The 72,089-nt window shown below is 37.0% G+C and overlaps 1 protein-coding gene across 4 annotated transcripts; it reads right to left on the bottom strand.

Moving 5' to 3' along the window:
* Positions 1 to 1,502: 1,502 nt before the first annotated feature.
* On the bottom strand, positions 1,503 to 47,685 carry LOC145668513 (uncharacterized). 4 transcript variants are annotated; one of them, XM_081736482.1, is made up of 6 exons: positions 47,159 to 47,685; positions 31,831 to 32,395; positions 24,325 to 24,455; positions 21,045 to 21,187; positions 15,987 to 16,190; positions 1,503 to 2,540 (listed from the first exon to the last, which is right to left on the bottom strand). In XM_081736482.1, the coding sequence occupies exons 1-6, from the start codon at positions 47,576 to 47,578 to the stop codon at positions 2,450 to 2,452; spliced, it is 1,554 nt and encodes a 517-aa protein (XP_081592608.1). In that variant the 5' UTR covers positions 47,579 to 47,685; the 3' UTR covers positions 1,503 to 2,449. The 4 variants fall into 4 exon arrangements, with proteins under 4 accessions (XP_081592608.1, XP_081592609.1, XP_081592611.1 ...); XM_081736483.1 differs by having other exon boundaries at positions 21,045 to 21,169; positions 47,159 to 47,684; XM_081736485.1 differs by lacking the exon at positions 47,159 to 47,685 and adding an exon at positions 46,956 to 47,091.
* Positions 47,686 to 72,089: the final 24,404 nt, after the last annotated feature.

Raw genomic sequence — 72,089 nt, forward strand, 5'->3', positions numbered from 1 at the left:
TCGAAGCCGGGTTCGTAAGAACCAAAGTCAAAATGCTACTGGTCAATGGAGTTGGTAGGTTTAAACAGGAGATGTCGGGTAAAAAACATTAGAGAAACATGTGACTTCGAACCCAATAATTCGAGGTCTATGAGGGTCACTACGAAAGTTTTGAGATACGCATTGTTGTGGCACAGTATTTGAATTCCAACAATTGCGTTCGGTAGTGGTATGCAGAGCGAAGAAGCGAAGCAAGTTTCAACTCGCCTCGTTTATCGGCGTGGCCGTATCGCCTTCACTTGTTTGTTGATGTGAGCAGTATTCGGCTGTCTAGAATAGAGCTCGAAAGGGAACATTTTCGGGCAATGATCCTTTACGATTTCAAAAGTGGTTTGAACGAGACACAAAGCCTTGACCGTTTGCAGGGGACATTTGGGGACCTTGCTCCTTCCCGTGCTACAATTTTTTGGTGGTTTGGTGAATTCAGAAGAGGCCAGACATCGCTTAAGATGAAGAGAGAGCTGGACGTCCGGCAACAGCTGTGTCAGATGAAAACATTGCCGCTGTGGAACAAATGATTCGAGAAAATCCTCGAACAACTTTCAAGGACAGTGAACATTGGATCGCCAGCAGTAACCAAAGTTCTTCATTATCATCTTCGGCTCAGGAAGGTTTCATCTCGTTGGGTGCCTCACACTTTGACTGAACAGCAGAAGCGCATGCGTGTGGAATGGTGTGAAGAAATGCTTGCAAGATTTGATGGAGGCAATACTCGACGTGTCTCTGACATTGTTACTGGTGATGAGACTTGTATCTATCAATTTGACCCTGAAAATAAATGCCAGTCTACAGTTTGGATCTTTCCAGACGAAAATCGACCCATGGAAGTGAAGCGACCGCGAAGTGTAGGGAAGAAGATGGTCGCAACTTTCTTCTCCAAATCTGGCCATGTTGCAACTCTTCCACTTGAAGAACAAAGGACTTGTACTGCTCATTGGTACACCACTGTTTGTCTAGCAAAAGTGTTCCAGAAGCTTCGGGAACGGCGTCCAAAAACTGGATTGCATGGGATCCTGCTTCATCATAACAACGCGACCGCACACACGGCCATCATAATAATTCAGTTTTTAGAATCTACGTAGGTCAAACTTATGACTCATCCGCCGTATAGCCCTGACCTGGCCCCGTGATTTTTTTCTGTTCCCCAGGATCAAAGATCGCATGCGTGGGAAGAGATTTTGCAGCCCTGAAGAAGCTGTAGTGGCTTACGAGAATAAACTTTCAACACTTGAAGAAAACAACTGGCAACACTGCTTCCAAAAGTGGTTTTCGAGAATCCAAAAGTGTGTACAGTGTAATGGTGTTCGAGAATCCAAAAGTGTGTACAGTGTAATGGTGAATACTTTGAGAAAATGTAAGTGTTAAATTGATTTTAAGTACGTAAGTTATTTCACATCTCAAAACTTTCGTAGTGACCCTCGTATTACTGACAAAGGAGAACATTTCAAAATAAAACAATATACTAAAAGCTCAAATATCTCTCTTTATGTATATAGATAATATATATATTTATATATATAATCTTTTTAGTTTACAGCACAATTCAGTCATTTACAACAGTGTGGCACAAACGAATGATCTACAACTATCACTTCGCATTGCCAAGTGGGAACACTTAGTGCGAGAAAAAGGAGATTACAGTGAATAATTTGCGTAACGGGCTAGAACTTCAGAGATCTGAGTATATCGCATCAAGTACTGATTAATTTGAAATTACCTGTGCCACACATTTTTCTCTTTTTAACTTTTTTAATAATTCTTTTTAGAGAAATATCAATTATTCTTTTATCGTTTAAGCCAGCTTTACAAACGAAGTGAAATACAAGTTAACAATTTCCCACATCCCATTTCCCCGATCATCACAGGTCTATAGTTTCAGGTAAAATTACATAGTTTGAATATCTGGCTTCACATCAATTCAAATTTTTAAAGAACAAAATATTCTAATTTTCAAAAAAAGACAAACAAGATTAACTCACAATTTAACGTCAGCTGCACTGGTAAAATATCAACTGTTTGTGAATTCATTACTGGAAGTAACATATTATTGTCTTACAACGCTCTCTCATTTTCACCTTTGACTCACTGCATTCATTTGTGTACTTCTATAACTCTTTTAACTCTCAATAAATGTACATTCCAGGATGGAATTTAAAAAAAAAGAGTTCGCCAAGAGTACCTACAATAAAAGTAGGAACAACTTTTAAATTTTTTTAAAAGGATTGTTCGAACGTTATCACAAGGGAATTTGTACCTGAATAATTGTTTCAATTATGTTTTACCTTGCCACTTTAGTTCCACACAACGATCAATCACCACCTCACATAGTTAACACTACACGTCATGCTACTAATAGCATATGTCAATACTTGACACTCATGCCAATACTCCGTTGGAGATGATTTCTCTTCTATCTCTTATTATCGTGTCTTCGTTTTGTGGCGTTGGTGTTACTACCCGATGTTTTCGGTCGAGAAGCTAACCATGGTAAAGAAAATTCACTGTAAAATAGAAGAAGAAAAATTACAAATCAAAAGCTACTACTAAATTTCGAAGGCGGATCAATAAGTAACGCACTAATCTCGAACATGAAATAAAATAGAAAAAAAGTACTAAGAAGTTCACACTGCAGTGGAAGTTGTTTGATCAGATGTACCTTTAGCGGCAGAAGTATGAACTGAATAGACTGCAGGTGTATTAGACTTTTCTTTCCCTTTCCTTTCAGGAAACGGAGGAGTCAAAAGGACAAAGCCCGAGTGAAGTTCATAGAGAAACGGTGTGTGTAGGAAAAACTTCATGGATCGTAGCAACATCTCCAGGTGGTACAATCCGCGGCAAAAAAAAACCCTGCAACATGAGCATATAAGTTTATTGCGAAATGACGAAGTCCTTTGCTCCAAAATAAGTGTGCACGGGAGGAGGCCGAGGTTTATCCTGGCGTGATCCATTCCACTTAGACGTTATGTTCATTCCCTGTGCTGTTAGGCATAGCTTCACAATAAACTTACATCCTCATGTTGCAGGTTTTTTGCCGCGAATTGTACAAATTCTCCTTGTCGGCTTGCCACGTTCAGTAATAGCATCACGTGAACAGAGTATTACGGTCATTGACGAGGGCATTCATAATGACCAGTGAATCCATCTTCGAACACTGTCGAACATATTTAACATTTCGTATGAACAATCAAGAAGTTCTTGGCCAGCCAATATTACAATTCCGATGACGAAGTCAAATCGGTTGTGTACAGATGGCTACACCACCAAAAAATGGATTTCTATGAACGTGGTATTTTGAAACTTGGGCCAAGATGAGAGAAATGTGTTGATAAAACTTGACGGCCGAGCCTACTTACTGATGCGTTACCTATTACACTTTCTTCTACACAAACTGCTGTGTGCTACTTAATGATCCGCCTACATATCTCTAATGAAGAAAAACTTTTCACCATCAAATACCACCAATTTCCACGTATTATTTTCAGGTGCGCAAAAAGAAGCGGTAATTGCCAACAGACAACAGCATGTTTTCCCTATCTTATAATGTACGTTTGACGAAAATATAACATTAAGTGAACAAAATTATATTACTAATCTTACAGTGTCAGTGTGTTTCAGCGAGGATATCTTCGAAAGCTGTAGCTCCTTTTATCCTCAGTCGCTCTAAGTGCAAAAAACGATTAACTGAGAAAAAAAAAAAAAAAAAGCTGAACAGTTAAACTCATACATATATCATAATTAAGATTAAATAAAACGTAAATTGGATGTGCTGACTAACATACAATCCTTTAGTCACATCAGTTTAAAAAAAAAAAAAAAAAAAAAAGCCTCAGATGGTTTCTACTTCTATAGTTCATTTTAATATTCACATTTAAATTGAAATCAAGCAGTGTCGGGTCTAGTGACTACTCAGATGACTACTGGGACACACTACACGGAATGGGTAGTACGACCTCCCCCTAGCGTCAGGACAGTTACCTGACAAAGAAAAGTAGCGGAAAACGGTCAAAGAAACCTGCAGCAACAGCAATTGGACTACCAAATGCTTTGATCACATATTTCCCATTTCAAATCGCCAACTAGTCTGCTTACGACATTAAGGGCTTCGTGATTAGTTTACACGGTATAATCCATTTTATCTATTTTAACTATGTCATTTCAGTCATTCCTAAGAGAAATATGCTTTAAACTATTACAATGAAGAAACTGGAACTCTTAAACATCTAATTTTTTGATGCAAATTATTTAGTTTCAAACGTATAGATAATTATACTAGTTATTGCAACGTAACTTGGCATATGCATTACGTATTGGCCACAGTATTTTTCAAGGCAGATTATATTCGGGTACCTGTAACCGGGACCGCTCCAGGGGGAGCCAAATTAAAAAAGGGAAATTTTCCTATTTATTCCAAATTTCCTTTTTTCGTACATTATGAACAAATGCATATGGTACTATTTGAAAGCTTGTTTCATTCGTTAAAAAAAGACGTATTATAATACTCCATAGACGTATCATAATACTCCAATAAACATTACTGTGTTTGAAAACTTTTTATTTTATGTATTCTACTTTTTTCCCCTCAAATATGGTATAGTCAAACAGGACAGAAATATTTTTTTCCTTGTAACTATATTTGATATTGTAATTAAACTTCCCATACGCATTACGTATAAACAGTAGTATTTTCAACAGATTGTATTAGGATACATTTTCCTAATTTGCCCCGAATTTCCGTTCTTTCGTAAGTAATGCACATATGCGCATACCATTTGAAACTTGCTTTATTCTGAAGAGAATGACGTATCAATCATGATACTCGGACGAATAGAACTGAAGCAGTAACTGCTTTCCTCAAAGTCAACCTTTTCCTCAAAAAATGCGAGAATCTAAAAGGGTTAACTGGATTTTAAAAAATGTCTTTTTTTGTAAAGAAAAAACTGAAATGGACCTTTTTTTTATTTTATTTCTAGTTGCGAATTTCCCGATCTTCTTAATGCAAACAACTATATTTCGTTTTTGTGTGTGTTACTATCGAAGTGCAATGTTGAGAAAATGTAGTAATACCTTTTTTAAAGTGAAGCGTTTGTAGTGTCTTTGATTCATATTATGGCATTTAAAAAAAAAAATAAAATAAAGAGTCTGATTTGTACATTTGTAAATATCATAAGAGATGATTTTGTTTCCTTTTCTAACAAGGAAATGAAGGGAGAATTGATATCGAGTTGGAACGTTGTGCATACATCAATCGAAAGTACTAACGATGCTGATTAAGAATCTGTAATAAAAAGTTTCCACATAAATGTATTCAAGGAGTTATGTCGATTTGTCACTTTTCACATTTTGCGAGATTTTGTTATTTTGAAATTAGTTAAGTAGGTGAAAACAAAACGATGAACTCAACTCACAGAGCTTGCTACCTTCTAAAGCTAATCATCTATGTGAAATGCATAGTGAGAAAGCATCATAAGCCATATTGCACGCATAATAAAATCCCTGTGTGGTACTGCCATCTATGCGGTAAAGTGCGCAACAACTTCTATTCTCCCATGCCTAGCTTCGGACTGTAAACACATGCGAACAGTTGTCAATGTGCTCTCGCCGAGGTAACAAGGTGCTTGTTTTGATGTGTACTCAAATGTTGTTCATTTGTTACGTCAATGTGCAAAATGCCGCAAATGAATATTGCCAACGTCTTGGCAATTGTAACTGAACAAGTCAGCGACTATATCCAGCGGAATCAGATCAAATCTGCTGAACAAACGTCAAGTGAAATTGACTTCGCATCCGCCATTAGTGACATGATTGTTGAAGGCTGTGAAAAAGGCGATGTCATTTGAGAAACTGGTTTTGACAGACTTTCTCGTGATTGACGGTGATACACCAGTGGCACATTTACATACATCACGAAGGAGCTATTCGATTTTGGATGAAGACCCTGATTATGAACCATCGACATCAGCAGTTCGTCCGAAAAATTCAGACACTCGGAAATATACAGACGACGAGATGTGGATGGTTCTTGATTGTGCATGGACACCGCGAGGCAAATGCAGAAAAATCACTGCCATCCGTAAGAAACACACTTGGATACCAGATTGACCTGTCATTCGTGCGTGGAAAAGGCAATTCGCATCTGGTGGCAACAGAGAATTGAAGCTGAAGAAAATAATCCACGACACGTTTGCCGATTTCAACGCAACTGGTGCGGCTGGGCATCCAATTCACGACGATGACATACGAATCTGGGCGATGAAAAATGCAGCCAAACTTGATTTCGCCCATTCGTTCGAGGCTTCGTCTTGGTGGGTACAGCAGTTTAAGAATTACCAGCCGCCGAATCACGAGTCGCGTGACGAAGCCCTGCTTCGAAGATCAGGAGCTTTTGAAAACGAAAGCAGACAAATTTGCGACCCGCATGAGCAACACAATCAATGAAAAACGCATCGCTGCCGCAAACGTTTTGAACGCCGATCAGAGTGGTGTTCAATATGAAATGACAGGAAATCGCACTCTGGCGTTCAAAGAACAAGATAGAGTTGAAAAAGTTGTGCAGTCAACAAATGCTACAATCCACTCTTTCACTATGTTGCCAATAGTTGCGATGAGTGGAGTTGTTATAACCGCCACCAGGTTATAGAAGTATTTTTTGTGGACGCCCTGTATATTTCGTGAAGACAGTGATTATTATTTTCGATTTATACTTTATTCTGCAACGCATATAAGTTCTTTCTTTGGTGGGAATTGTTTCTTTCCCACACAATTGGACAAAGAAGTCTTTCATCATTTTTTCATATATATATTTAAAACATTGATTTTGCTGAGAACATTTCAGTTAGTGACTAACCATTTCAGTGTTTCTCCCTGACTCGTTATATGCACAGTATATATTCTGCAGTTATTTGGAACTGAATTAAGTGCTTTCTTTAATCGCTTATGGAAACATTACAATAGATTAGAGAAATACGGGCTGACCAGATGTCCCAGTAGCCGAAGTGGCACCAACTGTGTTGTTTCGTAGCCCGTTATCTGTACTTTCTCACGCCAGAGTTATCGCAGTGTCTAGTGCATTATGGGCAGTTGACTAAAATTAACATAAATTGTTTTCCGTATTCTGTTTGTATGTGCATACAGGTGAGTAACTGAGTAATTTTTGAAATGAACTGCCAACACTATTCCGTTGACCATTGCAACCCGTAGCTTGAGCTTGGACGCTCGAGGAGTTTGACTACAGGTTTGGAAGATGCAACCACGCATCTCGCGTTAAACTTCAAACATAAGTTGTGTTAAGGGGCACAAGCTATTTAGCCGATGAAGGACGATTACTTACGGCTAGCCCCAATCAGTGAAATCCTAGGTCCTCAGACCTTGTGCGTTTAAAAAGTTATATTCGCGCCCTCCAATATCAGAATTCAACTGTGAAGACCTTCTTTTCGTTTATTTACTCAAGATTTACTTTTACGCTGCAGGACTTTTCAGCGTAACAACTGGGTTCATCGTGGGACAATCCAGACAACTTTTCCCCAGTGCGAATCCCCCAAGTGTGTTCATGGTGTGAGCAAAGTATTTCTAGTGATACCTGAATTACAATCATATATATATAGAAAGGGCTATATCTCCCGAATAGGGCAAAACGTAATTTCAGCGGCAAAATTTATTAGTGTCCAGTGTTGTATTCATTTCTCTTCGTTATTTTTTTTTTCAAAATAGTGTTCCAATAAATAAGTATAGTGTCAATTAATCCAGTGTGTTTTCGTTGTGTGTATGAGTGATGTTTGTGTGTGTTATGGTCTGGATGACCGTCTGATCGTCCGTGAGGTTTTCGAGACGAGACACCCGAACCTCTCGGCGCCTAATGCTCATCTCATTATTGAGACCGACGAGCTTTGTGGGAAACAGTTTGTAACCTTTCTTGGAGAGGTCTTCGTCGTCCTGTCCAGGTAAGTTAAAGTATCAGGAGTATACTTATTGGTAATACCACGAGCCGAGGACAGCGAACAGAACTACTGACGGTTACATATAAATGACGCCCGAACTACCGACCCGAATCGAGACCGTTGGTGCTCGAATACTTATAAGATTAATATTTTAATATACCATTTCTTTTTCAGCTCAGTACCAGGAATTTAAAAAAAAAAAAAAAAAAAAAAAGTTTCTCTTTCAGGTGATTTTAATAATGTTTTGTGATAGCATATTTTATTCTAATTGTATGTTTTAAGCTTTATCTTGTTCAAGATGGCATATAACGAAGCAGATTTGTTTACTAAGATAGCTTCAGTTTTTCAAAAGCATTTAGATAGGTTAGAAGGAAAGCTAGATCAAAATAATGAAAAAATTGAGAGATACATAAAGGAAAGTAAAGTTGATTTTAAAGAGAGCTGTGTTGAGTTTAAAGAGAATTGTGCTCGCTTGAAAGAGAATCTCGTTGAGTCAAAGAGTGGATTAGGTCAGAAGGTAGACGCTTTACGGGATGTGTTTCGTGAAAATAGTCAGCAAATAAATACAGAAAACAAAGCACCGGAATGTGAACCCCAGTTACAGTCAGATGTTCCTACTGGATACGAAACACCGGAATTTGAGCCTCAGTTAGTGACTGATATTCCTAGTGTAAATAAAACATTGGAATTGGAACCTGAGCTAGACACTAACATTCCTAATGAAAAGGAAACGCAGGGATTTGAACTCCAACCAGAGACAGGTAGTCTAAACCAACCTCGTAACAAATCTGGCAACGATTTTATCTATTCAGAATCTAGTGACGCTGCTTGTAGTAGAAGTAGTGAAATCCACGAACATGTGAGTGTAGACGACAGAAGTCGTAAGCGCACAACAACAGCCGTCACAAACCACAGAGGGAAAAGGCGCAAACGAGGTTATAGTTATTGTAATAAGCAAAGATACCAAGACCATATGTTAAACAATACAAAATTTAAAGGGAATCAGAACCAAGAGCGCACACGAAAGAATAACAGATACAAAAGAAGTCGTAAATCACGGCCACGTAACTCGAGTTATCACATACTAGACAGGAACCGCAATTTGTGTGACATTAAACATAGATTTGTACATAGAGGTAACCATCGTAGAAATAGACGAACAAACCGTAATTATCAAAGCAGAAACAGTAATCATAGGAAAAGAAGAAAAAAAAAAAAGAGGGGCAACCAAGACTTTGTGTGTTGATACAAATTTTTCTTTCAGAAAAGCGACGCATTTCTAAGCGATAAACATGTATTCATTTTCTTTCTTTTGCTTTTAGTTTTTGATAGAACACCTGGATACGAAAAGAAGAATTACGCATTTCTTTTAATGCTCCTTTTTGCTTCCAGCTTTTAACTGTTCGGCAATGAGCAGATAACACGTTTTTCTTTCTTTATTTTGATAAGATAGTCGCTGCATTCTCGACCACCTGTGCTTATGGTTACGAATGACGAACGACACACAGCTGATTCTTTTCCGCTTTTGGTCTTTACTCCGTGTCGCGCCTCACAATTGAATACTAATGTTGCAAACCTTATCACTGACTTACTATTAGTTTAATGTCATTAATTTTTTCTTGTTTTCATTTCAGATGTTTGAATTTAGATCTTTTAGTAAATAATTAACGTATCACATACGTAGGGAAATTGCATTTATCCAAAAGCAATTTGAACTAGTAGCGCAGTTCCGTATCTCAGCCAGTGGGAAGATGTTTTGGCGTTCTAATATATATTTTTATTGTGTTAAAAAAAAATCTTTTAGGATCCCTTCCCACTTTCGAAATTCATAAATATGCTATTAAATGTTATTTACAATTAATGTTTAGTTTTCTTTTTAGAATTAAAAAACAAGGAATGTATGGAGATGCCCACGATAAGAAAATTTTTAGTTCTTAATTATATATGCTGTATATTTGTATATTTGTCATTGAAACTTAGTATGTAATCTCATGCGTAGAATATGAAACTTTACACTTATAATCAATGTTAGATTTCTTTTTAGTGTTAATCTTAGATTTTCTACTTTCAGTAATCCATAATTATGTGTATTCTTAGGTTAAATATTTTTTCAGCATATGTTATTGTCTAGTAATATCCCAGTGAATATCTTAGTGTTTATGAATCGTAACTATATTGTGTATTTGTATGCTAATATGTTATAATGTTTGGTTTTACGTTAATTCTGAGAAAGTTATATTTTAGTCACAGTATGTCCCAAAACTATTTGGAATTTTTTTAGTAAAATTGTTATTGTTATGGAGGATTTTTTAAATCAACATGGCCAAAGGTTTTGGAATATAAACCTTTAGGTTTCAGCCATAACAAACAGTATGGTTTCCTTCAGAAATCAACATGGCCCATTATTTATGAGGTTTCAGCCGTCTTACAGATATCGATATAGATCCCGAAAAATAAACCTATTTTCTTTCTTTCCATCAGCATGAAGCCATAATGTTTTATGAAAAATTACTTTTTCAATTATTTCGTATGCTCGATGACTTTGAATTTTAATGCGTTAATAATACCAGTTTAAATATTTTGTAGCGAAGATGCCTAAGAAAGTTTAACTGTCGTGAAATTACATAACCGTTTTGTAGGGAATTTAATCTTGATGTTTCAGATCGACCAGAAAGTTGTAATGTCGTTGACTATATTTTTGTTTGTATTCCATGTTTTTCTTTTCACAGGTCTCATGTATTTTGTCTTTCAGAGACATATTTTACGATGCTACGAGAGCATTTGTATTTTGTGTGTTTACACATTTTTTCTAGGTGGAAGACGTATGTTATGTTCCAGGGAACATACGTGTATTTTACTGAATATTAGTGTCGATATTTCAGTTATGTATAGAAACATTTTGTAAGTGCCTATGGTTGCAGGCCTACGCACGTTTCTAGTCTTGCCTCGCAGGTGTCGATGGCATATTTTGTGTGTAAGTACGTGTAGTATTACACATTTTCCCACCTATGGTTTTGGTCAATTCACGGCATAATGACCATTTATTTTCAGGAATGTTTGGACTAGTGAGTCAACTTCCTTGATTCAGACCTTCGAAAAACTTGGATCAATATTGAATAGTTTTCAACACTTTATTAATAAATTTTTTGCAGATAATACCCATTTATTCTGGTAACCCTACAATGTTTACGTTTATGGAAGTGAACAACGACCATTATTCTAGGCCTAAGCTAATAATAACTTTGTTTCAGAATAAAATCATTTGTTGTATTGAGCATTATCGAACTAAAGTCTCGACGAGCAGATGGCATTTGATCTTATGGCGTGCCGAATTTCCTTCATACATGTCAACGAAATCACGATCTTTTTCTTTGATATGCAGAATCATGCTTATTTCTTGGAATTACTATAAACGTCAATTTTGACACTTAAGTTTATTTTTTTTATTTTGAAAAACGATTTTTCGTTCTTTTCTGCCAAACAACACGAGGCACAGTTAAAAAAAAAAAAAAAAAAAAAAGGGACATACAGGTGAAAATCTTATTTTGTTTATATATTGTCAGTTTATCATGTGTTTATATTTCCATTCATTTTACTTTTTTAATGATTTTCATATTTTTTCAAATATATTATAGTGATATCGAAACTTTAATAATAATTTTAATATTTTAGTATCTTTAACATGTTTTGCTATTTGCTTATTCATTCATATTTTGATATTTTAAATACAGATATCAGTATATTTACTAATTTTTGTTGAGATAGTTGATAATTCTTCAAGTCGATGTTTTCATGAATAGTTATCGTGTGTGTATATTTATCTCATATTATACAAATGAAGTGATCGAAACGGAACACTTAAACATTTTACGAAAAGAATTTATTAGTGTTAAAAAAAAAAAAGAAGCATTTAAATAGCCCTATAACGTATTTACTTCATATTATATCAAATAAAGTGATCGAAACGGAACACTTAGACATTTTACAAAAAGTATTTATGTGTTTTTTTTTTTTTTTAAAAAAGTAAGAATTAAATAGCCCTATAAACGCTTTCTGCGAACTTTAAAAAAAAAAAAAAAAAAAAAGTTATCATACAGGTGTTATAACCGTACTTCGCTTCTCACACCAGTGTTAAAAAAAAAAAAAAAAAAAAAATCTCCCCTTCTTACCTCATCAACTCATCGTTGGAGAATCATGGAGGATACTCACACAGGAAGACAGCATGGTTTCAACATGTGAAGTAACGGAAGATAAGGAAACCCAACTGCACCAATTGTTCAAGAGGATCTTATTACTTCATGGAACATTTGGATTGGACATTGCTCATGCAGGAACCTCATCATGTTGTAGTGAGTGAACAAGTTACTTAATTATTTTAAATAGCCCTTTTTCAGGTGAAAAACCATTCATCGTTCATACACGTAAGTCTCACACCATATGACAGTGTTGCCAACTAACTTATTTTAAATTTTCAGGTGAAAAACCTAATTTTATTCATACTTCGTCAGACGGCCAAGGGTTCTCAACCTGTCTACGTGTGCACTTAACAGGTCGTTCCACTTTCGGACACCAATCTATAACCGCCACCAGGTTATAGAAGTATTTTTTGTGGACGCCCTGTATATTTCGTGAAGACAGTGATTATTATTTTCGATTTATACTTTATTCTGCAACGCATATAAGTTCTTTCTTTGGTGGGAATTGTTTCTTTCCCACACAATTGGACAAAGAAGTCTTTCATCATTTTTTCATATATATATTTAAAACATTGATTTTGCTGAGAACATTTCAGTTAGTGACTAACCATTTCAGTGTTTCTCCCTGACTCGTTATATGCACAGTATATATTCTGCAGTTATTTGGAACTGAATTAAGTGCTTTCTTTAATCGCTTATGGAAACATTACAATAGATTAGAGAAATACGGGCTGACCAGATGTCCCAGTAGCCGAAGTGGCACCAACTGTGTTGTTTCGTAGCCCGTTATCTGTACTTTCTCACGCCAGAGTTATCGCAGTGTCTAGTGCATTATGGGCAGTTGACTAAAATTAACATAAATTGTTTTCCGTATTCTGTTTGTATGTGCATACAGGTGAGTAACTGAGTAATTTTTGAAATGAACTGCCAACACTATTCCGTTGACCATTGCAACCCGTAGCTTGAGCTTGGACGCTCGAGGAGTTTGACTACAGGTTTGGAAGATGCAACCACGCATCTCGCGTTAAACTTCAAACATAAGTTGTGTTAAGGGGCACAAGCTATTTAGCCGATGAAGGACGATTACTTACGGCTAGCCCCAATCAGTGAAATCCTAGGTCCTCAGACCTTGTGCGTTTAAAAAGTTATATTCGCGCCCTCCAATATCAGAATTCAACTGTGAAGACCTTCTTTTCGTTTATTTACTCAAGATTTACTTTTACGCTGCAGGACTTTTCAGCGTAACAACTGGGTTCATCGTGGGACAATCCAGACAACTTTTCCCCAGTGCGAATCCCCCAAGTGTGTTCATGGTGTGAGCAAAGTATTTCTAGTGATACCTGAATTACAATCATATATATATAGAAAGGGCTATATCTCCCGAATAGGGCAAAACGTAATTTCAGCGGCAAAATTTATTAGTGTCCAGTGTTGTATTCATTTCTCTTCGTTATTTTTTTTTTCAAAATAGTGTTCCAATAAATAAGTATAGTGTCAATTAATCCAGTGTGTTTTCGTTGTGTGTATGAGTGATGTTTGTGTGTGTTATGGTCTGGATGACCGTCTGATCGTCCGTGAGGTTTTCGAGACGAGACACCCGAACCTCTCGGCGCCTAATGCTCATCTCATTATTGAGACCGACGAGCTTTGTGGGAAACAGTTTGTAACCTTTCTTGGAGAGGTCTTCGTCGTCCTGTCCAGGTAAGTTAAAGTATCAGGAGTATACTTATTGGTAATACCACGAGCCGAGGACAGCGAACAGAACTACTGACGGTTACATTGTTCATGACAAAATGATGGTAACACTCCAAGAGTCTAGCGGAAAATCTGGGCCAAGGGTGTGGGAAACAATGATCAAACCCGAAAATCTAGTGCTTGATGCATCGAAAAGTGGCATCATGACAAATGACGGCTGCGACAAGTTTGTTAAAGACTTACTGTCTGCAGCGATTTCACCGAACGAAGAAAATATCGTTCTACTTGACCATTGGGGTCCGTTTACAGACTACACGCGAATTGCCCCTTGTTTGCCAAATGGCGCAATGGTGAAGATTGAGAATATCCCGAAAAACTGCACGCGATTCTGTCAGCCGTTAGACGTTTATGGGTTTGGTGTTTGGAAACATTATTTGAAGAAACTTGAACACTATGTGAAACTCGAACTTAACGGGTATAAAATACTTCAACGAGACCAGCGCATTATATTTGCTTCGATTCTACACAATCAGATTAATTCGCCAAGATACACTGGGTTGTATCAATATGTATTTATTAAAGCTGGTTATAAGACTGGTGAATATCCTGCTTTTGATTCGCCATGCAAATTTGGTTTCAGGTTTGATGTCTGTCGCCAACTGTAAGCATTGTGAGAAATTTGCGAGAATCCGTTGCTCTTGGTGCGAAGACATTTTTTGCTTGAACCATTTTCTTGTTGATAACCCTGAGTATGTGCTGAAATATCATTACTGCACATCTTATGTCAACTAATACATTTGATTCTGTTATGCTCCAAACGTTATGTTTCCTCAAATATGAGTAACGAAAACATTTCCAAACGATTTCTAGTGCGTGAATTAGTCGTTTGTATGAGTTTGGTAGCTATTGGAATTGAAATAACGTGAAAAAGTACGAAAACTGTGAAAAGTGAAATCGACATAACTCCTTCAATACATTTATGTGGAAACTTTTTATTACAGATTCTTAATCAGCATCATTAGTGCTTTCGATTGATGTATGCACAACGTTCCAACTCGATATCAATTCTCCCTTCATTCCCTTGTAACTGATTTTTTTAAGTGAATAATTTTCGATTAGTAATTGACACATGGAAAAAGCCATTTTATTATTTGTTTGTATTAATACACGAGTATGTACTTCAAAAACAAAGGGAACGTAGTTAAATTATTTTTTGTGCCAGATTACAGTTGAACAACGTTACAGCTAATTTGAGCGAGCGGAAACTAAATTCGTTATTCATGATTTTTTTTTTTAAATTGTATTCTATTCTGGAGATCTCATTCCAATAAATACATATTTAAAGCAAATTCTGAAACTAGATGTGTACTAGGAAACACGGTTTAAGAAATTATAATTACATTAAGGCTATCATTTCAATCCAACTTTCGAAGTATATTTTTGGAGGTGAATATCTTGGAATTTTGTTGTTTTACCCACTAAAACCTAGTGCTTTCTTTTATTCTGGACAGAAAGGGGGACGGAGGAGATGAAAATTCCAATAGCCCTGGTTATCACTCACTTGTTTGACTGGTAAATAAAGAATTTTTATTATTTTCATCGTTACAAATAGTCTGTTTCCCTTTTCACGGATTACTAAAGGAGACAGCACTAGCTTTCTTACAATTTTCACCAGGATTTTTCTTCTGTTACTACATTAAAAAAGTGTATTCTTTCTTATAACAGAAAGAAGTTAGTATTACTTCTTTCGAGTTTCACACACAGCTCTTATTAGTTCCAATTGGATTATTGCGATACTAGTTATTTTTCGACACAGTTAATCAAGATAAAATGAAGATTTTGCACACAGTACCGTATCAAAGAGCGCCATTAACGATATACACATTTACAGACCAAAAATACTTCCAAAGATCTTCCCATCTCTTCTACGATTAGATCTCTGTATCACACGTACATTTGATACTCATATAAGTTTATCTCATTATCCTGCATTGGTTCATCTATCACTGGGTTATGACATAATAATTTGCATTAAAAGTACTTCTCAGAACAACAGATAACATATATACAACGACGAATCCTGAAAACGTGGAATGAAACCTAAAATCGTGTTTCCACCTACCTGCTTTGGAATTTCGTAATGGGTAAACCAAAAGCAGCTACAGGCACTGAATCTGCTACTTCCAAGAGGTAAGCATCATCAGCATCTGGCCATAATGAACTCAACGGCTCTTCTTCTCGACGTGAATGCCCACGTCCTCTTTGGCTCTGTCGTTGTCTCAGCTTCTCATACTGACGCTGCTCCCGGATTCTCTGAATGTCCCACCTTTAACAGATGCAGTTACAGGTTAGAAATCATTTCAAGATTATACATATTCCTAAACTCTACGTAGGAAATGACATTTTCAACTAACAATTTCAATACAAAACTAACTTAAGTATTTCTTTTGTACGTATGTCCAGAATTTCGAAATTTCTGACGATCATCAAATTAAAATTTAAAGATAATGAAGAAATCTATGAATAGCTTGGGGACCATTATCTAGATTAGCGTAGTGATTAACGCAAGACAGAGCCTACATTCCCGGTCCAGTCGATTTACAAAAATCAGTTGTTGCCTGCATGTCTCACATGTGTAAGCGAACTCATCTGTTGATACAGCCACTCGATTTAATGGGATGCATAGAATGTGAAGAGATTCAAATTAGTGTAGTTTTAATACTTTTCTTCGACTAATTACGCCATTACCGAGTGATATAGAAGAGGTGAAACAAGTGAGCCTTTAAAGCAAAAGCTTCTTTACTCATTTTCCACAAGTAGAAGCTTTGCTTGGTGTATAATTAAACACAAACAATTTGCTGAGCAAAACAATATATTCACATTTAAAAACTACATACGTATGACAGTTTCGCCAATTAACACTTTGGCTTCATCAGACTTGAAGCCAAAGTCTTAGTTGGCGAAACTGCCACACGTGTGTAATTTTTTAATTGTGAATATATTGTTTTGCTCAGCAAATAGTTTGTTTGTGTTTAATTCTTTAATCATTACTAACCAGCTATATAAAATATGGCTTAGTGTTCATGAAGAAGAAAATTTAGGTACAAAGGAAATTTACTGGAAGAAAAGTAATGCAATTAAGAAGGGCATAATCAACGAGACGTAGCTTCAGAGACAATGTGATCTTTCTGAAAAGATATGTGCTAAAGGTAATGACCTTTTGCTGAAACGTTCATCTTTAGATAATTTGGGGAGGTAGTTTCTAATCATTTGTTGATGTTTATTTAAAAACCGCAACTGGGTTTGCTCAAGCAAGACGAAACACTGACCCCGTGAGAGAAGATACGTAGCTAATCAAGATGATTGGATAACGTAGTAAGAGGACGAACACTGTACACCTGAGACCTACGTTCGATCTTCGGCCCAGCTGCGCTTTTTCACTCTGATATTCTTTACTGGTTTAACGTTCTACGATTACTCACCGAGTTAAGGGAGACAGTGATGACGAGGTGGATGATAATGGTAAAATGATAAAGTGAGGAGAAACTGGAGAGCACTGAACACCGAGAAAACCTACGCAAAGTGTTTGTCCATCACAAAGTTGACTTGGCGCGAGCTGGGGTCAAACCAGGGAACAGACGCACCAACGGTGAACGCTCTACCATTTAGCCATTGCGATCCATCAATGTAATCTATGTATAGCAAATATCAGATTAAAAAGAAAGTCAGAAGCTCTAATTTCTCAAAAAATACGTTTTAATATTTGATTAAGTTAACTTGCCAATTCTATGACCACTTATACTGAATATTTCAAAGCCGCATTTAACATAATTTTTGAAGTCTAGTTGAGCACAACTTTGCTGTCCATCAATAGACGACTTCCAAATGCTAGCTTTAAGCATAAATGGAATAGAATGAGAAGACATTTATTCGAACTGTGAATTTTCCATAACTTTTATGCCAAATTTATGGAAATTAATAAATTTAAGTGCTGAACTTTATTTATTTCTGCTATTACCCGATAAAAATGTATTTAATTAAACGAATTTTGTGGAAAACTTATGTGTGTGTATTTTTATATAGGAAAATAAATATATACAGTGCTAATATGAAGCGTACCTTAGCTCCCAGTGCTAATATGAGCTAAATATGCCTCTTCAAAATATTGCAAAAGGAAATGAAAAAAAAAAAAATGAAATATTGAAGTCTTACATCCCACGGTTATACCGGCTAGGCTAAAAGTGACGGTGATGATGAGAAATGACTGAAATGGTGGAATGAAAAAAGTGGGAGAAAACGGGAAAACCCCAAGGAAACCCACGCACACGGTGTTTGTTCATCACAAAGTTCACTTGGCGCGAGCTGGCAGCGAACCAAGGATCCCATGCACCAGAGGTGAACGTTCTACCAGTGAGCCACTGCGGCCCCCTGCAAAAGGAAATTGAGGAGCAGGTTAAACTACCGGTAATCACTAACCTGCCTCACTTGTTACGACTCTTGCTATTCAAACTGAAAATACGTGCGCTATAAACGAGTCTTGAACAATTTCTAATAATCTGCCTTATTTTTTAAAACATCTCTTCTACACATTTTACAGCTAGTTCTCATGAAATTGAACATATGAATACACATCTGGTCAAATAATGAATACACATCTTTAACGATAATGATGTTTTATTATACTACATTTTACTGTAACATCCCCATCCAGTTTTTACATCCCCATTCGCTATACATCATGTTCCCAAGTTTTTTGACAAAGAAATGAATAAAGGTTCAAAATGCTGTAACAGCGAGTATACAACTGTGCATTATATTAGAAAAGCAAATTCCAGTGTAACTCATTAAAATGAGCGTTCAGTTTCCAGTCCATCTACCTTTTGTTTTTACTTGCTATAAACAAACAAGAATACTGTCTATTTAAAGATTTATGTTAACGCATTTTTAATCAAATTTTTAAAAAGTTAATCCGCTAATTGCGTATCTGCCAAAGAATTTGAATTTTAGTGCATTCTAATGGTTCCATATTCAACAATTTATTATATTACTAAATATTATTTAATTTTGCACATGAGTTTAGGATGAATTCCATAAATTACATCAAGAAAAGAAGTACAGCTGTAGAGAGACTCGTGTTGTTAGAATCTATTGCACTGTTAACACTGAGTATCCACGGAAGAACTATAGAATCGTCAAACTTCTTTTCTACATAACCAACTAGTTTAAGAAAGAGGTCCCATAAAAATTTTCAACCCTTGCTCTAAAAGTGTCAAATATGTTTACACTTTCATGTGGGTGAGTTCATTTCATAAACAAGTTTACAGCATAAGTGGCGAAACCGTCGAAGGAAACTCATTGTAACAGAGCAATCAACGGAGTCTGTGCTTTCATTCATCTTTTTAATAAGAATGTCACTAATTTTAGAAAAATCTTACGTTTAAAATAATATAATTTTAAAAGTCGACCTGGACAATTAACTACTTCAAATTACTACTATAGCCAAAACCGAAATTGCGTTTCATCTGAGAACATTTAATAACAGTAAGAACTTAAAACTAAAGTCAATATGACACATAAAAGAGGACATACAACTAAAATATGAAGACGATAATGTATTATGAATTTCTAGTTGAAATTCTGTTGTACACTAGACATATCTGATAATAATAGAATAAAGATCTAATGGCAGGGTATAAGGACGTCAGAATCTGAATCAATTTAATGGAGCTTTCACCAATATCTCCAGTAGTTATCTCACAAGTTACAGACTATCTACCATCACGCTTGCAATTCGTGGAGCTTTTTAAGAGCTCGATTTGATTCCTAGCAGGAGCTCATGATTCGAATCCTACGTTAAACTTCGCTGCTGAAAGGGACGCTAAACTAAAATCAAAGCCAAATCTAAGCTTTGAATTCATGGAACATTCATTAAAGGTGGAGCAAATTGTGAAAAAATCTATTATTACATGCGGAAGTTACTATTATTCCATGTTATTTCTTAATCGTTGTACGAAATTTTACATATAGGAGTTTCTTGCTTCAAAGAACATATAAATATATCCTATACTTTACAAATTCAATACGGCGGACGCAGGGAGAGTGGGATTGTATGTTGTTTCAACCGCTGAATATAAAGAAATAGGCCTTGGTACATGAGAACTACTTAATACACTAAAGCTAGACATATTTACTTGCATGATTTTTGATAAACGGGTAGGGGAAGAAGGCGATTTTCTTTGTTGTTATATACAGTGATGCGCTCAGCTACGTGGAAGCTTCAGATAATTCCTCTAACGACAGGCAACAAAAAAGTATTGTATCAATATACGTGGAACAGATCGTTTCGGAGATATAAAAGATGAATCATACGATACAACACACGCTGCAGGATAGGAAAGTACGGGGGCGAACAGATAATTTTTGAGCCTGAGAAAGACACTGACATATTGGAAACAGTGAAAAAATCATCAACGCCCCGAGGTGCAGCTAAAAGGGCAGGTGGAATAATGATAACCATCAACAGGAGCAACATATAATTACTGCAACCTGGAGAATGGCACACGTCTCTCGGGAGGAGGCAAGGACATGGTTCCTCTTAACTACGATCTGCTCCAGAGACAGGCTCAAAAACGACGCATCATGGATGCATGGACATGTTAGCGTTGTTTGAAGTTGCTGCAGCCTCGAACGGATGCCTTCCTCCAGATCGTGAACATTCCCGACAGGTGACAAATAGACTAGAGCTCTGAGATGTCTTTTAAGGTAAGCGCCCTGCTGTCGCACCATATTCAGTAACATCCTGTGTATCTTAAAGGAAGATGTCGTATAGAGTTTTTTGTTGCCTGACTATATAGGAACCACCTACTTAAATTTGGACATACTTCACTGCATCACCCTGAACATAGAGGCATGAAATTTTGAAGACTGTTCGTACATAGAATAAGAGTGTGGGAAGAAAGAAAGAAAAAAAAAAAAAAACCTTATGATCACATATCTTTAGAATGATTCGACAATAAAATTAGGAAATTAGTATGTGACCATTTTCCTATATATTTCTAGTTTTGTGTGAATCATTAGACTGAAGGGCAACTAGAGTTCTGGAACTTCAGCACACTAAACTCATTACAAAAAAACATCATTTAAGCTAATACAAAATAAAATAAAGAAGAAAAATGTTAACCTTTTTCTCCTCCTCTCGTCAATTTCAAGTCTTTGATGTCTTTTATTAAAAACTTCATCGTCTAAATTTTCTGTTCCTTCCATGGAGTAACAACTAGAATACACTTTTAATCGCCAGCTGGGAACCTGTAAAACAGCATAAGACTATGATCAAATAACATACAGTCATTTTAACCGTTAGTATCACTGCAAATTAAACCAACTCCATTTTAATCATACCAATACTGAAGCAACTCAACGTAGTTTATCTTTCCCATCAGTAATTTATTTCAAATTCCGCAATCCTGAAATATTCACCGATTTCAAGAATTGACATTTGGGTGAGGACAGAAGTAATGGAAAGTATTTAATGGCACGTAAATATAAATAAAGACAAGTAGAAATTTGCTTGAGGTAAAGATAACATTATTTTGGATTATACACACAATACGCTTGCCTAATACGTCACAATCTTTATTTATGTTAAAACCATTTCAACAGTCCTTTTCCCAACTCAGGATTAAATTTGGAGAAAGGTAATTTAGGTAGAAACAAATAAACAATTAATAGTTTGCAAAGAACACAAATCATACAATCGTATCTCTAAAAACAGAATTACACAAAAATTTAGCATCATAGGTACGTACACTGTACAGCACGTAGTGATATCTACGATACTCCACACTAGAATTAAAAAGTAAGTTTTCCACCAATCCATCTTTGGAGCATATGATATGGCAACTCCTATGATTCAACACGCACCACAAAGTTGTGTTTGTTGACAGTGAAACTTGTAAATAGAACAAGTACATATAATATTCTACTTTCTTGCTTTCCAGTGAGTAATATTTGCTATATATGCGGAACAATTTCATGCAATATATAGTAATTTCTGAACAGAACAGTATCCAAATTTCACAGTTAAAGTGGTAAACAAAATATATAGAGCAAGAAGGGATTGAACAAGACGTTTTGACTGGAAAAAGACTGAAGAGACTGTCAAAACTGTTTCGCAATAGATTAAGGACTGTAGCACATCAGGTAACCTTCTTTATTTTGTAACTGCAGCATGCGTCAGTTGCGTACTCTGACTTACCTTTAATTCTTCACGTAATTGCAGGAGCAAAAATTATGTAGCCAGTAAAATTACAAGGTAGCTAAAAAAAGTTCCTGCCGTTATAGAGCAGTGATAAAGAGCAATAAAGTGGACGGTACGTACCTTTCGGTTTCGAAGCAATCTCCATCAGTATCCACCACCTATTGTCAACGTTCCTGCAGCACAATATCCTGGTGATAAAGCTCGGCGGTCGTGGATGCGAAGTAGTCCTTGTGTGCGTTCCGCAGGTCTCCCTCATTTGCGAAGGGTCTTCCACACAGGTGGTTGTCGAGGGAATGAAACAGGCGATAATATGTTGAAACAAGGTCCGGTGAATATGGTGCATGGTATAGTGTCTTCCAGCCAAGTTGCTGAAGGATCTCCCGGGTCCTCTTTGCGACATGCCACTTGCCATTGTCGTGCAGGAAGAGTACACTCTTGCGATTCACCAATGCTAGCTCCTTCTGCCGCAATGCACATGCACCATTTGCAACTGCTGAAAATAGAGGTCAGCAGTGATGGCTTTACCAGGTTGTAGAAGCTTATAATGCAAGGTTCCTTGTTGGCTGCCGACAGTGTGTGCGGTACCCACTTGCTTAACTTGTTTGACTTCCCTATCCCACGCAAGTGCAGTCCGACTGCTTCAGCGGAAACATGGAACCTTCCAGCAAATTCATTACATGTTAGACCATGGTCCTCTTCGGTGGCTGCTTTCAGGGCCTCGTCATCCAACACATGTGGTCGTCCACTTCAAGGCTCACATGTCCCGAACGGAATTTCTGGAACCAATGCCTGGCGATGCGTTCGTTCACGACACTCTCCTCAAATGTCTGGCATATGCGGCGACTTGATGCAGTAGCTGAGAGGCCCGCCGTAAAGTCATACAACCAACACACGCGAACAAGCTGCTTCGACACCTTCATTTCTCTTTGACACTGGACGAACTATGACTACTGTGTGTGCGCAGCTTGACTGTATTACTGAAGGTCGATGGTCAGACTAACTTCCTATCGCTTGGCAGACACATGCGTCATCTCCTTTCCTCTCTGTGAGTGCATGATTAATGGGATGTCAAAAATGGTAAGAACTTGTTTGGTTACCTTGTATCTGAGCAACGTTAATTGCATTCCAAACGGAAAGCGTCATGGAGTCCAAACGAAGAGTTGCTTCAACATATAAAGAGCACTATACACGCCGAATTTTTACTACATATGGCTATATTCGATTTTCTAAAAATTGAAAACCGAAAATGTCATAAAATGTGAACAGCAGTAATATCTACTGTTTATATAGTGTTTGTGTAGATAGAGAAATTTTGCAAAACAAACTAATTTATAAAATATCCCCTACCAAATAACCGGGTAAAGCTGTACTTAAAATTCCCTAACTTTTGAAATGAAATGAAATATTTAAGTTTTACGTCCCACAGTTATGCCGGCTAGCTAAAGGAGGCGGTGATGAGAAATGAATGAAACAGTGGAATAAAGAAAGTGGGAGGAAACGGGAGAACCCCGAGAATCAATGTACGGTGTTTGTCCACCACAAAGGTCACTTGGAGCGAGCTGACATCGAACTTCGCTAACTTTTCTAGGGCAATTTTGCGAGTAAACTGGATTTCCTAATTTTCAAGTTTTCTAGATCGATGGAAACCCTGCATCGGTGCTGAAAAGGGACGTAAAACTCCAAACTAATTAAATACGTCCGAAATTTTAAATGAGTATTAAAAGAAACTTATTCAATTCTTGTTATTGATTAGTAAATATCCTTGATTTGAGTATCAATTCTTCATATATTCTTTGGAAATAAACTATTCTAATCATTCAAGACAACTTATGAATAAATAAATAAAATTGGCTGTCTTCAATTGAAGCCCAGGATACTTATAAAAAGAACTACATTGAAAGCAGATAAGTTTCCATATGAAACCCAATATTCCGTTTTCCAATAACACTTGTTAAGAACACATTAAGCCAAATGTTTATAGCAGCCTCAGAATTATTTGCCATATATTTTCTGACGTAGACCTAGAAAAGCTAATATACTTAATACAAATTAAATAATAATCATACTTAATTAGTGATGTTAAATAAATAGAACGCTGGGTTCTGAAGGCTAAAAATAGCTTTTCTGGCAAAACAACTACAAAGTACACGCAACTTCCACATTACTACAATTAATTACTCTTTTAATAACTCATTAAACATACCTCTACCTCTTCATGAGGAGGCGGCGTGTCGGTACCTCCAAAATTTGAACCTTCTCCTACAGGAGTATAATATAAGGTAGTAGTTGTAAGCAATGAGTCTTTCTTCAAGCCTCGAAGAGCTCTCTGATTACCTAAAATAACAACAAATACACATAATGCATTTAGTAACACGTTACTGAGCTAAAACCAGTTATTTATGGCACGATATATACCAATCAAAAGACTTAAATATCAGAATAGGGCATCTCTACCAGCGATGAAAACTGTTATAATTAAAGACCGGAATTAATGGCAAAATGCCGTAAATGACACATATTCCAATTTTCATATTTTCAGGAACAATTGAATTTCACAATTCAGAAACAATTTGCCATCTTTTCTTGCACCGGTCTTTATCCACACATGAATGACAGCATCCTAAATATCTAGCTCGCTTTTATCTTGTCAAGCGATCGCAGTGTCTTGATAACTGCAGTATATTACTATCAGAATGTGGTAAGTGGAGGAGGAGGAGGAGGAATGCTAGTGCGTCTTCAGTTCTTGGAATTCTGAATGATAGAAATAAATGGAGGTGCTTCAAGAGCTATAGGCAAATATAGGCAATTACTGTACGTCGCTGACGTGCATGACATAGCTGCTGTTGGTATTCACTTCAGTGTTTCAAGATGCCGACAGTACGCCTTTCTAGGAAAGATGAAAAAAAAAAATCAGAGTATGGGTGTAGTGTGTTTACAACAGATAATTTTGTACTGTTTCGTGTATTATGTGACTCTGTGGTTTCCACTTTTTTTTTTTTTTTTTTTCACACACACATCATATAAGCACTGCAAAACACAAATCTGCAAGGACAAGCCAATCAGCTGGTGAAAAGGTTGAAGATCATCTTGGAACATTCATGAATTGTGTCTTGCTACCAACAGGTTTGCTCATGATCTGTGTAAAGCTCTGATTAATGCGGACATCCCTTTATGGAAGTTTGAAAATGTTTCCCTTAGAAACTTTGTTGAGAAATATACAAAACAAAAAGTCTGAGAAAGACTTACAGTAATAGCATGTACAACAGAACTATTGACTGTATCAGTAAAATGTTAGTTGACAAAAATATATGAATTTCAATTGATTAAACATGCGACATTCTAGATCGTTCCATTACTAATGTTATAACTGCAACTTTGGAAAGGGAAGGTGGCACACAAACCTATTTGTCTGTATCAGAAGTTCTTGAGATTTCTTTTTAATTACACAAGATCACTGATATTCTGTGGCCAGAATGCGTGTCACACGATAGAATTCTTCCTTTTATTACAGACGGATCTACATATATGAAAAGCGCAGCAAAAGCCATCAAGGTTCTACTCCCAAGTATGCTGCATATCACCTGTCTGGCTCACTTACACTACCTAGAATTGCAGAGGAAGACGTTTTCATTTTCCTGACGTTGATCTCGTGTCAACTGTGAAAACGGTATTTCTGGAAGCTCCCTCGCGAACCAGAGCTTTTCGTGAATTAGCCGCTGAACTTCCGCTCCTACCACAGCTTATCTTAAGGACATGGGGTCATGGATTATAGCTGTTCTCTATTATGCTAAGAAATTCGAATACATCAAAGAATCATTGCCACTTGTGATGGTGATATGTCTTTAATGAAGACTGATCAAAGTTTGCTTAAAAAGAATTTCTTGAAAAAGGAACTAGCTTTCATCGCAACAAATTCTGTAAAGTTGCCAGACGCCATTACCAAGCTTGCTTTAAAAATAAATAAATAAATAAATAAATAAATAATAATAATAATCCAGTTCTGTGAAAATCTTCAATGTTGCTGCTGTACAGTGAACTGTGTGTTGTACAGGGTGACAGGTGCGCACATTCGGCAAAGTGTGATCGTATTATAAATGCTAACAGAATGAAGCAACAAAAAGTAAAGGAGTAAGGCAAGGATGTGCACTTTTACCTCTCCTGTTCAACCTGCCCTTCAATTTTGTCATTTTACCTGCCATTTTCAGCTTTTTATTTCGCAATTTTGCGAGCATTATTGAGCTTTTTATGTTGCCCTTTATTCCAGGCACTAGTTGTAACATCTGTCACAAATTGTTACTATTCTCATATATCTATTACCAATAAACTTTAATCTCCACAAATATTTGTTGTGAACATACAAAGAAACGAAAATTTCACACACTATATAATTTGCCATGTGCGAAAATTCATCTTCGATAATTCAATTTATTCAAAGGGATACAATTCATTTTCCTTCTCAAACGTTTGATTTTGTATCACAAACGTATGTGTAAGAAACCATTGTGACACACTGCATTTGCACCACTCTATATATATATATATATATAATTTTACATTACGGTCAGCAATATACTTAACATCAGACGTACTCAGTACACCAGACGTATTGATTTTCGCAGTACAGTACTGTTTTTCAAGGAACTGTCCTGTGTAGTTGCGAAGACGCCTAAAAAATCGAGAAATGTTCTTCTTTTTCAAAGTCTCCTACGAAATGTCCTGGGTTAACTTATTTGCAATATGTTAATGTTTCATTCTTTATAACAACATTTTGAATCACAGGCACTTTTTCCCAGAATAATAAACTGCTGTGTTTTAACCCACTCCTCAAAAGATTAGGGAAGGAGAACAATCAACAAACCATTGTTTTGTAATACATTGTTTTTACTGAAAAGGGCTTGTTGAGATATCGGTAATGTAGGAAAGGTTTCTTTTTCAACTTACGATAGTGATGCTAACTAAGTTAGAAGTCATAACAAGGGCATGCGTATTGCCAAGGCAGTAAGTTAAACTATCATATACTATTATATTTGTGTACTACGCTTCGCTTGTCAGAATCTGGTCACCCTAATTTAACATCTAATCAAAATTAACAGCAACAGACTCCTGATTCAGGATTTGTCTTTTCTCTTACACAAAAATGTACTCAATGAATTTTCAAGATACCACTACTTTTGGTGTGAGAGGCTTGATAATAGCTTGACTATTTGACTATAGTACAGCCTTACAATTAAAAAAGCGAAACTGTCACATATTTCCCCACTAGCATTTCAATGTAAACTGTGCAATATTCAGTATCTACATAATTTACAGTCATACCTTTTCTTCTGAAAAAAATAATTCTACACCTGAATTTTTTTTAATTACCTATTGCACAACTACGACCATCTGGAGTTATTCCTTTATTTACACCAGCTGTAATATTTATTTCATAACGTATATTACTCCAATTTCTTAAAAAAAAAAAAAAAAAAAACCTTCATCGCTATTTACAATAATTTCTACCTACTTAAGTGCGATAACACACTTCGGTCCGACACAAACCGAACAATCTTTAGCAAACCTACTACTTTCGTGTAAAAGTGAAATCTATTCGTAGGAGTATATTTTCCCTCTCCTTCCGCTTAGTCTTCACCACTGTTAATGGGCTTGAGAAGTATCTGACATCCTACTCTTGTAGTGAATTTTTAAATGCAATCGAAAATTTAAAAAAATAAAAAACTTTACTGGTCATGATAAAAACCTTAATTAATAATAAACAAACTGAATATTCTCTTAAAGCATTTTCTTTAAAGAAACTAAATTAGTTAGAAATTTAAAGGAAGTTTCTATTATATTTCATTTCACATTTTGATTAACACTGATATTAACTGTAAAAATGCACCTACAATTTCCATATACATATTACATAAATGGCTAAAAATAATAACGGTATAGGTGCAGAAATTTGGTTTCCGAGGAGAACTAGTTTGTTTGTCGATTCCGCAAATTACTGAAGAAAAGTGCTATGATAAACAACTACAATATATTTCTAGCAAGTAACAATATGTTACCTAGATCTCTTTACCACAATAACTTTGTGTAGCTGCATCTATGAACTTACCTCAATTTCAACCAAAATGTTATTTATACCGTTATGGTTTCCTTCAAATATCAATTCAAATTAAAACAATAAAATACTCTGTCACATCTTGTCGCTCTGGTAAATATATGTAAGTTTTACTTCTTCAATATAAATTTTACCGAGAAGTTATCTCATGTTCATCTTTGCATGAAGCGTAAAATACGCCCTGACAAACATATTCGTTTGTAGTCACAGCAATTAAAATTATCCTCACACTAGATTGTTATATATATATATATATATAGACCACTAATCTTAATATGCCCTTGTAACCTTTAAGCTAGTACACAAATATATATATATATATTAAAAATTACCTCTTATCCAAATAGTGTATGTACTATTTACAGCACTATAAAAACATTAAGAAAAAAATAAATATGACTCTTCACTAACCTCTCCCCCACTTCTCTGAATTTTAGTGAATAGCTTACAGACAATGAATAACACCAAAAATTTAAATAATGAGCCACGTAGTATCTGCAAAATACTTTTACATATACTATAATAATAGTTTTCAAGATTTTTCGAATAGTGTATAAATTTTAGTGCCCAACAGCTATGACGTCATAAAATGTGCACCCACATTTTTGGTTCCTACTTTATTGAAGCGAGATTCTACAATTCGAGTCGACTGAAGTTTGTTTGTGTTTTCGTCTATCTGTTCCACGATAATCCTCGTAAAACTTATCCGATTTTAACCAGACTTAAGATGTACCTTCCTCCCACCTCCTGAAATAATTTCTTGGCAGTTGCAATCCCTTAAGTATACGGGGGTAAAAAATCCATTCAGTGTTGCAATTTTACACATGTACATGAGAGACAATTTTCCATTATAAGCCACGTAAACAATTCTCGATTATGACAAAACTTAATGTATATCTTATTTAAAGCATTGGGAATATCCCCACAGCTTAAGGTTAAAATCTGCCAAGAATAAAGATGTGAATTAACCTCCCCTCCCCATTTCAAAAATTCCACGATATTTTCGTTAATATGTCGTACATTTTTAAGGTTTCCAAATCATATCTTGTAGAGATTTAAACCACTAAGGTATAAAGTACTGGATTTATCCTTGTGTCTTCCCCGTCTCCGATTCTATTTAGGTTAAATGATAAATTTCTCAAAATTTATCCGGTTTTGATATAGTATAATACACATTTTCATAGGCTTTTCCGTAATACCTAGTCCTTGGGATTAAAATCAATCAAGAACGAAAGATGAATTCAGTCCCCTCATATAGAATGGATTAGCCCCACCACATCCCTAACATGAATTTAAAAAGTATGTTCCGTGATAATTCTCGTTATAACTGTTCGATTTTGATGTAATATGTTGTAGATTTTCTTTACATTTTCACAATCGCTCACTCTCCAGTGAGTTGAAATCAGTGAAGAATAATGTAGTTGTATTACCCCACACCCTGCCCCCGTTTTCAGTTCAAACGATACAATGTTGTGTATCTTCTTTCACTTTTCCGTAATCCCCTGTGCTTGGGATTATAATCAGTTAAAAATAAGCAGTGACTACTGCCCCCTAATGTGGTACGGATTACTCCCACCCTCAGATTTAAAACACTACGATCCAACATACTTCATAAAAATATTAGATTTTCATGAAACATGTCATATACAGGTATGTTGAGAACAAGAGAACGAAAGAACGTTTTCAGATTTAGAAAGAAATGTTCCATGATAACTTTTCATGAATATTATTCGATTTTAACACATGACGTACAAGATCCACACCAAAAGTAAGTGTCGTTTTGTTCTAATGTTCACATTTTTTGTGATTTCAGGAAGGCAATTGCAGTGTCGGAGACCTCCATCCTTCGTCTCTAAGCAGTGCGTGTCTGATACTGCCCAGAGACATGAAATTTTCAGTTGAAGAGCAACGGATGGACGTCTCAGACGTTGTGCAGGCCGTATTCATCGCCAATTGGAGGGTGTGTGTGATGATAGCGTTCTTGCAGAAAATGTTAGTTAAGTGGGTGAGTGAGTTCAAAGCAGGGCGAAGAAGTGTCACAAATGAGCAGAGATCTGAATGTCCAAACACAGCAACAACTGACTCCATTGCCGATGTTGAAAATTTTATCAGGGAAGATAGACGTGTCACCATGCAGGAGATCTGTGAGACACTGGGGCTAACAGTGGGAAAAGTAAAATGAAAACTACAAACGGACTAGATTTTAGGAAAGCTCCTGCTCGCTAGGTTCCACGGATGCTGAATGACGATCAAAAAGAGGTAAGGATTTGATCGTGTTTCAAATTTTACACACTTCAAAAGAGAGGGATGCTATTTCTTGGAAAGTATTGTGGCAATGGATGGATCATAGATTCCATTATTCAACTCAGAAATAAAAGACAATCGATGCAATGGAAACACATTCACCACTACCTTTAAAAATTTCGTCATGTGGAATCCAATGAGAAGGTGCTGTATGCTATCTTCTGGGATTCCCAGGGAGTGATATTGTCCCACCCTATTCCGCAAGGTCATACAATTACAAGTGAGTATTTGCGTGCACTTTTCGATACAGAATTTTTGTAAAAATTGACAGAAACGACCACAAATGGCAAATGGAAATTTCATACTTCACATGGGCAATGCACCGCTGTACCGAGCTAATGTTATGACCTCATTCTTGGGTAACCACGGTATTTAACTTGTCATACCAACCCTACTCACCAGATTTAATCCCGAGTGACTTCTGGTTATTCCCAAACCTCGAAGATTCTCTTCGTGGACGCCATTTTGCCACTAGATCATCTACGGGAAATGCAATTTTCCAGTATCTGAAACATACCCCAAAGACGACTATGCCACGTGCTACACAAAATGGACGGAGCGATGACAACTGTGTATCAATAAAGAGGGAGAGTTTGTTGGGAAATAGACACAGGTTAGTTCCTTGTACTTCCTTCTCTAGTTAGTGTTTATTGAGGTTTTCACATAATTCCCACTTACGTAACTGAAGTCAGATATCACGATTCACTCTACCTCTTCCCATGAGATTTAAATAAAAATTCTATGATAACTTTCCTTTAATATTTTTTTTTTTTTTGAAAGTTTACACTCGTTTTAATTGCTTGCAGTTGAATTTAGCCAGTGAACACATCCTTTCCAATTTTTTGTAACACGTTTTCTTGAATGTTTATTAAACACAATCAGATTGTTATAAATTTAGATTTGATTTGGAGTTTAGCGTCCTTTCCAGCAGCGAGGCTATATGAAACGTGTTCCCTACAGCTTAACGTGGGTTCAGAACAATATAAGCCAGGAATCGAACCCGAGTCTCCTAAGGTACGTACTCTAACCACTCAGCCTCGAGGCAGTTCAAGATTCCCATATAACATTGTGCGTGTGTTGTCAGAGATTACCTGCTCCTATAGTTTGGAGTTGAAATTAATGATAGGAAGGATTGCTCGCTTCAACAATGCACAGTATCACTACTTTATTGCTCGTTATCTTACAAGTTATTCCCTAAAATTTACAAAAGTGGGAGGGGGTAACTTTAATGAAGAGCCTTCACGAATTAAAGTAAAAACATATAAAACTTGGAACATTTACTCAAACAAAAGAATTCACCTTTGAGTTTCAATCTCTTTTGCAATTTACGACGATCAAAGTTCAATTCTGCTGGAAGCACCGAATTATGATTAACTTCTCCTTTCTGATTTTTTTCACCCCTTGAGTTCTGCTGCTGGCCTCTATCACTGCTTGTACCTCTTCTTGTAGTACTTGCATCGGAGGATTCTGACGTCAACCGTCTACGTTTCTTTACTGCAGGTTGACTGATATTGTCTCTCTTCCGCTTTGCATTATTTACTTGGATTTTGGACGTGATCACAGCCCCATGTCGTTCAGGAGATTGGTCTTTCTCTTTCGGGGAATGGTATGAGCCTGGAGAGGAAACTGCAGATGAACTAGAGACCGTTGTAGTAATGGTGAGTGTACTTGTGCTTGTGGTGGTTGTAGCAGTTGTGAAAGTGGAACTGTCATTCGAAGAGGGTGGTGGAACAGTCACCACAGAGACTGCAGGAGATACAGGGCAGGGAGGAGGAGCCACCGACGAGCCTGATCCGCCTTCTGCTCCTTCACGTTGTTTCTGCAGAGTGACTCGCCGGTCCATACGCTCCAATCTTTGCTTCAGCTGAAAACAGGGAACCGAAAATTAGACACACAAATACGGTTCAATCGTTTATTTTTATGCAAAAATGTATTATTCCTTCTTCCGTGTTGCGTAGATCTGATTTCTTTTCCTGATATATTCTTGGCGTGGACATCGTCGAAAGAATAAAATTCCTTCGAATAAATCTTAGGTTTCTACTCTTGAATCATACAGACAAGTACATTTTGTCTTTGTATTGAACCTAAAATTGTACTAGAAGCACAATGACCATGTTTGTAGTGGCGGTTTAGTAATATTTTTTTCACTATTTCAACAAATTTATATTCTACACAATGTTAAGTTCAACAAAGAAAAGATGTACTTAATCCGTGTAAATAATAATAATAATGATAACGTAGTACACAAGAATAATTTCGTTCCTCCGACAATGCCCACATCACGAAAAGTTGTCGAAATATATCACAAAAAGACTTAATCTACGCAATAATAATAATAATAATAATAATAATAATAATAATAATAATAATAATAATAATAATAATAATACTGTTATATCAATAGCTTAATGAATAATAAGTCACTTAACTTTTCAAGTTTTTCCTTCTGATCTAGTGAATCTGGTTAATTTTAATTCTATGGAAGCCCTAATAAAATAAAATTTACCGGGTGTTAAGATAATACACCGACACACTGGAAGAGGTAATAGTACAAATGAAATTAAGCAAAATGTATCTAATAAACATGAGTCGAAAACAACACTGTCTTCACATCAGAAGCGTTGACTAAGCGGTGAAGGTGCTGATATAATGCCTAACGAGCGTGTACAAATATCGCTGTTGAATCAAAACATTAGCGTCGTACCCATCAAATACAATGATGTACAAATGGCAGCCGCACAATCGGATCCCTACAAACTGATGAAGAATCCAGATATGTATTCCCCATCTGCGGGATCCCCATATTCCACCCCGCCACCATCGATTACGCTCGATGTATGGGTACCGGCATAGACCATTGCTTAACACCGCCGTTTCCACTGCAGCACACTTCATTGCAGCTGTAACAGGGGTATACTATCCCCTGTCCTGCTTGTTGGCTTTCCAGAGGCAATTTACTGTGGGAACCCGACTTGCGTGATTAAAGATGCCGTTTGAGGAGACAAAAAGCACAGTACTCCATGGGACCAGTATCTGGACTCTTAATGGAAATATCCTACCAGCTGCAGCTGCCATGCGTCAATAGGTCAACGATGTTTTGGCCATGTGACTTGCACCTTTGTCCTGGTGGAGGTCTACACATGAGTGTCGCTGCCAAACAATGCTGATATCTGTTCAGTATAAACTGGAAAAATATTACATATTTGGAAATAAGCAGCATTGATTTTGACATTGATGAAGAAAGCAAAGCCAATGACAACAATAAAATCTTACGAGACACTTTCTTTGCATTGACATACCAAGTTACATTAGCGTTTGGCATGACCACTTCTGTAGTCGATGGCCCGAAAGTTTCCAGTCACTTAGGTAAATCCACATTTCGTCCACTTTCACAACAAATTTTCAGCGGTCATCAGGTAGCGCTTGTACAGCCTTCTGCTCCCCCTTTTTTTCTCCACGATACGCACAAATGCACAGTCTCGCAGACAGTTTGCAGCCTCAATTTGTGATGGATAGCGCGATTCATTGTAGATTGGGCCACATGTAATCGTTTCACCATAGCAGGCTGTGCTAATGGGTTTTCACAGGCCGTCATATCCCAAAATTGCTTTATTATAGGTCTTAGGTTGTGGAAGAGGCTGCTGTGTATGATGTTTAATTGTAACACTAACCGTAACCCATCCTATCATAGAGCCATTAGTCCGACACTTCTATGAGAAAAATACAAAAAATTGAATGCAGAAGAGCCATGACGTACCATTGTTTTTCGGCGCTATTTTCCCCACACATGATCTTAGCTGTTACAAACAGCTGAAAGAATGATACAGTGTGCACATAGTTTTGTTCTTTCGTAAAACCCAGTTTGACAACACACAGAACTCTATGTGAGTTTTTCTGATGGAAACGGATCGGTCTTTGTATTGGTAGGTTAGCGTTTTAATCTGTGTGAGTCAATAAGTTAAGATATTTTAAAAAGCTAACTTTCAGATTAAGTTCGGTGTCAATCAACACTGTTTTCTCTTTACCGAATGCAAGATTAAATCAAGCACATTCCTGAAACAAGTTTAAAGTACTGAAATGAAATCTTTGAGTTTCACGTCCCACGATTATGCCGGCTAGGCTAAAGGACACGATGATGATAAGAAATGAATGAAATGGTGGAATGAAGAAAGTGGGAGGAAACGGGAGAACTTGAGGAAACCCACGCACACAGTGATTGTCTACCAAAGTTCACTTGATGAGAGCAGGGTTTGAACCAGAGACCCCATGCACCAGAGGTGAACGGTCTACCACTAAGCTACCGCGGCCCCAAAAGTTAGAGTATTTAATTTTGGTCAATTTTTGAAAAGGAAAGTCTCTTTCCTTAAGTATTATTTCACTCCCTATTCATAAAATAACACAGCTGAACCTACTGAGAGCAATGGGCTGTCAGAATTTCCCGTTTGTCTGAATTCCAGTGTAATGGCGAATACGAAAATACAAGTGGAAGATAATCATTGGAAGTGTAACAATATAGAAAGAATACTTGTCTCAAGTCAATATTTAAGCGAAAATCTAATGTACAACATATTATAACAAAATGTAGATATTAGAATATTTGTTCCTCGGATACGAGCTTTAAAGTTAGATTTCATATTAAAACAAGCAGTATGCATTATGGTTAGAGGTATGTGTGGTCTTCATTATTACATATATTTGCGAATATATTTTAGCCCCTGTGCGGATGGTAGATAAAAATGTGGATATTCGTGAAAAGACAAGAATTATAATGTTCATTCTTCTAAACACTATTAATTATTTAGTCTTATAATAAATTATAATTGCCCTTTCGCAACAAATAACCACTAGAATAAAATTTAGTTTTGTTAATTATTTTATATTCTGTTTTTTCAACCCTAATCTATATGAAGCGATAATCTGATTTTATGGCAGTTTGTGTGAGGTGCCTTATTCCTCCTTCTGGGTCTTTTATCTTCATTCTGCGTGTGGGTTCTGAGCAGACACTTATGTATTGTGGATTCGATACAAACAAAAAGGATTTGTTCTAAAATTAATTGAAAGGTATGGTATTACCATCTTGACAATTTGTTGTTCGAATTTCAGTTTCGTATTTTTATTCGCATGAATTTAATTTAGTGTAGATGACATACAATGGGAAGAGATAGCAGTAAAAGTTAAGCTTAAACTTTATTGATACTATTACATCATAGGATTTAGGAACCTATAACGGAGATATTTACAATTGTTATAGTAGGAACTATTTTTGAAATTATAATTGTCAGAGGAAACAAAATTTTATATATATATATATATATATATATATTTGTTATCTCATTACCTGCGGTTGTGGATAGACAAATTGGGGAAGCGAATGTGATTTTTTTTTTAATCCGTGCAGACCTCTAATTATCACTTAATAAGGATAACTTATAAAATTTCAGGTGCAGAACGAACATTTTAATAGGTAAATTTTAGAAAAACTACTGTATGCATTCTTTTCAGTGCTAACACAATTGCGTTAGCATGAAATCTCGGAAATGCAGTTTCCCTTTTAATAGCAGAAGTACCGTAAACAAAAGCTTCTTGATGTCTCGTTAGTCAACTGATATATTCGTTTTCTGGAAATTAAAATGCGTTGAGGCAGGTAAGTGATTTTAAAGAAAAACTGACACATTGCACATTATATTTTATAACGTTACGAATAATCCTGGATATAAAAGATAGAAGCTACTATGAAATAAGTTTCTGTATATGACTAAGTCATAACATCTGAGCTGGTAGGGATAAACTGGACGAAGAGGTGAAACGAGGAAATCTTAAGTATTATGCATTTTGGTCGTTTAAAACATATGGAACCTTTCCATAAGTAAATGGGGGCGCGGTGGCTCAGTGGTAGAGCGTTCATTTCCAGTGCTTGGGGTCCCTGGTTTGATCCCAGCTCGCATCGTTTGGACCTTGTGGTAGACAAACACCATGCTCATGGGTTTGTCCAAGTCTATTGAATTCTTTATTATTAAAGAAGCTTTCATTATTCGTTTTTCTTTTTTCAACTGCCGAGAAATGCTGCACGTAAAATGATAACATGACTGATCAATTGACTATGTGGCATGAACTTTAAACTGCACCATGCTATGAAGTCTGGAAATCAGTGGTTGTTGTAGTGAGACTGTGGCAAACATTGCGGGGACATTATGCTACAATCCATTTGGAGATAGCCCAAAGTTCATATTTGAAGCTTATGATAAAAGGATCGGCCATTGACGGAAGTGATCATTGATCCACATTCCGAACAGAGAACCTAGCGTTGCAAATGTTTACTTACCATCCACGTCTATCACTATGTCAGGCTGCTAATGAAATCAAACTGTCAAATACAATATGTAGTATTAAAGAATGAATATTTCGCTGTGGAAACCACGCAAGAATGTGATTAAAAGTAAAAACGACATTTAAAAAAAAAAAAAAAAAAAAAAAAATTAGCTAATTCCAACTCATGGAACAAGCAATCAAAGGACAATTATAAAAGAACATCAAGTAACCCCTTCTACATCAACTGTCAGCGATTTCATTTCAGAAATATAATTAAAACACAAATGTCTCACTATTGAAATGACACTTTCATAACATATGCAAATGAAAATAAAGAAATACACAACACGGAGATATTTTAAAAAATGAAAAAAGCACAACTTAAGCATCACCAATCAACATAAACAAATTGCATACACATCATTAACCAATCTGAACTTATAATACAACAATCAACATGAATATGGTAAAAGCAAACAATATAATTACACAACACGTACCAAGACTACAGAACTTTACTGTTAAAAAACAAAACAAAAAACTTCAGTTCTGTTTCCCAGAGATACTGACGAAGGTGGCAGCAATTGCCGAAACAATTTAAAGAAATGATATGACACATATAACTTGACGAAATTATAACAATTTACTGCGTACAAGTGTACTTGAATTGTGCTAAATCGTTTTAAGCATTCCCTGTCACTTTCATCTGTAGCTCTGGGAAACAAACATGCACTTCTTCAACTCCGCAGCAGATCTACTGACGAAGACGACAGAGGTTGCTGAAACAGTTTAGTTCAAATAAAGATAACAGTACGAAGGAAGTAATTGTTTTCTACAAATTACAAATGTGTGTCAAATCTTATCTTCAAACCGTGATACTCAAATAGTTTAGGTACTTGAAATGGCAACTCTCTACACACACACACACACACACACACCTGAACTTAATAACAACATAAATACTATTGCATAGTTGATAAATATAGGATTACCATATAATGATTTTAAAAAAATCTCAAACGCTTTTAGACACTGTATTCTATCAGCACATAAAAGTAATCACAGTACTTACATGTAATGTGTAATGCGTAAAATCAACTCCTAATGACTTAAAACTCATTCATCGACCTTCCAACATAATGTTGCTAACTACGAACTACAATAATTTACTTTGTGACCCACCGGGAAATGAGGAACCCTTCGGCAACAAAACTACACACAAAGTACAAAGCATTAAGGCGCCGAAGGCAGGATTTATCTCCACTCAATGTGTGACTTTAAAATACCTTACGAAGTATATTTCGAGTGAAGGCAAACGAATAGCTCACAGGAATAGGGCGCCCACCGGAGGAGGAGAATGATATTTACTTTCAATACGATTAAAATACCGTTCAAAATCATATAAAATTTCGAGGATTTTATTTTGTAAGTAAAGATGCTTCTTCACGGTGATCACATGGTTGGTTGGTTGCCTAAAGTTTAGCGTCTGTTTTCACCAACGAGACGTGGACTTACAGCTTACGGTGGAATTCGAACCACCAACGTAATGAGTTCGAATTTCAAGGCTCTCCCACTGGGAATCGAACCCGGACCCAAAGGCCCGCGCGCGCCAGTCACAGGATTAGCAGGGAGAGTTGATGGATTACATGGTTATGACGATTACATTATGTCATTTCATCTTTGTTATTTTACTTGTGGCACCTGGGTATCGTACATGTTACTCATTCTGGGTTAAGTTCCGCAGATGGTAGGAAAAATATTATATCTCTATACGACGTATAGGAAGGTAACCAACGGAAATACTATAGGGTGAGTAATAAGGAAATAAGAAAAAATTTAATGTTGAACTAATGTGCTTCGTAAAGCTATCGTGGATGTGTAAGCGATACAGTAAACGATAAAGCATTGCTCGCTGCAATAGGAAAGAGAAGTAGATAGCAAATGTAAATCGGAACTACTTGTCCAACTTGCTGGTGGAGCAATTATGGTGCAGATATATTTTACGCATGTGAAACATGTCTATTTCAAAACTTTTCAACCGTTCACAATAAAGACGTTAGAAAAGAACGTTGGTTAAACATCGCGATATGCCAACACTGCGAAATCACTGATGAACCAGATACTATGTTTCATTGAAGCCTACGCCCCGAAACTCTCGACCTTGAACATTAGTAGTGGACCAAAAGTACCACATAACTGTGTCACGCATGTAGTATGATTGTACTCCTAGTTGGAAACACTGAAAGAACGACAGGGAAGTAGCATGAAATCCATAACGATAATAGTTTACATCCGTTTTCTGATATCAATGTGTAACGGAACATTATATGTAATACCAGTGAATACGCAATTCATTGAATCTAACACCTCGCCGCACAGTATCATCATAGTGACATAAAGGTAAGAAAACACCTGTATAATTCCTGTGAATGTATGGTTGTCATTCGTGAACAGAATGGCGTTGGAAACAACTATAAAGTTAGAAGTAATACAATATAAAGGCATACGTATTTAATAAAAACTAAACACAAGATGAAAATTATGACTACTGTAGAAGAAAAACTTAAACGAAGGTAAATATAGAGAAGTTCCCGGTAAGATTAACTAATATAACCACTCTTTGTAAAGCAATGTTGGGCAAATTTCAATTGAATTAACATTTAACAATTAATTGGTAAATTTAATTGTTAATTGCGATTGGCCATTAATAAATGAGAATCAATTGCAATTAATCAATCGATTGAAAGTAATTGCAATTGAATTCAGTCATTAAATTGCAACTTAAATTAATTGATAAACTGCAATTGATTTTCACTGACTAATTTTCAACACAGTAGTTCAGAGATGACGTAGGTCAATGAAAACTTTAGCTACGACCAACTGACCCACCACCCATCATGATCCACGACCCACTGATCCACCACCGACCATGAACCACTCTCATCCACTGTGACCCACCAAAACCCATCGTCATCAACTCTGACCCATCATTCACGACCTCTTCTCTATTGATTAAAGAGTTTACACTTGTAATAAAATTATCACTCGTCACTCACTATGAAATTATCACTCATCGGAGTTTGAATATCAACGATCAATCGCTCAAGCACAGCTCTATTACAATAACGGTGGATCTGACCTTTACGAATAAAATGGTAAAGCGTTTGTCATGGGACGATGAATTCAATTATATAGATAATTATTATAATTATCATAAATAATTATTTCCTTGTTGAATTACAGATACTTTTCAGTGGAAAAAAGAATAAAATTTGAGTCCCAAATTAAGGTGAAGTAGACCAACGTAAAGGAAAAAAGTATAAAATTTTCCATATAATTAAGCGTACCGTACAAACACTTACTTACCAAAAGTGAACGGTGGAAACTGGAATAATTTTCATTGCATCGAAATCTGAACCATGTTATAAACCTGTGAGCTGCTGGTGGGCAGGTGTCAAGAAAAATAAGACTGCAGAATGTATTGATTTGATTTGAATTGAATTCTAGTTTAGCGTCCCTTTCAGCAGCACGGCTATATGAGATGTGGACCTACTTATTAACGTGGAATTAGAACCACGTGAGCTGCCGCCAAGAATCGAACCAGGGTCTCCCACGCCAAAAGCGCATACGCTAACTGCTTGGCTACAAGGGAGGTGTGAAGAGTGTATTAATATAGACGAAAAAACATGATGTGACATCATATTATCTGATGGCTCCGTTTTCTTAATCTGAACAACCATTTTGCTATCGTTTTACAATACGGTTGCACGTATTTATAAAATTTACAGGAATGGTTGGACTAGAGTTAAGCATCCTGCTCAGCAGCGAGACTGTATGTCACTTGGACTTGCTCAAGCGATCCGAACTACATGACTTCACACTGGTAATCGAACCTTAGTCTAGTAAAATTTACTGGAAAATACGCAATAATCCCCTGATTAACACCGTGTGATTTGTATAAATATGTGGAGATCTTACCTATGAGATACATAATTACAGCTAAGGGAGGAAAATGGAAGGTGTTAAAAAAGGAATCCTCTTTCAAGAAACTAATATGAACAGTGTGCGAGATAAGTATGGGTAGAGTGCCTGAAGACTGTACCGTGTCAATAGTGAAATTTTGATTGAATGAAAGGGTGCGAACAGGAGCGTCGATTGTGAGGTCTTTCGCACCCTTCTGTGACAAGTGGAATTTTGAATAATGGTTGTGCAAATTATTATTATTATTATTATTAAAAAAAAAAAAAAAAAAAAAAAAAGCCGTTTCATTAAATTCTACAAGTATATTTAAAGCCAGATTCCTATTTAAAATATTATTTAAGCATTTATAATGTTTTATCGTACACACAAAAATACTGAATTTCCTTGTGGGGCGGAGCGGACTCACATCTGGCTCAGGTTCCTGATTCGATACCAGCCTCGCCAAGTGGGCTTCATGGTAGACACACATCATGTACATGGGTTTTTACGGAGTTCTCCCCTTTACTTCCACTCTCGTCACGTCACCATTATCATCTATCTCATCATTACAGTTTCGCATAGCCTTGATGCATAGCTGAGAGGATTTTAAAAAAAAAAAAAGTCATATGGGATTCCCTTGTACGCATTCTACTCCAAGTAGCAAGATAAAAACCCAGTCCGTAGTACGTGATAACTGCATCAAAAAATTGAGTGGACCACCAACTTCGTCCGGCCCTGAACAGCAATAAATAAAATCTGAATCTGATGCTTGCAGTATCCACCTAGTACCTTATATGAGTTTTTCGTACTTATCATGCTTATGGCATATGTTCACAAGCATATTATAAACCTATATACGCTATTAGTATGTTGCATCCTTGTGAAAGTGCACATGAGTTTTCTTACGGTGTTTGCGTCGAACTTTACCGAAGAAACGACCGTGTTTCTACAGCCATAACGAATAAATCTTCCTACAGTAAATCTACACCGAGGAGTGCAACGGAACCCATAAAAAAACGATTACTACAGGAACTAAGACTAGATTTTGTGGAAAAGTCAGTGTGTATATATAAGCATTTCATATACATATTCATATTATTATTCTGTACCCGATTTTTTCCCTTTCATTATAAGTCGTCATTAAATAGCAATTCTTATTTGTGTGTAGTGTGCTGAAAATAATCGCAAACGAATTGTTAAACAGATATGGTTAAAGAAATCTAGTGATGTCAGTGAATTCGGGGTTCATAATCTTCATGGAATCTACATAAGCAGAGAACAATGACATAGGAGCTCCAGCCTGCAAAAAGTAACAAGTGGTTGGGCGAACAAAACTCCAGAGCGAGCCGAAATATCAGCATCAACATAAAGGAACGGATCACGGGTGTAAAGGTATGCATTGTCATTTTATTAATTTACACTACATCCCATAGCATCCATCAATAAATATTTTAAGAATGTGTTGCAAAAGAATACAGCAGTTATCTATAGTATCATATGTAAATTAGACCTACCTAAAAATTTCCACTGTGGATAGATCTATATTTAATTTCGTAGAATTTAAATTTTTCTCTAATTTTCCATTCGTCAGAGCATGCCTGTGAGTACATTCAATTGTTTAAGAGTCGGCTACTTAGTTTTCTTAAGTCTGATCTTACTTTTCAGATACGAAATCACGTACAACTTTGCAATGTTAAATTTACGTGGCTCATCCATTTTGATTTCTGCATCAAAATCAGAAGTCCCTCAGTATTAATACTGATCTTATCGCCTACTACGTCATTCAATGACATTATTAATACTTACCGGCTACAGAATGCGTAAACTGTCATTATGTATGTTTGTACAGCCACCTTTTTAATGTATCTGCCAACTTATATGGCATTATAACGATTTCTCGTGAAAAAGGCATGCACCAAACTCTGCTACGTAGCTACTATCCAAACTATCACTGCATATATTTCGGTCTTTGACTGGTCCAAGCTGCATGTCTCACACAGGCGCGTTAGTAATGGCGGGTGTGGGATAGAGATGCAAGGGCTCAGAAGTTTTTTTTCTTTTTTTATTTAAAAAAACTATTTTTTTTTCTGCTTCGCTTTTTTCCTTGGGAAATTTTGGTCTTTTTTCAAAATTCTGCTTTAAATTGATAGAGAAGACTTTGTTTTGCTTCTCTATAGCACAAAAACTCATTTAATTAGTTGTCGATGCAGATAATATAAAACCTCGAAAATATACCATAAATTTCGGGGTTGTTAAAAAAGGGTACTTTCCCGAATTTTCTATTCATTTACCAAATATGTTTTGTCACCACCTATCAGGTGCTTCGGACCTACAAGACCGATCAAGTCCCAAATTCTGTAATGCACTGACTGTTGCTTAAGGTTGTTTAGAATCGGAAAAGTACCGAATTATCTGTAGCGTTTGGTTTCCAAGGCTCTAGAATATATATAACCACAATGACAATTCGTCCAGTGCTGAAGGTTTCTGAATTTTTAACAAGAGGAATTCAACATATCATTACGGAACTCTCCCCCCCCCCTCTCAAAAACTCTGTAGAGAGCCATTTCTCGTGTCTACTTAAGGATATGAACTAGAGTAGAAGTTCTAAAGCTGGCAAACTGATACGTACACCCAAGGTTACCAAATACATCTTAAACTTCACAGAGTGAACTCAACAATGACACTCTCCAGATGGTATCCTTACGCAAACATAAAAAAAATCAACATCGACTACTTTTAACAAAATAGGTACAAACTCAAAGATAACTGTCGCAGATGGTGGATATGAAATATAAAATTTACGGAGAAAAGAACCGATTCAGATTAAATGTCAGCATGAGAGTTACAAAAATGGTAATAAAGGTCATCAACGTCGGGTGAATAATTAAGGTAAATTCTGGACTAGGCCTACATGAGTTCGTGCATTGATGCGATATCAGGTAAACAGGCAATAGAGCATAATATGGCAATGTTTCAAACCCACTGTCTTTTCAACTAACCTGGGATGTGTATGCTGCAGTAGGAGGGAAATACAGAAATGTAGAGTGAAAACTAATAAGAGGGGGTAGCATCAGAACCAAATGTGGTAAAATAGGACAAAATTATGGGTGTTATTCCATTTTATGGGAGCCTAAAATCTGTAAAATCCACGGAAGAAATATATTATTACTTGATTTCACAATAGGATCGTACAAGTAATCAATATATATCGGGATTTCACCTCTTACACGCACGCGGAATGCAAGTGTGCTCTAAATCACGTAGCAATCCATAAGAAAGACACGAAGAGAAGAGCAATGTGAAAGCAGTATACAAAGTAATGATACAAACGTCGCAAAGCTCTGCCACCTACAAGGCACGTGTTATATGCCACAAAAAATGTTATTCCACTATCCTTGTTTATGCGGATACCCACCATCGCCGAGTCGCCTCCCTACGAACACGAAGTGCAACCGCATCGGCGGCCTTGTTGCGCTGCTGCCCTGACCCGCCCTGTATTTTTATGTGCACATGCTGTACTTATAGTCAGCTTTCCTAAAATCCATCTGCACCTATTAATACAACCTCTCCATCCCCCCTTAAAGAGCACTCTTTAAGGCAATAAGAGTGCAATCCCTCAAGCGAAGCGTTGCAAGTAGGAAACCATGACAAGTGCTATTGAAAATTTAACGACGCCAAAACCCACATCCTGTCCCTACCCTCGCCTAGGTGTATACATATCGTCGTTCACGCGCCTGCTCCCTTCAGAAGCACCCCTCGATCCGCTCTTGATCTGACTCGGTTAAAGCAATCGTTCTCTTTAGTGGCCAACTAGCACAGGTTGGTTTGTCTTTGCATTAGTTTTTATGCTCCTGTCTTAAAGTAACGTCATCCAATGTAACTTAATGTAATTCAACCAAATGTAACCGAATGGAGCAAATTTTGGTTATAGTTAAGGAGCCGTACTTCCCATTTAGGGGAGGAAGAGAAACGCCATACTTTCAGGAATCATTCATTGACTATCTAGGATGTTAAAAAGTAGGTAATAGACTGAGTTCTTGCCCTTGTACTTAGGGTGTTTAGGTAGTGCAACAGTAGGATGTATCCCCGTGCACGGGAGATGAGAAGTAGCTGTTCTTAACTATTACCTAAATTTTAGTGCTTTTCATCAGTTTTCAAAAGTGGTCTGGCGATACGGCACTAATGCCAGGCAATGATAGTAACCGATTCACCCGAACCGATTACCGCAGTTACAGTTCCCAAGAACGAAAAGACAGAAAATAACGTGTCATGCGGCGCTCTAACCCGCCTTCACTCGCTAACGCTCGCACGGCAATACTATATGAATCAGAAACAGCAACGGCATTAGTGAGAAAATATGTATATAAATAACGGATATAGTATACATGAAGCTGCATCAGTTCCCGAAGGAGCAGGACGCCCATACTTTTAGGGATTATTCATTGAGTATGTACGAACTTACAAAGGGGGTAACAAAGCGACTTTTATTTACTTATCGACTGATACGCAAATAAAAAAGAACGTACCTGTACTTTATATCTGCATGTGTAGTGCTCTTGTACTTTATCTAAGACTGTGTCGGGGGGGGGGGGGGGGAATTTAACGCATATCGCATGTATTGTGCACATGGATACTTCTTACTATTGCACTACGTAGAAAATTTATGGTATTTCATGTAGAAGTGGTAATAGAACACAGAAGAAACGCAGATCAGGGGGTTCTCATGTATACTATTACCTAAATAAGGAACAACAAGGAATCAGTGACAACCTGTAAATAATACTAACAGTGACACGATATCACTGTCTTGCCTAAAGTAAAGAGTTACCTGTGGTGCGCCAAAAGTAAACCAGCACCGAACCCAACCCACCCCTGCGAGACTTCTAACCCGTTTCTCCTCCTCCTCCTCCTACTACTACTACTAACACTATGGCTCCCTATAGTAATAATGAACGCCTAATTTGACAGTCTAACGTAACGGTAACTTATATGTAATCTAACCAAATACAACCGACTGCAGTATTAGTAATGTATTTGGTAATTTCTTTTCGATTTTGAGATTTGTTCAGCGATACAGCACTAAATGCCAATAAAACTATAGGTATTCATTTAAAATTTGCAACAGAAGGTAAAAAGAACTAAATTTTAAACGCTCAAAATAGCGCGTCTGATTACCTTACCTTTTAAGAATCGGACAGAAGAAACGCACAAGGCACATTACTTTCGTAGCCTTTCGCAAATAAATTATCGAATACCGAACTTAACAATGCCTAATGATACATCCTATTAACTCTTACATCGAAACTTATATAAACATTACATACTTACATTTTCAATATTATACGATCGTAGGTTTCTCATGATTTTAGTATAATCCAAGAAAAGGCTTCACGAAAAGTTATGACAATTTTTCAATTCTAATGTTTACTATGTAAAATCGAATACAGGAAGCGGGAACTGACAGCACGTGGTACAATGTATCCTTAGTTCTGAATATAACACTTTCCAACTTTTCCAAATAGGCACAAATTTCACACTTACGAAAATAGTGAACACAGCTAACAAAAATTTCACATACTAAGTTGTACTAGACGCTAATATATTTAAACGAGTACATAATACGATTTTTGTACTAAGCAGTTAACAGCATGCTTGGAACGAAACATGATTTCACTTTGAAATTATCTTAATGCGCACATAAAATTTGAGTGTCACGTGTTGGAGAGCTACAATAAACAACTGTAATGTACAACCATCAATTTTACCAGCACATTTCACATTCAAATCAACGCTTGAATTGCTTCGCATTAGGCGCGAAACATTTCGCACCACTGTCGCCATAATGTAAACAAAGTTCGAAGTCAAAATAAAAACAATTTAGAAACACTGACCTACATCTTTCTATCAGTTTATTACTGACATCGACAAACAGGATCGATTTACGATCAACCACAGAAGTATCTGTAGTTTGAAAGTAATTTTAACCTCCTCGAAATGTTATACATGTATCAACATATTAATTTTTCTTTCACTTTTGACTAATGTTGTACTAGCGGATCTGGCGACTGCCATTCGAGAATTTCCGTAAATTAAAAAAAATAATAAAAGCACTAAATTAATTTTAGATATTGTAAATTTAATGGCACTACACTAACCTGACACATAATTAACCCCATAAAAACTAGGCTCACAAAATCTATATTCGGTAAACCCAGAATATTAAGTCTAAATGCAAAGAAGCGTCTATAAAATACCGTCAGCCATATTGATCCAAAACAAAGTGTTTTGTCGATTCGTACAGTATCATTTTTTAACCAGTAATCTTATAACACTAGACCATAACCAAAGACTGACTTACCGTTTCATTCTCCTGACGCAAAGCCGCAAGTTGTTTGTCTTTTGTAACTATTTGCTCGGATTGTTGTTGTATGAGGTCCAAGTGCAGGAGTAGCAATTCCTTTAAATGCCTAATTTCTGTACCTTCATCCCGTAAAGTCCTGGCTTCCGTCATACTAGCATACATATGATCAAATTCACACGAAAAAGGCATTTTGGATTCCTCCTCTTCTTCTGTTTTAAAGGTATCTACAGGTTTAGCACAAGATATGTGGTCATGAATTGCTGCAACCATGTTAACAGCCGAGCTTGACGTAAAGTCGTTTACTCCGGTTGTATTTTCACCGTTCAATATGGGGGACGCCTTTGACATCTTTAACTTTTGAGAGTTAATAAATGGTAATACACTATACTCCACGTTGGAACAAAATTTGCATTTCATAGCATATTAATATATACATTTAAAGTGTATTATTTCTTCTTGCACTGATACACAACACATTTTTCCCCTACCATAATCATGGCGACCACATGGCGTTACGTCAGCCATTCAACGAGTTCCTATTGGGCCCAGAATGGGGCATAAATCGGAGAGCTGCTCAAGATGTACTCATGTCAAATGCGCACCAAATGTCCATGGAATAAAATTTTCGCCGCTAGTTTAAAATGTGTATTGGATGAATTTACTGTCATAAAGGAAGAATAATTTATTAATATTATCTGAATTACTGTATTATAATTTACATATACGCAGCCTCCAGTCATATTGTTCATATTTATCATTTATACTTCATGTAACATACATGATCGTAATTTAAGATTTAATATGTGGCCTATGTATATACAATAATACACCATAACGTTAGTATGAATATTATGTCTCAAAATAGTATTTAATATATATATACAGTGTGAGGCATCTAAAAGTACTACTTGAAGTACAGAAGAAGTGAGAAACGTTAGCGACATACGGTTTGCGGTAAACAGCAATATCAAATGGTATTCGTCAAACGGAGGTATGGTGTGGTAGGAAAAATAACAACAAATGGGACATCAGGAACGAAGTGCCCTTTTTTAATGGAACGATAGACAAAACATGAATAACGAGAAAGGTCACACGCGAAGAAATACATCGCCGTTTGTCTCATACTTCTACTCCACATAATAACGGAGATATGACCATGGCAATGAGTAGTTGTAAACAGAAAGACAAGTGACCCACTTGACCGCCAGCACTGTGGTACACGTGAGCTGTCAGAAGTCATTGGAAGAGACGAAGAAACACGAACGTATGACGTTCGAGAGGCAAGAAGATAACATGAGACATCGTCAACACCATTTATTTGACAATGTACAGAACGTAATAACAATGAGCATGATACTAAGTCTAAGAACCTAGGGACTGACATATGCAATAAGTGTAAACCTAGTCTCTCACAATGTATGTTCAAATTGGTGGCCGTCCACTGCAATACAGGCATCGAGGGACATACCGAAAGCTCTTCCCACAGACTGTAGCTTCACATGTGGGATGGCCCTATAGGCTGCAGTAATGCGTTGTTGCCTGTATTTGGTGTTGGTACATCCCGATAGACTATGTCCTTCAGTTTCCCCCAGAGAAAAAGAGTTAAACGACGTTAGTATTCAAGCATGTAGTGTGTCGCGCACTGTGAGCTGGGCACCTGTCAAGTTGATATCTCATTTCTCTCCTTGTCTGAAGCGGTATGTGAACTAATAGTTTGACAGTTCATTTTCTAGCAAATGTAGAGCCCGTGCGTCACGAAGGAACTCTGTACAGAGAGATTACGGGATAAAGAGCGGCAAAAAGGATGGCTCTATTTTCATTATCTGGAAGTGAAAAATGGTTTTTGCTTGGCATTACCGTGTGGAAGTGATTAGTTATTATGGGTTAAGAACATGGTGCAGCGAATTTACGGTACATTGACCTTCGAAAATTTCCAAGAGGGAAGTACCATGAGAATCACAATCATATTTTCAAATAATGAGGTACTTTTTTGCGCAGTGTTCTTTGTTTACAGAATTCAGAAACTGGTTAACAAGAGTAACAGTCGCAATCTGTAGTTGTTGAAAAACAATTCGGTACACCAAATCTCGTACTGATTTCCTACGATGACAAGCTGGACGACAAAGGTCAGGCTGTTAGAAAGATTTTGACAGGGACACACTATTAGAAATTTAGTTTACTGTCGCAGTAAGTTGTCAGTTCAACATATTAGTACTTGTGGTGTGTCGATTGAGGACTTGTTATTCTAGTTTGTGTTTTTATTATTGCTGTTGTTAATTGTTGATTTGTTATTGTTGGCATTTTATTTTTTTTTTTTATCGTGGAGATCTTGTCAATAATTTGCAAGAACATGAGGGGAAAAGGCAAAAAAAAAAAAAAAAAAAAAAACAGGAAAGGGATGGAAGGAAATCATTACTAAAATTATCAACTTCTGTGACCAAGAACTAAGCAATGCATTGTCTATCACTCTTGCCAACAAACGTGCAACAATTGCAACAGATAATTCTATGCCTATAATTAACAAGATTCGCAAATAATCAGGTGAAAGAAACGACTGTTATCTCCTGGGAAACAGGAATAGTGTTTCTTTTAAACAGGGGAGGATCCAGGGGGCGATCGGGACGATCTCTCCCTCCCACCAGAAAAGGAAACTTTCTTATTTTATATATAAATAAAAGTAGCAGTATTACAACCCCCCCCCCAGAAGTCCGGCTTGGATCCGCCCCTGCAGACGAGATTCCTTCCTACCAGATTATTTTTAAAGACCAGAAATCAACATATGTAATACATCAGTTTTCCCTCGAATATAAAAATACTCCCTCGCCAGAAGAGATTTTTCAAAGAAAACCTAAAATTAGCCATTTTTCAAGTTGACTTTTGTTCTATGTATAATAGATTGTATAGTTCCAACAATAAGTCATTTAAAAAGGGGTAAGTGGTCATGATTGTTCGAACAAGACTGTACAGGCAGCAAGAAAAATGCGTCAAAAATATAATTGAAGAAAATATGCAAATATACATTTATTCACAACTTTTACGCAGAAATATAATATATACATACTAGCAGCGTTCACCCCGCTTCGCTGCGGTCACCCCGGAACGCATTAAACGTTGTTACTTAGATAATTTTTACTTTTTCGCTTTCAAGTGATATGATAAAAACCATAGAAGATTGCATTAAATGTTAACATTATATCGCCTGTCATTTATGTTAACCCGCCCCGCTTCGCTGCGGTCACCCCGGAACGCAATAAACTTTGTTACTTAGATAATTTTTACTTTTTCGCTTTCAAGTGATTGCAGTAAATGTTAACATTATAGCGCCTGTCATTTATGTTAACCCGCCGAGTGACACGGTCATGCGGGTTGCATATAAATACGTTTATTTTTACCTATGATGATCTAACAAAGGATTTGTACGTTATGGACACTTGAATGGTCAATTATCTCAAGACACTGGTAATTAAAAATTAAAGTGATATGATAAAAACCATCTAGGGTCCAAATCCTAATAACCCCCCAAAAATAAAAGAAATTGGTTCAGCCGTATTAGCGTGATGAGGGAACAAAGGATTTGTACGTTCTCTTTTATATATATAGATTAATGTTAGAATCCAATAATCTTTTATTCGTTTCTTCTTTCTTAGATATTCACGTTTATGGTCCGAGATTAAGATCCGTTACACAGTCACGCGGAGCTCCGCGCGCGGAGTCCCGCGTGGCAAGATTGTTCTATTGATTCTTATGGGTGCATACATAATCACGCGGAGGCCTCCGCGTGGCCCTATCCGCGCTCCGCGCTCTGCGAGGCAGATAGGGCCATTGAGCAAATGGGTGCTTACACAGTCAAGCGGAACTCAGCGCGCGGAGCAGCCACTTCTCTTTAAAATTTAAAAAAAAACGTGCATGGTAGCAAAAGCAAAATGAAAATTGATCCAGATTTATTTTCTTATTTTCTTGAGTTGCTAAATAATATTTTATACTGTTCTATAATACTATTTTCATATTTTTATAGTGTCATTTTTAATTTAGCTATAATGTCTTCGTTTAATTGGAACTTCCAATATTAATGCCTTTGCTTAATTGGAACTGTACATGTGGTGCCTCTAATGTACCATTGTTAACAGTACGTGACTATTGTAATTTTTCGACTTTTTTTCAACAAATTTCAGTTTCAGTTTCAATTATTACGGAGGTTAAATTAACACCATGTTAATGGGATTCCTCTTGTGAGGAACACAAAAAGCGTGATATTCGTGAACAGGCATGGAACGAGATATGTAAAAGTTTTTTTTTTTTTTTTTTTTTTTGTAAAAATGAAGGTATGGACAATGAAAAAAGATAAATTGAGGCAAATAATTTATCTCTATTATTAAATAGTTGATTGGATGTGAAGTTCTAACCAAATGTACAAATATGCATTATTTTCATTTGTTAAAAAAACAGTATCTGTTAAGTTTTTAACAGTTTTTTTTTTTAAAAACAAGTTTCTTTTCTTTAAAGAAAAGTGCTGTATTTTAAGAGCATGCATATGGATCCTATTTAAACTGCATTTTTATAATTTCGATGGAATTTTTTCAATTAGGTCATCGAACGACTGAATTGACGTACGGAAATTATTGAAATTATTCTTCTCGTCTTCTTGCAAATCTATATACACAGACACAAAAGCTCTCTTCAGACTTCTTTGAGAAACTAAGGGATGAATCTTGAGACATTTATTTTTCTGTTTTTCGTCTTCTCTTCTTACAGAAATATTAAGATGCCACTATTGTCGTTTCGAACATTTCATGTTGACTCGCAACACTGACTGAGAAGAATCCTGTATATAATCACGTGACGCGTAGCGCGTAGCTACGGATGACTTTGTAAGCACACACGCGTAGTGGCGTAGTGCGGAGGGCGGAAGACGGAGCGCGGAGCTCCGCTTGACTGTGTAACGGGCCTAAGGGAGACGGTTTTTCTTTTTGGAGCGACTGATTATTCTATCTGAAAAAAAAAAAGTTGAGAATGCTCGAAGAGCATTGCCAGAACGAACTTTCCCCAGAAAAGAATTAATTTTCCCCAGAATTAATTTTTCTTATAAACTTCTACAGGCTTTACACTTGTACTTTATTATTTAGTGTTCAATGTACTTTATGATTTAGTGTAGTCAAAATAAAGTTTGAGGTAAACATTTAGAATAAAAAGATAGGACATTCTGAAATTTGTTCGTGATATCTTCGTCATTAGCCTCCAGAAAATCCTCCAAAAAAATCCAGTTCCGGGATTTCCGCCATTTTGAATAGTCTGCTATCTTGGATTTCTCACATGCACTTAGTTTATGCCACATAACTTCTAAACTAACTAACGTAGAAGAATCATTATTTTTTTTCTTTCTTTATTATATTTCTAATACTATAGGCAATGTAATGTTATTATCACTATTCTCCGAGTAACGATTTTTGCATAACTTTAGGATAAAGTGAAAATTTGGAATCTGTATTAGGGGACATAATCTTTCATTGCCTCATAGAATTTAACAGAGTAGAAATATGAAAAAAGTGCTCGAATAAAAGTTGTTGGAAATTTCATAAGCTTTTAAAACGGTGTATATTGGCACTATATGCAATGTGCCTTTTTAAATAAGCAGTACGCCATATTGATTTTTTCTCAGCACTTAGTTTTGCCTTATGGCTCCTATGCCAATAAACGTAAATGTATCATTCTTTCTTTATTATACTTCTAATACTAGAGATTATATGATAAGTGATCACTTTCTCCGCGTTGGATTTACCAAAAGTTCAGCGTACCTTAAAGTTTTATCTCTTAATGCTTGAAAATATAAATTTAGGAAAAAAATAAAAATTGTGACTGAGGAAAATATACTTACCGGAATTATTTGAGGGGCGTTTTGTATCCTCTTTACAGCAAATACCATCATATCCTGTTTTAGATTTTCACTATTTCACTATACGTACTAGCTTTTATAATTGAAGACTTTGGGGCAAAACCCCGTCAAGTCCAAAAGGTGGAATTGTAAGGGAGATAGCTTCACAAGCGTTTCTCGTCATCCGATTTTCTTCAAACTTGGCACATACATACTAGACCGAAAATAAATCGACACGTATTTTTTGCTTCTTTCGGAAAATAGGTTAAGTGGTCAAAGGGCCCCTTTTCAAAAAAGAGATCCCTTAATTAAAAGGGCCACTTTAAAGAAACGAACCTCTGCCGATGCAAAGATGACTTCAAAGTAGGAAACAGGAACTCGTTTTTGCAAGAAGGGTTACAAGGGCAATGCCCCCTTTGAAATTACGAAGGATCTCGCACAATCCTTATGGGGCGTTTACACTTAGTCGATTTGCGTTCGATTCAGTTTAATTGACGTCACTTTCAACTTAATCGATCGTGTAAACGGGACTTCAACTTAATCGCTTGTTGACCGAAGGCGACTAATCGACTGGCAACTGAATTAAAAGACGTTCTATTTTCTGTGGTTGAAATAATTGAACACATCCATCAATCTGATTCGGCCTAGTTGCTTCGATTTAGTGGCAAATGCAGCTAGTCGATTTAGTCGTGCGACTAAATCGACTAAGTGTAAACGCCCCATTACGGAAATTGGATTTCGGTGGAGTTGCCTGAAACCGTGATATGTTGTAGATATGGTGTTTCTAAGAAAAAATTTCAACGGGCACATTCACAAATTACTGATCGTTCAGCCACTACGAGGACAGTTTTTTGAAAGCAGAAGAAGATATAGTGATGTTCTGGATTTCGATTAAAATGACTGAAACTGTGATCAGTGTTTCTTCCAGGCATGTTTTTTGGGGGGCATTGCCTCCTCGGAGCTCTGAGAGTGCCCCCGGACTATACCAGCAGTGCCCCCTCGGAATACTAGGTGTGCTCCCCTGAACACTTTGTCTGAAAGAACGACTGACGATGATATGATGTAGTTGTTGTGACCCTGAGAAAAAGTCTCAATAAGCACAACCACCAATTACTGACCATTTGGCCACTACAGGGCCACATTTTTTAAATTAGCAGAAGGTTCCGTTATTCTGGATTTCGGTGGAATTACTTGAAACCGTGATATGTTGTAGATATTGTAATCCTGAGAAAAAATCTCAACAGGCGCAGCCACCAACCATTTACCGTTTGGCCACTACAGGGCCATTGTTTAAAAAAAACGGAAGAGAAGGTAACGGTATTCTGGATTTCGGTGTCATTACTTGAAACAATGATATGTTGTAGATATTGTGATCCTGAGAAAAACTCTCAATGGCGACAACCACCAATCAGTGACCATTTGGCAACTGAGGGGTTACACTTTTTAAAACAGCAAAAGATAAGAATACTCTGGAATTTTGGTAGAGTTGTATGAAACCCTGAAAAATCATATCCCACAACCCGGAAAAGGGATAGGGAGAGTAGCGGCCAACATCATTTAAGCATACACAACGTTCAGATGTTAATCTTACGGGACAAAGAAGAGCCCTGGAAGGACCTAGACAATTTTTCTCAGAATCACGACATCTACAACATATCACAGAAAAACTCTGCAGATGCAAAGATGACTTCAAAGTGGGAAATACGCGTTTTGACGTCTTTTCGAGAAAAGGGTTGCAGGTAGCAATGCCCCTCCCCCCTCGAAATGACTAATTATTCCGCACAATTTTTACAGATATTGGATTTCGGTGGAATTGTTCGAAACCGAGATATGTTGCATATATTGTGTTCCTAAGAAAAAAACTTCAATGGGCACAGCCACAAATCACTGACCGTTTGACCACTACAGGGTCGCTTTTCTGGAAGCAGAAGTTAACAGTATACTGGATTTCGGTGGAATTGCTTGAAACTGTAATATGTTGTAGATATTGTGATCCTGAGAAAAACTCTTAATGGAGACAACCACCAATCAGTGACCATTTGGCAACTGAGGGGCTACACTTTTTAAAACAGCAGAAGGTAAGAATACTCTGGAATTTTGGTAGAATTGTATGAAACACTGAAAAATCATATCCCACAACCTGGAAAAGGGATGGAGACAGTAGTGGCCAACATCATTTAAGCATACACAACATTCAGATGTTCATCTTACTTGACAAAGGATGGACCTGGAAAGCCCTAGACAATTTTTTCTCAGGATCACGACATCTACAACATACCACAGTTTCATTCATTTACACCGAAATAAAAAAAAATATCGTTATACCCGGCTGTTTTAAAAAAATCCGGACTTGTAGTCACCAAACGGTTATAATTCGATGGTTGTTTCCATTAAGACTTTTTCTCATGATGAGAAGATCTTCAATATATCTCAGTTTTACTCAATCTTACCGAAATCTAAACCATCATTATACTTGGTTGTTTTCAAGAAAGTAGCCTTGTATTGACCAAACGATTAGTGATTAATGGTTGTTCCCATTAAGAGCTTTTCTCAGGATCACAGTATCTACAACATACCACAGTTACAGTAATTTTCACCGAAATCCAGAACATCACTATCTTTGGCCTCGTAGTGTCCGAACGGTCAGTGAGAGGTAGATGTGCCTATTAAGGTGAAGGTCACAATATCTGCAACATATCACAGTTTCAAGCAATTCCACCGAAATCCAGAATACCGTTACCTTCTGTTCTTTCTTTTAAAAAGTGGTCCAGTACTGGCCAAATGGTAATTGGTTGATGGTTGCGCCTGTTGACTTTTTCTCAGGATTACAATATCTACAATATATCACGGTTTCAAGCGATTCCGCCAAAATCCAGAATAACATTACCTTCTGCTGTTTCCAAAAATGTGACCCTGTAGTGGCCAAATGGTCAGTAATTGGTGGTTGTGGTTATTGAGGCTCTTTCTCAGGATCACAACATCTACATCGTATCACAGTTTCAGTCATTTTAATCGAAATCCAAAATATCACTATCTTCGGCTGCTTTCAAAATAGTGGTCTCGTAGTGGCCAAACGATCAGTAATTGGTAGTTACGCCCATTAAGACTTTTTCTCAGGATCACAATATCTACAACATATCACGATTTCAGTCATATTTACCGAAATCCAGAATGTAGTTATCTTTCACCTGTTTTGAAAGAAAGAAGTGGCCAAATGGTCAGTGATTTCTGGTTGTGGATTTTTTTAAGAAACACTATATTTACAACATATCACGGTTTCAAGCAATTCCACCGAATCCAATTTCCGTAAGGATTATGCGGTGTCCTTCGGTGTCATTTCGAAGGGAGCGTTGCCCCTGTAACCCTTTTGCAAAAACGAGAAAACCCGTATTTACTACTTTGAAGTCAAGTTTGCATCGGCAGAGTTTCGTTTCTTTAAAGTGACCCTTTTAATCAAGGGAACCCTGGGGCCCTTTTCCCCCCTTAACCTATTTTCCGAAAGAAACAAAAAATACGTGTCGATTTATTTTCGATCTAGTATATATGTGCCAAGTTTGAAGAAAATCGGATGACGAGAAATCCTTGTGAAGCTATCTGCTTTACACGTTCACTTTTTGGACTTGACAGGTTTTTGTCCCAAAGTCTTCAATTGTGCTTAGATTCTTCTGCGCATCTATTAAACTGCTGAACTTAAAAGTCTTGTAAGGCAGGGGTGCCCACAAGGGGGGGCTATGACGCAAACTGCGTCATTGAAATATTTGGGGGGGGTTAAAAATCTATATAAATATGTTTGATGGGGGGTAAAATTAATCGAAAAGAAGATTTTTTTCATGGAAGAACACCTACGGATAGACAGTTGGGGGGGTGCGTCATGGACATAAGGGGGGGTGGGCACCACTGTGTAAGGTGTAGTTATAAAAAGAAAGACTACATACACTGATCACCAGTTGAATTATAGACACCTAGCTAATAGCGTGTAACACCACCTTTCGCGTTGATAACGGAGGCTACCCGCCCCTGCATGGACTGCACGAAACGCCTGAAGTGTTGTTGTGGAATCTCAATCCATATCTGCTGTGAAGTCCCCCACAGAGCTTGAAGGCTAGTTGGAAGAGGGTCCATAGCTGAAGGCATCGTTCCATGGCGTCCAGATGTGTTAGATCGGATTGAGGTCCGATGACTGTATTGCCAGGGAAGTGTTGCCAGATCAGAAGAGTGCTAATCAAACTAGTTTACTGCAATCCTAGAGAGGTGGGCCGGCGCATTGTCCTTCTGCAAGATGAGGTCACCACCTGGATGCGGCAGCCGAGCAAATGACGACATGATCGTCCAGAATATCGCGGTAGCATTTACCTGTGAAGGACTGTGTTACACGTGTTAGAGGAAACATTTCACTCCACGTAAACATGCCCCAGATGAGAATATCACCACCACCGGCCTGCACAGTTCCCTGCTGTCAAGATGGATCCATTTCCTCTTGCGATTGGCGACGCACCCTTATTGGTTCATCAGTATGAACCAATTTGAAACTGTCCAGGAAACCTTTTCCAAGGTCCAGAGGCAGTGTTCCTTTGCCCATGCTAGACATTGTTTCCTGTGTTGTGCTGTTAGAAGGGATACTCGCGTGAGTCGATGGCTTCTGAACCCATGTCGAGCAGGTGGTTGTTAATTGTGTGGCTGCTGGCACGGCGTTGTTGTCTTGCATTGAATCTTTCCGCGATTTGACGCACTGTGCAGCGTCTACTCCTGTCGCCGACACGCCAATGACCGCGGCAGTTTGCCCGTGTGGGTGCGGTTTACCGAAAGCCAGGTTTTCACTATACACCCTTGACACAGTTGCCTTTGAATATCAGAGTGCCGCAGCCACTTCCGAAATCGAGTCATTCAGGCGTCTGACTCCTAAGATTTGACCATGATCAAATGCATTCAGATCCTTTGTCTTGCCTATTACACACTGCATTGACATGTATACCGAGAGAGGAAGTACACGGCAGCTTTACCCTCGCGATGCATTTCATTCACATGCACTGGTGGAGCATCTGCAGTGCCGTTTTAGCAAATTTTCCTGCTGTCTCTAATTCAACTGCTAATCATTGTATATGGCAAAGTAAAAAACCTTGCGACGATAAATGAGCTTAAACAAAAGTTCTAAATGTACTAGTGTACTTTGAGACTTATTTTTCTCGATGGCATTTTGCAGTTGAATGTCCACAGTTTTCGTTACTTTGAGACTTATTTTTCTCCATGGCATTTTGCCCAAAAGAAGTTGGATTTGGTGACAGCTTCATCATCACTTCCTTCATCTGCATCTTCAATTAAAGTGGCATCTGTGTCCTCTACTCTGCCGACAAAATGATGTACAATCTAGCTCTCTTCTTTTTCACAAACAATTGTTTCCGCACTTCGCCTGACAGTTGCATGCTATAAACTTTAACAAATCTTCCGGAACAGTTTCTTCAAATGTTGTTACACAAAGAAGGCAATCACCGCAAATTCTCCAGCTGCATTCAATTAAAGTCATCTCTTGATTTTTCCACTGTTGAACTTGATAGAACACATTGAGACTATGGTGATTTGCAGCAGCTGTTGGAGATAATACTGCTAAGTTGAAAGTGTCACTAATGCGTTGTTTGGATACAATCTTTCTCTACATGCAGAATCTTGTACAACCAAGATTTTCTTTCTCTGCACATCTATATAACGCTAAGAACATTTTTCTCCAGCAGCTGCCACATCATCAGCAGATGATGTTGGGTTGTTGAAAACATCCATATCTCGACGCAGTTCCTCAGTTCTTCCCTTTACTGTGTGGAGCAGAAGTTGTATCACAACCAGTGAAGGCATGCAGAAATAAAATGCAGTTCAACATATCGTCCAATGCTCTCTGAAGTTTGGTACTGCTATACCTAGGTATATCTTATGTGGTGCCTCCGAACAACTGTTGTGAGTGCTATCATCAGAACCAATATCTGAATCTTCTCCCACTATTACTGACAGCCAGACTTTGCAAGATTTGTTGCGATTAATACAACTAATGCGTGTGCAGCTCCAGGTGATTGATGTACGGTAAAACCAGATTTCTCGAGATATTTCGTCAGAAGTGATATCAATTCGGATTTGTTCTTTGTGTTAGAAAGAAATTGCTGTTGAGATGAACGAACAACGTGGATGTTATCCTTAACGATTACGCGTATTCATGATTTCTTTATTCATGTTTTACATTCTTTACGCTAGGTCGACCATCATAACCATCAAATACAATGATTTATTTACCATAGTATTGTGTGATAAACATCACATATCTCACATATCTCATATATCTCAACATCACATATGGAAAACCAACAACTAGAGTTTTGGGATTCTTTTAGTATAATATCAATACATATAACATATTCTAACAGGTTTAATTAAAAAAAAAAAATAAGTTTCATCGATTGTTGTCATAATTGCACTGGACTAGGGCTATTTATTCAAAAGGCGAAAAACCCGCAACTGGATTTTTTTTTTTTTTTTTTTTTTTTTTGCAGGATAACATTAGTAAAACATATTTCAATAGATTTCATCTTCTTTTTGAAACGTTTATCTCAAACACTAATTTGAATGGACATATAGGCATACATACAGAAATATAGTGCGAAATTCTACTTTTAGAGTTCTTGCACACACCCATGCCGACGCCACTATTTACGAACTACTTGCTAAACTAGCCGGACTTCCAAATCTGTTGATACTTACCGGAAATTGCAATGAAAAGATGTCTCAAATCACTAAAAGTCTCTCTTTTTCTTCATGTTAAATAATTCATTCATATGTTTCAACAGAGATTGTGCGCAGTTCGATTACGTTTGAAGCTTCGTTGTGCATCTCTGACATTGTATATAGTAACAATATATACATCGTTTTAAAGCTTATGAAATTTCCAACAACTTTTATTCGAGCAGGTTTTTCATATTTCTACTCTGTTAAGTTCTATGAAGCAATGAAAAGATTATGACCCCTAATACAGATCCCAATTTTCCACGTTATCCTAAAGTTACGCAAAAATAGTTACTCGGAGAAAAGTGATAATAACTTGTTACATTGCCTATAATATTAGAAGTATAATAAAGAAAGAATGATCTTCCTACGTTAATAAGTTTAGAAGTTATGTGGCATAAACTAACTGCATGTGAGAAATCCAAGATCGCAGACTATTTATTCAAAATGGCGGAAAACCCGTAACTGGATTTTTTGGTATTTTCTGGAGGCTAATGAGGGAGAGATCACGAATGTCCCATCTTTTTTATTGTAAATGTCTAGGTTTGGCCAGTTTTTGATGTAATTTGACTGGACTTTATATACTCTAAACAATTCTTGTATAATATCTATCCATTTGTTATTTCCTTGTGTGCTAAATGTTTTCCATATGTTTTGTTTAAGAGCTGTTAAAACGTTCTACGATGTTTTACGAAGACACATGCTGAAAATAGAGGACTCAGAATTGAAAAATCCGCAAAATATTATTTCTCTATGATTTATGGTTCCCAAGACATGGCTCCTTATATCTCTTGTAATATGAACTTTTTTTGGTCTATATCTCAGGAACGGTAAGAGCGACGTGAAAAATTGGAGGGCTCAAAATTTTAAAAAAATGCAAATAACATATACACACACACTCACTCACTCACACACACACACACACAGAGAGAGAGAGAGAGAGAGAGAGAGAGAGAGACAGAGAAATTTAGTAACGAAGTTTTCAAGTTTGTTGAAAATTGGCAGATTCTACCGCACTCTCACCAAATCCATTTAGCAGCTTACGGTACGGTTATACTTAAATTTTCCAATTTTATTCATTTTCCTCCCTCAACGGGACAGAGAAAACAAAATAAACACATTGTTTCAAATAGAACTTAGTGATAGCGCATGCTGAATCAAGCTTCATATCTCCCTTTCTTTTTCAAAAAGCAAATGTGTTCATTTGATGTAGTAGACGATCAAGTGGACAGCGCGCTGATTGGCTATTCTCTTTCTCTCACACACACACTCACAAGGGAAGGTCCCATAAGTTGTCGCTCAAATCTGATTGCCACATAGCACATCTGATAGAGCATTATGAGAAATGAACATTAGCAAAATTTAAGGTGCTATGGATCAGAAGGATAGATCTTACGGAGCTTCAACATTTGAATATCCAAAAAATTATATCATGGAATTATGTATGTTTAAAGCAAGTATCTTGAAAACCGTTAAAGCAATGCAATCGAAAGTTGCACAATATAATGAGAAAAATGAAATCTTTGAGTTTTATGTCCCACGGTTATGCCGGCTAGGCTAAAGGAGACGGTGATGATGAGAAATAAATGAAATGGTGGAATGAAGACAGTGGGAGAACCCCGAGGAAACTCACGCACACGGTGTTTGTCCACCACAGAGTTCACTTGGCGGGAGCTAGGATTGAACCCGGGACTCCCTGCACCAGAGGTGAACGCTTTACCACTGAGCCACCACCGCCCCGCAGAAAACCACAAACATTTTTCCCTTAGAAGTTGCAACAAACAGTAATAAAGGAATGCATTAGAAAAAGTGAGGGATTTGCATCACACTTTTGTATGAGATTTCTCCATTGTACATTTTCAGCACACGTAGCTCCAATAGTTTCAACACTGTACCACTACACTTCACTGATAAGTTTAGTAATAATAGTGCATTTTAAATCTGTGCACATTTGTATATAGTGCTATTTCAAACAAAATATTTTATGATGAGTTGGCAACACTGTTTGTGGTTTTCGATAGGGCATTTTGTTATCATTATAATGTGCAACTTTTGTTTTGATTGCTTTAATGGTTTTCAAGATACTTGCTTTAAACATACATATTTCCATGATAGAATTTTTTGGATATTCAAATGTTGAAGCCCCGTAAGTCTTATCCTTCTGGTCCATAGCACCTTAAATTTTGCTCATTTTAATTTCTCATGATGGTCTATCAGATGTGCTATGTGGTAATCAGATTTGAGCGACAATTTGTTTAATCTTCCCTTGTCAGCAGTTCTGTTTGCACGGCGATGCTTAATACAGAGTTGCAGGTGTTCTCTTTGCTGCAATTGTTCGGTTGCAGCCTCAGCCGCATATAATTCTTTGAACGTTTTTGCTTCCAACCCTAATTTGCCTCTGAGTGATGAATTCAAATTTGAAGATGTCGCACTACAACTAAATAGGCCTGCGGATAACTGACATTGCGAATACTTGTGGAGAAACGACTTCTACTGGATTATTTATTAATAATAAAATTTCCTGGCATTACAGCCATGAACTATGGTCTACAAAACTTCCTTTAGCTGAGTGATGTGTGGTCAGCACATCAACCCTAACGCGATTTTTACTGGACTTGTAGGCCTATCAGAAGGGTTTTAGATAAGTTATGTTTGTCAGCACATCGGATTGTTACTGGATTTCGAGCCTACCAGGATGGTTTTAGTTTAGTGATATGTGATCAGAACATCGACCAAAAAGCGATTGCTACTGGGGTTTCTGGGTATAACAGACGGTTTTAGTTGAGTGATGTATGATCGATCATAGCACATTGACCCCAAAGCGTTTGTTACTGAGCTTTCTAGATCTACCAGATTTGATTTAGTTGAGTGATCCGTGGCGAGCACATCGACTTCAATGCGGTTATTAATGGGTTTTTAGGTTTACCAAATGGCCTTGAAAATGTATCCTCTTTGGAAATTAGAGAAGTGCCCATTTTACACTATCAAAATCTGCTCAGTTCACTACATACTAACGCGCTACTCCTCCTTACGTAGTAAGGACTTTGTACTAGGGATGGCCGGAACCGGTTCCTGGTGGAACCGGTTTTCGGCTCTGAACGGATCCCGTTCTAGAAGATCCGGTTTCGGATTCAGGTATGGAACCTTTTCCTAATGGGGCGTTTACACTTGGTCAATTTAGTCGCACGACTAAATCGACTTGCTGCATTTGCCACTAAATCGAAGCAACTAGGCCGAATCAGATCGATGGATGTGTTCAATTATTTCAACCACAGAAAATAGAACGTCTTTTAATTCAGTTGCCAGTCGATTAGTCGCCTTCGATCAACAAGCGATTAAGTTGAAGTCCCGTTTACACGGTCGATTAAGTTGAAAGTGAAGTCAATTCAACTGAATATAACGCAAATCGACTAAGTGTAAACGCCCCATAAGATCTGGTTCTGGAATCGGTTCCTGAGATCCGGTTCTGAATGATGTCTCGTAAGAAGCAACCTGTAAACGTAATAGAACTGGAATTTTTTGTGTGTAAGCTACAACTGATTTTATTTTTCGCAAACGAGTTCTGAAACAAATGGTGTAATAGAAAATTACTACTGAACGTAAATAACTCGGACTCTTCCAGCTTTCACTACTCAAGTAACTTTTACTTTTCCTCTGTGTATCAAAGTATTTCCGATGAAAAATTACCACAATAGTGTATCTACGGACGATTTCAATTCCCTGCAAATTCTAAATGCATTACAAGGCAAAGGCAAAATTACAGCTACAGAAAACAATAGCCATTTTTTGTTTTCATACTGCACTAACCTTCAGTATTTGTGCACCCAACAAATATTTTTATACACAAGCAGGTACCTATTCACAAACATGTATATCAGGGACGGCACCAGAAACGCTTGATAGGGTGGGCGGAAAGAGGCGGGCCTAGTTGCTGGGTGGGCGGACAATGAAAATGAGAACTGAGCAATGTAGACAGTTTTTGATAATAATTTTCAATTTTTATACTCTTTAGTTAGCTAAGGCTCAGACCGAAATAGGGTAGGAGCAAGGATGTGGAAAACAGCTGTCTTGGCCTTATAGAGGGGCGGATCCAGGGGTCAATCGCCCCCCCCGGCAGAAGAGGAAACTTTCTTATTTTATATATACAGTATAAATAAAACCGATCCCAAAGTTTGGAGCCCTTAAAAGTAGCAGTATGACAACCCACCGCCTCCCCAGAAGTCAATCCTGGATCCGCCCCTGGGCTTATAGAAGGTACAATTCCGGCATTCACCTGGTGGGACTGAAGAAATGCAGGATATAAGATGGGCTGCGGGAGTTCATGGTTTAATGCTCTAACTACCGAATTTCACATGGCAGACACTACCTCTACTTCCAGTATCTTTTTAACAATAATAACGGTGTGTGTACTGTGTAGTCGATGAAGTTCAAGACAGCTTTACCTCCTCTTCCTCCAAGAATGCACATGAATGCATAGAAATAAAAGAAGGTTCAAACAACACAGACAAACAGATAATACTCTACCTTTCGTTAATAACATAAAATACACAATAAGTAGGTAAAGTAAAACAAGAATAAAATAAGCTACTGCGAACATTTTTATCTTTGAAGGATTTATTAGAAGAAAGCAAGAGACAAAAAATATAAATCATTTATATTTTTCTCATATATTCTTAATTTGTGCACATTAGATTTTTTGACGCGATCTCTATATGCAACAGCAGACTTATGTTACTAAAAGAATAGGAAAATTCGACAGCATGATTGTTTGATCATACCTTACACAGAAATCTTTGAAACTGAAACTCAAGTTGGCAAATATATATATATTGGATAAAGAAGTAAATAGCAATTAACAAAACTTCATCATGATCCACATAAACAATAATCAGTGGCGTATTTACGATTTTGTTTCGGGAGGGGCTTTGCTAACTTTCGGGGGGCTTTTCCTGGAAATGTGAAAATTCTTCAAGATATTTCATTTACTTTACTATACTAAGTAAGATTTCGGGGGGGGCTTAAGCCCGGAAGCCACCCCCCTAAATACGCCACTGACAATAATGTATTTTAAACTATGAAGAGCTGATCATATGGCACGAACAAGCTTACAATAAACGTTTATACCTGCACTTTAATGAAGTGCAACGCATCGATTTTTATGTCCAGTATCGAATACGTTTACCAGCCCTCTACAGCAATATTCATTACATATTTTCTTTCTACTAAAAGGAAACAAGATCACTTCCATTTGCCATTCGATTTCTTAGATATGTTTTATAACCCATCTAACATAAGAGAAAGAACGCTCACATGGTGAAATACATACAGGAATGGTGACAGCAATTACGGCTAATTTGTGAATTTCATGAAAAGCAATTTTGAAACGATCAACCACGTCAGTAAACTGAGAAACGGAGGTAATTTTGCATTGCTTTTCCCTCCTCATAACGTTTCAAAACTTTCGGGAGAACTTTCGGTTCTAACTCTACACCAGCGTTTCCCAACCTTTTTCAACTTGCGGCACACCACGGGTGTTACTTGGATTCTCGCGGCACACTTATAGGTATTATTATTTGCCAATATAAAACACAGTGGTATTTTCTCTGTGATTATTGATCTTCTTACAGAGAAGAAAGCTAGATCACTGGTTTTTTCCCGTGGTAAATCATTATGCTTATTTTTCATTCTAATTTAAAAATAGAGAACAATTGCAATGAAATATTGGACTCAGGTTTTTTAAAATACGCTTTCCTTTTAAAAACTGTATCCAACCTTTTACTTAGAAGGAAGATCACTAAATAACGAACGAACAAACAAATCTCTTTTACTATTAAACCACAAATGTAGGTAATTTGTCGAAAGGATTGAATGACATTTTAAATTTTCAAGTTACGAAATAGTCTACAATAATAAAGAAGCAATAATGGTCATAACAATGATACCAATTTTTTCCAACATTAGAAATATACAGAACAGTAACCTGGTATGAAACTTAAAATTGTAGATTCATAGTAATGTGAAATACAAATTTACATTTTCCCCTACGTTTTGAATTTGATTGATATAAAATTAATAATTTTGTTTCGATTCCTCGCGGCACACCAGCGGCCCATTCACGGCACACCAGTGTGCCGCGGCACACCGGTTGGGAAACGCTGCTCTACACTATCGACATCACATCCATAATGACGTGCAAGTGGTTCAATTTTCTTAGATGAGAAGAAGTGTTCATTTTAGGGTGAAGACTGCTTATTCCACATAGAATACCCGTATTTTCCGTAAAACGCCTATTCATTTCTGCAAGTATTCTGTCAAGTACAGGAAGAAATATCCTAAGTCTGTAGTCTTCTTGGGATTGGATATCTTCCTCAACCGATATTTGTTAAGTCATAATATATTGACGTAAATGATGGGGCAGGGATCGTGTTCTGGACATTGGACCCGTTAGAGATATACCGTTATTTTCAGCAAGACCCAAAAACTCATTCCAAATTTTTTTCGAACTCCTCGACTGTGTTTCGAATATCAGTAAAATAATCCACTACACTCTTCGTAACTAAAACAGCATTAGCTAGTGTGCTCTCCTTATTTTGTAGATAATCTAACAATCTTTTCAACTTTCAAAGAAAAAGTGTAAACAAGTTGAGTTGGAACACAAACTGAAAATTCACTTCACTCAATAGACGTCTTGCTTCAAAGAGCGACTGTGATTTTCATTACTTTTCTCAGCAAGTGTTAGAATAACTGCCCTAAACGTTCTCTTCATAGCCACACAAGCTGCAACATAAGATAAACGGGTAAAGAATATTTTTTTAGTGGTTCAGAATATACTTAATGCCATAAATAATACTATATATTGAGTACTATAAGAAGATAGTACATCAGAAGCCGTCATTTTCTGCGTAGTATCACTGACGACACATCAGCAATATACAAAGGACGCGATGACCGATTAGTGGAAGGGCATTATGATGATGCAGTGTCCTGCCCGAAGATCGATCTTTGACTCGAAGGTCCCTGGGCAAAGTTAACCCATGATGGCTTGCCATAGCCTTCCATGGATCGATGATAACGTTCTAAGAAAGAGACCTAGAGTGGGATCCAAATCACTTGTGTTCCCACTGGGAATCAAATCCGGAACTCCGTGCTTACAAAACAACGAGTGTATCCACTCATCTACCAGGGATACTGGAAGGTTAATAGGAGTAACGTTATTTCGCATCTGTTTATTTTCATGGTAACTGTGAGGACAAAATGTGGTAACCATACTTATATTACGCTAATTTCGGTATCTTTTTAATTTCAATTAAACCATATATAACCTCAAATTCGAAAACTAGCGTATATGTATGGGTGGGAGAGGAGAACACATCGATCGGTTCCCCCGATATTAATTTTAGTGGTTTCGTAATTCCACACTGAAATATAGAAAGGATATGTAATCTATTATCGCTACTAACAAGCAATAGTATGAAAATAAATCTCTGAATAGTAGTAGGAGGATTTGAGTTCATAAAATAATACTCTTACAACCGATCTCCTTTAGAAATTCAAACAGTATATTTAAACTTTCAAGAACCCAATAATCAACATATATTTAACAATTCAACAATCAGTATTTCATTATGGTCTTCGTAATGGTGGAAAGAGAATTGCAATAGAATCAATCTTAGACTATTATCCAATTAGCAGCGTAAACTATTTGCCTCAGTACCGGCTAACTTGTTCTAAGTAGTCACGCCGATTGGTAATAACGCAGGAATAGTGTTGCTACGAGACGAGACGATACGAGACGAGACTTCAGGCTGTCTCGTCTCGTCCCGTGCAAAACATGTCTCGTCTCGTGTCTCGTTTCGAAAAAATGTGCTCGTCCCGTCTCGTGTCTCGTCTCGAGAGGTTCTGTCCCGTCCCGTCTCGTCTCATCTCGTTTGTCTCGTCTTGTCTCGTAAAAATATAGCAGCATACCATAGGAACGAAAGTAAAATGTAGCAGGCTGCACCAGGGTGTCCAGAAAATCCATTTCCACCCCTTGAGATCGCAAACGATGAGACAGATGCCAAAACTGGAAAACACGTTTTTGATCATTATAAAAGTACAATGTATCAAAGCAAACATTGTTGTCCCAGGGCCACCCGCAGAGTACCAGGCGGGATCCAACTCAAAAATTACAAAAGGTAAGGGGGTCAAGTAGTATATCGTTCGAAACTTCTTGGGAAATGAAAGAAGACGAACAAGTCCCAACTCTCTAAAATTACCCTGTGCAAAATGGCGGCCGGTCAAACTGTCAGCAAAAACGTCATTGTAGAGTCTATGGCCACCCTCCAAAAAAAGAAAAAAAAAACTGAAACGGTAAGACAGATATCAAAAAAGAAAAAGATGTGTGTCATCTTTTCAAAAGTACAATCATTGAAAGTAAAAATGTTTGTCCCAGGGTTCTCTACAAGGTTCCAGACGGGGTCCTACTCAAAATTTTCAAATGGCAAATATGGTCAAATAAAACTGTTGAGAAATAAAAGAACACGGAACAAGTCTCGATCCTCTAAAATTACCCTGTGTAAAATGGCGGCCGGTCAAAATGTACATCTTCATTTCGATTTTCTGAGCACGTTCACTTTCCATTTTGCAATCGGCACTTGTTTTCATTCTGAGACATTTGTACGTATTTACTCTTCCTGGTGCAAGGAATTCTTTCGTTTGAATCATTTTATAATTGATAAACCAGATAACGAGCATAAGTACCACTGTTGTGCAGTCATAAACATAAATAAGTAGAGGTAAGAGTCTTTACTTCTGATGGCTCCAACCTCTACTTATTTATGTTCGTGGAAGTACATTATATGTTAACTAGTCAGTTCTATACTCAAAGATGTCAAATGTTGTCGTTTCTTATCTTTATGTCTTAATTTGCTTTTATTTTATTATTTTTTTCTTTATTTAGGTATTATTGGGCTAAAAGAGCAGAATCTCACAGTAGGGGCATTTCCTTTCTTTCCGTTGAGTACAACAATTAAAGTGAAAATAAACTAAAAACCCGGTTACAGAAAGAACAACTAAAATGCAAGATGTATGCACAGTATTATCGTATAGCGTCCATACTTGTTCTTTCTGCTTTCATTTAATAACAGCTTTAAACGATGTGCTACTTGACCTCCCTTGCCATTTGAACAATTTGAACATGACCCCGCCTGGGACATTGTGGAGGACCCTGACACAAATATTTTTACTTCCAATCATTATACTTTTGAAATGATGACACACATGTTTTCCTGTTTTGACATCTGCCTCACCGTTTCAGGATTTTTTGGGGGTGGCCATCGACTTTACAATGACGTTTTTGCTGACAGTTTGACCGGCCGCCATTTTGCACAAGGTAATTTTAGAGTATTGAGACTTGTTCCGTCTTCTTTCATTTCCCAAGAAGTTTCGAACGATATGCTACTTGGCCCCCTTACCTTTTGTAATTTTTGAGTTGGACCCCGCCCAGTACACTGCGGGTGGCCTTGTGACAAGAATTTTTGCTTTGATACGTTGTACTTTTAAAATGATCAAATAGATGTTTTCGAGTTTTGGCATCTGTCTTATCGTTTGCGATTTCAAGGGGTGGTAACGGATTATCTGGACACTCTATATATCCATATAACTCGCATAGTATATGCATTCGGGAAAGTTTTATTACAGTTTTGTAATAGGCTTCATTAGTGCTTTCGATTGGTATATAAACCATCTTCCACTTCGATATATAATCTCCCTCTCTTCCCTTGTAAGTTACAAGTATTACCCAGAACACACAAGACAAGAAATGTCACGGTAGCTACACCGTGAAGCCTTCACCTCTGATGTATGTGGTAGTCGGTTCAATCTCGGTTAGTGCCATGCAGGGACTTATTTGTAGCCAGGGAAGCCTGGGAATTTCCCCCTTTCTAAGTTTTGACTTCCCTGTCTCTGGGTTTAATTCAGTCTTCCCAGCCTGGGAAGATATAATCCCCCTTTCTTAAGCTATAATCTGTTTTAAAGTACAATGATTCAACTTCATGTTTTAGTAGCGATTCTTTATTTTTTCAGTATGTTTTGTCGCGAGCTTTGTTGGTCTTATTTATAGCATTGATTCCCGAAGAATTGTTCATAGAATTGCTTCCAGTTCCTTTTGCAGAGTGTAAGAGAGGCTTTTCCAGCTTGGACTTACAGCATACTGACGCTACAAACCGTGTAAAAACCCTCGAATCCCTCCTTTCCTTATACGTTAATGGACTAGACTTTACTTCTTTCAAAGCAGAAAAGTATGCCTTCAGCTGGATAAAAAGTGGACATCATGCTGCTACCGATAAACCAAAGGAAAAAAGACGATATCCAATGTAAACCAACCACCTATTGCTTCACTATTCTAAAGTGAGGTACGATGTGAAAGTATTGTTAATTTCTAAAGACAGTGTTAGATAACACGCCATTAAGTCATGCCTCAGCTTAACTCAGGGTGAAATCGGCAGTCAATCCTTCCTTGTGATTTTGTTGTAAAAACTGTAAATATTGTAGGCTACAATGCCTGTTTCAATTTCGAGAGTAAAAGTGAAAGAAAAGATAAAGTATTTTTTTTCCTAGACAGCATCATATTGGTAATTATTTAACCCTTTACCGCATGCCGTGCCATATATGGCACATACCCTTTTTTCACTTTAGCTTTTTTGTGATTTATCAAAGGCATCAAGTGACTGTTTTGTCTGCTGTGTGAGATATTGACTTGTATGAATAAGAGATTTTGGTGTCATCTAGCATGTTCTTTGTGAGTGTGTCATATATGGCACTTACTTATTTCTCGTCGGAATTAAGTGAAAAATCTAAAATTCAAGTTTTAATTCATTTTTCAAGTTCCCATATGAGGATTTCCAATACTGTTATTCTTTTTCGCTAAAAGAAAAAAAAATCGTGCAGAAAGGGGTTAATATATGCTCTTGATTCTTCGGAGACCAGATAACAGTCTTTGTTCAATTCTGGATTCATTTTAATGCCAATATGTTTTGTCGACCAGAAGTTTACTTTCAGCAGAACAGTGCTAGAGTCACACGCTCCTGAATCTAATTTTATTAAGTACAAAGGGCAAGTGCCAAAACTCATTTATGATATAAGGAATGACACCCAGTACCGTCTTTCAACTTCTATTTAATAAAATCAGGTTCAAGTGTATGTGCACCTATCACTGTTCTGCTGAAAGTAAGCTCTTACCTTTTATCGTATTTATTGTTCGGGCGAGGAATTTGGTATTCAAAGACCAGATCAGAACGGACTAAAGAACTATTTGTCATAGCAAAACTGTTTTACGTAGGAGTGTGACACTTGTTACAAGTTGTGCAGATTGCAATGCAACTATGTGGCTTTTACTGGATGCTGCACACTTGCCCTCAGTAGTAGGACGAAAAGTAACACGTCAAGTAACGCATGTAATCTAATCTACCTAACCAAATCTTATCTAAGTACCTACCCGTATTTATTATAAAATTGTTTTTAAAAAGATAAAAAAAAAAAACTATGAACTTGGGGACTGTCTATCAAACTACTAGCATAATTTTAAAGTAGGTAGGTTTAAAAATAATGTTGTCCCAACCCGACTTTAAAGTTGTTCTGTTATACGGAACACAATCTTGCATAGACATTCCCCCCTTCTACAAAATCCACAAATAAATCACTGGTGCCATGTGAGCTTTGTGGTGGACAAACATTGAATGTGTGTGGGGACCGCGGTGGCTCAGTGGTAGAGCGTTCACCTCTGGTGCTTGGGGTCAGTAGAGTAATCTGCGTTTCTCTACCACTTTCAATTAGTGTTTCTACCTTTTTTAATTAGTTTCAGTACATACTCTAGGTACTCTAGGTACATACTGTCGTTGAAGTAATGAATATTGTAATTACTCTAAGTACTCTCATTGAAGTACAAAGGTTCAATTGTAATTAAATTATTACGGCTTTTTTTTACCGGTACTTTAGGAACAATTACTGACATGTAATTATGCTGTACCGGACTGTAGTTTCATTATTTTGCGTACGTAACACTGAACGTAATTAGTTTTCGTACTAACAGTTTCATTACTGTCATTTTTTTTATGTATGTATATAACGTAACATTTCGCGTATGTAATTTCATTGTTACACTGTTATTGAAGTCGGTGAGTATCGTAATGTACTTTTTTATTAGAATTCCAGTTTGGTATTACGTTACATACACATAGCCTATGATAATAATGTACGGCTAAAGGTTATTTACCCTTTATATTTACCCTTCTGGATGTGCCGCAAGGTAAACTTTCTTATTTG

The sequence above is a fragment of the Thermobia domestica genome, chromosome 13 (assembly GCF_964235325.1).
Source record: "Thermobia domestica chromosome 13, izTheDome1.hap1.1, whole genome shotgun sequence".
Lineage (NCBI taxonomy): Eukaryota > Metazoa > Arthropoda > Insecta > Zygentoma > Lepismatidae > Thermobia > Thermobia domestica.

Coding starts and splice junctions, on each gene's coding strand:
- LOC145668513 (XM_081736482.1), bottom strand. CDS start 47,578: ATGAAATGCAAATTTTGTTCCAACGTGGAGTATAGTGTATTACCATTT. Junction 32,396..47,158: donor TGCGTCAGGAGAATGAAACG/GTAAGTCAGTCT, acceptor CCCTGTTTTCAG/CTGAAGCAAAGATTGGAGCG. Junction 2,541..15,986: donor ATTACGAAATTCCAAAGCAG/GTAGGTGGAAAC, acceptor TCTATTTTACAG/TGAATTTTCTTTACCATGGT.